The sequence below is a fragment of the Prosopis cineraria genome, unplaced genomic scaffold (assembly GCF_029017545.1).
Source record: "Prosopis cineraria cultivar Desert tree isolate PC_DT_omini unplaced genomic scaffold, ASM2901754v1 PC6, whole genome shotgun sequence".
In the NCBI taxonomy this organism is placed as follows: domain Eukaryota; kingdom Viridiplantae; phylum Streptophyta; class Magnoliopsida; order Fabales; family Fabaceae; genus Prosopis; species Prosopis cineraria.
The window spans coordinates 35,978,420-36,050,508 of NW_026555337.1; the positions used below are offsets into that span (position 1 = coordinate 35,978,420).

General features: G+C 29.6%; 3 protein-coding genes and 1 pseudogene across 4 annotated transcripts; all 4 read left to right on the plus strand.

Annotated features, from left to right (window-relative positions):
• Nucleotides 1-22,132: 22,132 nt before the first annotated feature.
• On the plus strand, nt 22,133-26,774 carry LOC129312382 (E3 ubiquitin-protein ligase DIS1-like). Of its 2 annotated transcripts, none has more exons than XM_054954966.1 (4): nt 22,133-22,367; nt 24,168-24,397; nt 25,351-25,737; nt 26,146-26,774. In XM_054954966.1, exons 2-4 carry the CDS (start codon nt 24,185-24,187, stop codon nt 26,464-26,466), a joined length of 921 nt encoding a protein of 306 aa, XP_054810941.1. In that variant the 5' UTR covers nt 22,133-22,367; nt 24,168-24,184; the 3' UTR covers nt 26,467-26,774. The 2 variants fall into 2 exon arrangements, with proteins under 2 accessions (XP_054810941.1, XP_054810940.1); XM_054954965.1 differs by having other exon boundaries at nt 22,134-22,367; nt 24,132-24,397.
• Nucleotides 26,775-43,692: 16,918 nt separating this feature from the next.
• LOC129312496 (S-adenosyl-L-methionine:benzoic acid/salicylic acid carboxyl methyltransferase 2-like) lies at nt 43,693-46,105 on the plus strand. Its single transcript, XM_054955140.1, has 4 exons — nt 43,693-43,799; nt 43,943-44,347; nt 45,011-45,268; nt 45,565-46,105. The coding sequence occupies exons 1-4, from the start codon at nt 43,725-43,727 to the stop codon at nt 45,913-45,915; spliced, it is 1,089 nt and encodes a 362-aa protein (XP_054811115.1). The 5' UTR covers nt 43,693-43,724; the 3' UTR covers nt 45,916-46,105.
• Nucleotides 46,106-64,375: 18,270 nt separating this feature from the next.
• Nucleotides 64,376-64,482, plus strand: LOC129314752 (U2 spliceosomal RNA; annotated as a pseudogene).
• A 2,123-nt stretch (nt 64,483-66,605) lies between these two features.
• Nucleotides 66,606-70,975, plus strand: LOC129314236 (S-adenosyl-L-methionine:benzoic acid/salicylic acid carboxyl methyltransferase 2-like). Its single transcript, XM_054957599.1, has 4 exons — nt 66,606-66,765; nt 67,130-67,534; nt 69,115-69,369; nt 70,379-70,975. The coding sequence occupies exons 1-4, from the start codon at nt 66,691-66,693 to the stop codon at nt 70,727-70,729; spliced, it is 1,086 nt and encodes a 361-aa protein (XP_054813574.1). The 5' UTR covers nt 66,606-66,690; the 3' UTR covers nt 70,730-70,975.
• The last annotated feature ends 1,114 nt before the right edge of the window (nt 70,976-72,089 follow it).

The window sequence follows — 72,089 nt, forward strand, 5'->3', positions numbered from 1 at the left end:
CTCCACATTAATTTTAAGGTATTATTAATAGGTTTGACATTAAAGTTATAATAGTCGATTACATTTATCTTGGTCCTTTAGCCTAATTTTAATTTGTATAGTCTTTTCTAATGAATTTTAGCAATATTAGATCCGTCTCTATAATTTTTCCTTTCGAATCCTTTTTCCGTCAGAAAAATATTTTAATTAAAATATAAATTCAAAATTTTGGATAATTGTACTCTTGCTAATCTTTGATCAAAGAGATCCTTAGCTCGCTGTTTTACATTAGGAAAATGATAATTAGGGATCTCATAAGAACATTAATGATGTTTATAAATTTTGAATTATTGAAATTTCAATAGCATATCATGATCTTTATTTGTAATAAATTATTTTTTATTGATTGACTTGGTATTCATAACTTGTAAGTTCACAACTAATGCTACAAATATTCTCAAGTATCTTTTATTAATTTCCTAAGTGATAGCAAAAAATTATAAGTGATTAGCTTATGATTCACAACTAACTCTTATAAATTTTTAATTAATGTTACAAATAATTCAAGTATATTTTATAGATTCTTCAAGTGATTTGTCTATATATTGACAGCAAAAAAATCATAAGTGATTGACTTATAATTCACAACTGATTCTCATAAATTTTTAACTAATGTTACAAATAATCTCAAGTATATTTTCTTAATTTTCTAAGTGATTTATTTGCATATTGACAACAAAAAATTGAGATTCATAATTGACTTTCATAAATTCTCAATTGACATTATAAATAATCCAAAGTGCACTTTGTTGATTTTTCAACTGACTATCCTCATTTTTTTAGTTGCAAATAAGGACCATGATATATTATTGGGATCTCAATAATTTAAGATTTGTATTTATCATTAATGTTCTTATGAAATCTTTAATTATTATTTTTCCTTTTTTGTTTGTACTCTATTTTGAGGTTTTTTTTGGTAACATCTAGATTTTTAATTTAAGAAATAAATTGGAAACTTGAGGATTTAATGTTAGGGTTTGAAATTTACTTTGAGGTGAGATTTAGGAATAAAAATACTTTTGAGATTGCCTAGGTTAATGACATATTTAGGCAATTAATTATGAGTTTAATTCGACCAAAAACTTTTAATAAATAGAGTCCAAAATAAGTTATTGGGCCCAATGGGCCCATCAGGTGGTTGATCACATGCAAATGTTCTCATAACGGCACACAACTATGAATAGATGAAGACCCAGAATGACCTAGAATGCCCTCATTTTATTAAAAGGGTGTCCATGTGCAGATAAGTTTATACTTGTCCTGACCACGTGCAGACGAGCCTTTTTAAAGGCATTCATGGTTTTGTTTTCAGACAAAATGCATAAGAGAGGAGAGAAATCAGAGGGAGCTATGGTGAGACACTGCTAGGGCATGAAAATCCAGTAGGTTAGAGGTGTTTTCAGGCAGAGCAACCACTTAGGGTAAGTTCTTAGTCCTTTAAGCTATCCTTCTACATAATTTTCTTTAAGTATGAGGAAGATTTTTGAGTTAGGATTTTCTATAGAATATTTAATCCAAATTTAATATGATTTATTATGGTTGTTGAGGTTGTTGAGAGTACACTAAATGCTATAAAACATCCTTTAATGATTGGAATTTGAATTTGAGGATTTTTAGTTAAACTCTAGACTTAGATGATGATGTCTTATTTGAATTGAACTTGCAAGGTTTATTTCATATGTTTATATATTTATTTAAGTATGGATAAGTGTTTCTAAGGTGTTAGAATGATGATATAATGTTTGAGGAAAATTTTTTATTTTTGAGGTATTTTTGGGACTAATTTTAAGGTAATGTGATGATGAAATATTGAAGTTGGATTGATTTAAGGTGTAAGTTTTTTTGATGAATGAACAGCATAGGGTATTACACCCTTATAGCAGTTAATAATAAATCAGAAACCCAATCAGGAGGGTTTGGAAAAGTTACGACCCCTTTGTGTCTAACCAAAGCTTCCTTTGCTAACTTGTCTGCAACAACATTGGCTTCCTGACTATATCACTTTATATTCACCCTCCAACTCTAAGACAACATGTGATGAATTTCAGCAATGATATTACAATCAGGGTGCTGAGAAATTTCATCAGATCATAAAACTTTAATTGCTTTAAGACAGTCAATCTCCGCTTCTATGTTCTTCCAATTAGAGTCCTAAGCTCTCTTAAGAGTCTATAAAATACCCTAAAACTCCGCACATAAACTGCTACCATTGCCAATATGATAAAAAAAAGCCTCCAAGAGCCTTCCCCGTACGGTCTGGGGCTGCTTCTCCACATCCTACCCTGTTTCCATTATCCAAGCAAGCTCTATCAAAATAAAATTTAATTATTCCCACATCAGGAGCATGCCAGCTATCATCTGCACTCCTCATATGATCTATCATCAATTTTGAGTTCAACCATCTTACAATTGCTTATACCTGAGCAAGAATGGCATGTACAACTGTAACATCCCGAAATTTTAAGATTCAGATTTATAAAAATAAAATAAAATAAAATATCTATAATTAAATTAAAATTTAAAATAATTTGATAGAGGTCTAGAGTTTGAATTTTACTAAGCAAAAGTTTAGTTTTATTTGATTTTTAACTATGGGAAAAATTACCAAAGTTGACCCGAGCTTTTGTGCAATAATAAAAAATGTTGAGCCATTTCTTGTAATTTTCCCCAAACTTTTAGATCAGCTTTTATAAGAGGAAAAACAGACCAGAAACGCAGAAAAGAAAACAAGGAAAGGAAAGGAAACACGTGAGAGAGAGAGAGAGAGGAAGAAGAAAGGAGAAAGAGAGGGAGTTAGGCTCGGATCTAGGAGTCTTTGTGACCGTTGCGAGCTCGGCTACACGATAGGTAAACTCCCTACTTCAATCCTCTTCTCTTTCTCTTGATTTTCTTCAATTTTTGAAAGAGGAGATTTTTGGATTTTGATCCCAAAGGCTTTATTCTTGTAAGCTTTTGTTTCTTTAGATCCTAGGGAGCATGTTTTGAGTTTCTATATAGTGATCTAATGTTTTGAGTGGATAATTGGATGAAAAGAGGTGTTTTGGGCATAAATTAAACCCTGAGAAATTGGGTTTTTGCTCTTCAATGGTTTAAGCTTATTGATTTAGTTATAATTTTGCTATTTGAGCCCAATAAGATTTAAATTAAGGTTTGGTTTTCATTATAAGGGCTAATGGTGAAAGTTGGTGACACTAAGTGAAAGTTTTTAATTGATAAAAAATTATATAAATTGGAAATTAGCCTAATGATGGCTAATAAATGATTTTGGTGGTTAAGTGATACTATGTGAATGGTTGGTTTAATATATGGACTATTGGGATGGATTATGGCTCATAGACCCAAGTTGTGTGGTATGAGTTATAGTTTTCATTAATGCTATTTGACATGATAAGTGATGTGGATCACTTATATGTTGTAGGGATTGTTGGTGGAATTTGTTCGGAAGTTAAGGAACAAGCCAAGTTCTATTTTGTACAAAAGGAATCCTTTTGGTACCAAAGGGTTGAGGTAACAGGGAAAATTTATATTTTCTATTACTCTGTTTTAGCTATTTTTGAATAAATATTACTAGCTATCATGCATTACATGTTTTAAAAGATTAAATGTGCTTTATAAGGGGTTATGGGATATTACTTTGATTATAGTGCAATTATGTTTTTTTTAATTGTTTAATAACAATGTTTTTATGGAAACGAGATTTATAAATGTTATACTACTTTAGAGTGTTGAATGGTCAATACTCAGAAAAGATAGACAAGAGTAAAAGGCATGATCTTGGTGGGAGTTCACCAATGAGAAGGTGTGGATTTTTGATATTTTATGGCACACTGTCAGTACTCAGTGTTGTCTTACGTATTGTGGGCTCAGTGCACTAAAGTGGTTAGTGTATTGAGTGTTCGACACCTCTCAGTGGGGGAGGGAATCCGACATATGAAGTGTGAGGTTGAGTGCCTAGGACAAGGTAACCCTCACATGGAAAGTAAGTTGGGCTGTCTCTGGGAGGGAGTTAGCTTCAACTACTTAGGATTCACGTCAAAAGGGCATAGGAGGTTCGGTGGATTAGATCATGCCTTAGATTATGTTTTGTGCCTGTGGAGGTACAAGTAGGTATAAGGTTTATCTGCGAGTTAAAGAGTGCCAGGGGGCATTCTGTTAGTCATGAAAGGCCATACCGGCCTAGGTCATGCATTCATGCATTTTAAATGGCTAAATTATATACTATGTTGAATTTATTATTCATTTATTTGATTATGGCTTACTTTGTAATAATCAATGTAGATTTCACTGTTACTGAGACTGTGGTTTTCTCACCCCTTTCTTTTCAATATTCTAAGTCCAGGCGAAGGATCCAGTGGTGGACGGGGAAAGGAGCAAAGCTAGGGGTTTGCTTGTGATTTGTAAAGAACTACAACCCCTTTCTTTTGAGCAAATATATTGTAATGTATTTAGGATTAGGGTGCCAGTAGGATATGATAATGTATGTATGTGTGAATATGTGTGGATTGTGTGCTTGTGTATGAATTTTTGTCTGTTTGCAGACTTGTGGCTAGAAAACTTGGTTATAGTGTGTGGTTTTGATGGATTTACTTAGTAGACCAAGTTTCAACTATTTAAAATATAATGGGATTTGTAAAAAATTTTACCTGTCATTGTCTTTTTTTTTTGGACAAAACCTGTCATTGTCAAGGAGATATAGCGCTTCCGATTGGGAAAATTATTGCTAAGTGCATGGAAAAAAATATTTATTAAAAATAATCTTAAAAACACTAAAATATAAGTTTTCAAAAAAAAGTCCCCTAATCAAATCTGTAAAATATATTGATTTAATTAAATTTAATACTGTATTTTTGTTCTTATTTGTGTGGAATTGAAATATACACAATTTTATTTTAAAAATAATTTTTTTGTAACTTATACAGTACTCCACATTAATTTTAAGGTATTACTAATAGGTTTGACATTAAAGTTATAATAGTCAATTACATTTATCTTGGTCCTTTAACCTAATTTTAATTTTCATAGTCTTTTATAATAAATTTTAGCAATATTAGATCCGTCTCTATAATTTTTCTTTTCGACTCCATTTTTTCGTCAGAAAAATATTTTAGGAAAAATTAATCTTTTAGTCCTTCAATTTTTAACTCACTTGTAACTCAGTCCCTCAACTATGACTCACTGTGACTCAGTCCCTCAATTATAACTCGCTGCAATTCAGTCTCTCAACTTTTGATTTACCTATAACTCGGTCCTTATTTTTTTAAAAAAAATTTTTATCAAATAAGAGGGATAAAAAAATGCTCATATATTATTTTAAAATACCCTCTTCTTATCCATTAATGTGAGATATAAGCTAACATAAAAAAAAATTAACAAATGTTAAGGGATTAATTTGTAAGTGATTCAAAGGTTGAAGGATTAAGTCATATGCGAGTTATAGTTGAGGGACTGAGTCACAGCGAATCATAGTTGAAGAATTGAGTTACAAGTGACTTAAAAGTTAAAGGATTAAAAGATTAATTTTTTTAATATTTTAATTAAAATATAAATTCAAAATTTTGGATAATTGTACTGTTGTTAATCTTTGATGAAAGAGATCCTTAGCTCGCTGTTTTTCATTAGGAAAATGATAATTAGGGATCTCATAAAAACATTAATGATATTTATAAATTTTGAATTATTGAAATCTCAATAGCTTATCATAGTCTTTACTTGTAATAAATTATCTTTTATTGATTAACTTGATATTCATAACTTGTAAATTCACAACTAATGCCCCAAATATTCTCAAGTATCTTTTATTAATTTCCTAAGTAATAGAAAAAAATTATAAGTGATTAGCTTACGATTCACAACTAATTCTTATAAATTTCTAATTAATGTTACAAATAATTCAAGTTTATTTTATAGATTCTTCAAGTGATTTGTCTATATATTGACAGCAAAAAAATTATAAGTGATTGACTTATGATTCACAATTAATTTTCATAAATTTTTAACTAATGTTACAAATAATTTTAAGTATATTTTCTTGATTTCCTAAGTGATTTATTTGCATATTAACAATAAAAAATTGAGATTTAGAATTGACTCTTATAAATTCTCAATTGACGTTATAAATAATCCAAAGTGCACTTTGTTGATTTTTCAACTGACTATTTACATTTTTTTACTTGCAAATAAGGACCATGATATGTTATTAAGATCTCAATAATTTAGAGTTTATATTTGTCATTAATGTTCTTATGAGGTCTTTAATTATTATTTTTTCTTTTTTGTTTGTACTCTATTTTGAGGTTTTTTTTTCTGGTAACATCTAGATTTTTAATTTAAGAAATAAATTGGAAACTTGAGGATTTAATGTTAGGATTTGAAATTTACTTGAGATGAGATTTAGGAATAAAAATACTTTTGAGGTTGCTTAGGTTAATGACATGTTTAGGCAATTAATTATGAGTTTAATTCAACCAAAAACCTTTAATAAATAGAGTCCAAAATAAGTTATTGGGCCCAATGGGCCCATCAGGTAGTTGATGTAACACCCTCAAATTTATAAATTAATTTTTCACAAATTATTAATTCAACAAATTATTTTTTTTCATTGAACCCTTATCATACCCTTATCATGGTAGAAAAATTTCTACCATGATATATCCAAGACAATATACCACTGGTCTTAAAATATCTCAAAAAAAAGCAATTAGAACCATAAGGGACAGACAGGATCCTCATGGCGTGATATTTAAATCAGGTCATGAATCAAGAGGGACAAACATAATCCTCTTGGTCATATAATTGCATTTAATAAAAAGGATTAGAGTTTACATATTGTCAAAATAAGAAATGTCCTAGGTTGGTACAAGATACATTGCATAATACAAAATGAGAGGCAACGTAAAAGATGGTGTCTCATACACCAAAGTTATGTCTCTGGTACTTTCTCGGCCAGACTCTCTCCTGTAAAAATATTAACCACGGGAAATAAGACTTAAAAGTCTCAGTAACCAAAAACTAATATATAATGATGCATGCGGATATAACTAATCATGCGATTGCTAAGTGGGCACATAAAAACATTTAATCGAACAATATTTCTAAATAAATTGAACAAGTATTTAATTGCATGACTACACCTTATATCCTCCTTTCGCCATGCTCGGACGCCAAATCACCCGGCCAAATGTGAGTTGGACCAAGCGACACGCCACTCATTGGGTCCAATGAGGGCTTACCACGTGATAATAATTAACCGAACAGAAATTTCTATTAACACCATACATTAAAATACCCTGACAAGTCATGTATCATTCAAATATCCAAACAGGAATATATCCGAACAATAATATCTCATCATGATAAATAAAAATAAATTTTTGACCCACTTGGCAATAATTTCAAACAAGTATATAACAGTATTTATTTTCAATAATTCATAATTTTTCCAAACAACAAGTCAACACATAACCATTCACAAACACACTCATCACAACACATTAATAATGGTTACCTTATGTCTTGAATAATAAGTTTCCCTTCACAACTCCTTTTTCACCACTATCTTTGTCAATATAATCTACATAATTATTTCACAATACCATATATTAATTTTACATTAAAATAAATAGCTCTAATTTAAAGAGTTAAAAAGTCTTAGATCTATAATCCATATTAACACTAATTTAAGATTTATGCCTTATTTAACTTTTTAAATTCTTTTTTAAAATTCTCATACCCTAATAAACTATTTTTTTATCCTCAAATCACTTCTAGTATTACAATTTCATCCTTCTATATTCTAAAAATTTATCCAAAAATAAATTAAAAATTTTAAAATTATCCTGAAGCCTCAAATCAACTTTCTATGACCTCAAAAATACTTATTCATACTTAAATAAATATTTAATAATTAGAGGTTCATCCCTACATCTCAGATTCCACATAAATTCAACCATATAGATCTAAATTTTAACTCAAAAATTCTTAAACATGAGTTTCAATCTTAAAAAAATATTCTATAATATTTATTATATCCCTAAGAGTTTTAACCTATATTTTTAATCCATCATATCATCAGATTAACTATCCTATAAAAAAAATCCTAATCAGAATATTTACTCTATCCTACAAAATAATCATATCACTAGAAAGCTAATATTATTTAGAAAATAACTATAAAATCAATTTTGTAATTAAATAAATTTTTAAATGCTAATCTAAATAGGAAAGTTAGAACAAACCTGAAGAACAAGAAAATAATCCCCCTTGCGAGAAAATGCCGAGCAACGTGAGAGGAAGAGAGAAAAATAATATAAAAATGAGATTGTGGGTCCCAAAATTATATTTTAAAAAAAAACTATAGGTCTGAATTTAATTATTCAAACTTTGGGTCATAAGTTATAATTTTCTCTAAATTGCATCTTAGCCTCTCATGCTTCCTAATGCACACACCCCCTCCTTTTTATACATGAAGGTACCTCTTCTCCTCACTCATCTAACCAATGTGGGATTTAGAAACAATAACCTTCCACCCCTTTTTTTTTCCTTCTACCTTCTCTTTTTTTTTAACACACACATAAAAAAATTATTTATGTATTATATCTTAACTAAATATTGCTTATGTGGTTTTAAATTTAAATTTTTAAATGCATAATTAAATACCTAACTATAATATTATTTCTAAATAACCTCAAATAATATAAATTCCTATTATTATCATTTTTTTCCTCAAAACCTAAATTTTATAATTTCTTTATTATATAAAAATCAGGATGTTACAGTTGATCACGTGCAAATGTGCTCATAAGACACACAACTACGAATAGATAGAGACCCAAAATGCATTCATTTTATTAAAATGGTGTCCATGTGCAGATAAGTTTACACTTGTCTTGACCACGTGTGGACAAGCCTTTTTAAAGGCATTCATGGTTTTGTTTTCAGACAGAAATGCATGAGAGAGGAGAGAAATTAGAGGGAGCTATGGCGAGGCACTGCTAGGGCACGAAAATCTAATAGGTTAGAGGTGTTTTCAAGCAGAGCAACCACTTGGAATAAGTTCTTAGTCCTTTAAGCTATCATTCTATATAATTTTCTTTGAGTTTGAGGAATATTTCTGAGTTAGGATTTTCTATAGGATATTTAATCCAAATTTAAGATGATTTATTATGGTTGTTGAGGTTGTTGAGAGTATACTAAATGCTATAAAACATCCTTTTATGATTGGAATTCAAATTTGAGGATTTTTAGTTAAACTCCAAACTTAGATGATGATGTTTTGTTTGAATTTGAACTTGTAGGGTTTATTTCTTATGTTTAGATATTTATTTAAGTATGGATAAGTGTTTCTAAGGTGTTAGAATGATGATATGATGCTTGAGGAAAATTTTTTATTTTTGAGGTATTTTTGGGACTAATTTTAAGGCAATGTGATGATGAAATATTGAAGTTGGATTGATTTGAGGTGTAATTTTTTTCAATGAATGAACAGCATAAGGTATTACACCCTTACAGCAGCTAATAATAAATTAAAAACCCAATCAGGAGGGTTTGAAAAAGTTACAACCCCTTTGTGTCTAATTAAAGCTTCCTTTACTAACTTGTCCGCAACAACGTTAGCTTCCTGACTACACCACTTTATATTCACTCTCCAACTCCAAGACAACATGTGATGAATTTCAATAATGATATTATGACCAAGGTGCTGAGAAATTTCATCACATCACAAAACTTTAATTGCTTCAAGATAATCAATCTTCGCTTCTATGTTCTTCCAGTTAGAGTCCCAAGCTCTATTAAGAGTTTATAAAATACCTTAAAACTCTGCACACAAATTACTACCATTGCCAATATGATAAAAAAAGCCCCTAAGAGCCTTCCCCATATGGTCTGGGGCTACTTCTCCACATCCTACCCTGTTTCTATCATCCAAGCAAGCTCTATCAGTATAAAATTCAATTATTCCCACATTAAGAGCATGCCAGCTATCATCTGCACTCCTCATATGATCCATCATCAGTTTCAAGTTCTACCATCTTACTATCACTTGTACCTGAGCAAGAATGGTATGTACAGCAATCTCCTTCTCTTGAAATATTTTGTTGTTTCTGCACACCCATGATTGTCTACATGTAGTTGCAAACCAAACATTCCATCGAACACCTCTCAACATGGAACCATTAAAGATGTTCTAGTCAATCCATTTAGCATAATTACTGTGGCATAAAAATGCTATTTTTAACTCCAATGGCATTAATCTTTCCCAGCAATTAGACATAAAGGACCAATCATGTAGAACATGTAAGATGTCCTCTCTACTATTGTTGCAAATACCATAAATATCACTTGTTTGAAGTCCCCTCATAGCTCATAAAAAATTAGTCATGAGTCGACCTCTTAGACAAAGCCAAAGAAAAGTTTTATTTCTTTAAGGGATAGAGGCCTTCCAAACTTTACTCTGTAAATGTTGACAAGATGAACCCCTGTTAGTATAAAGCTTTCTATAGGCAAACTTAGTCGTAAAATCCCTACAATTAGACCGTCTCCATCTTGGTAGGTCATCCATGTCACTATAGGACATGCGATATATCTCATTTAAAATAGAACTAGGTAGATATTCAACAAACTTGCTTATATTTCAACCACCTATCGAAGTCATATACTTATCCACTGTATCCTCCCATAAAGCTTTAGGAACATGTTTCACTATGTAAGTTAAGAATGGTTCATGGCATGAAAGCTAGCAATCCTTCCAAATTTAATTTGATTACCATATCCAACTTGCCAAGTAATTCCTTTCATGGTTTCCTCCCAAGCATTACAGATCCTGTACCATGCACTTGATCCACCTCTTCTTTTCTCAACTTTAGGTAATAAATTATCACCACATCTATACTTCTCTCTCATGAATTTCACCTATAAAGTAACCCTCCTATTAATCAAACCTTATTCAAGCTTTATCATAAATGCCTTATTTTGATGATAAGCCCTCTTTAGACTAAACCCACCCTCCTCTTTGCATTGACAAATATCTTCCCATGCCACTAAATGCATCTTCCTGTTTGAGGTTGACTCTCCCCATATAAAGTGATGGCATTTTTCTATCATTCTCATTACACATATAGATAGGCAAAGGAGTTGACTTCATTGTATAACTAGAAATGCCAGCCATATCAAATGATATAATAGTATGTTTAGCAGTTAGTGACAATGTATTGGCTTTTTATGGTGATAACCTACTATCTATCTTATTAATAACATATTGGAATGTATCCTTAGATATTCGCTTGTGATGTAACGATATATCCAAATACTTTCCAAGACCAGAGGTAGAAGTAAATTCTAAAAATTCACTAATCTCTCTCACTTGGAAGCTCTTAATATTCTGAGAAAAGAAATTTCTTGATTTTGCACTATTGACCTTTTCGCTAGAAATATAGCAGAAATCATCAAGACAAGCCTTAATCATACCTACTTGTTCCATATTAGATGAACTCATACTTGGACCCAATGGGTCATCATTTAAATTCATAACATCCTTCTCCACTTTGATCTCACTTTCTTCTATGAACTTTTTCTAAAATTGAGTTTATAAACTCATCTATAATCTTCTCCTTAAGCCCATAATCCTTCCCACTAACTTGTTGCACTATGTTTGAAACCCGTTTATCTAAGCTCAATCTAATTTTAGCCCTATTCAAAATCTCTATCCCTATTAAATTAGCTTTTTTATTTTATGGTCCATTAAGTAGATTCCGCTCACGTCCCAAGCTATCTCCTTGACTCTGCCCAACTTGCTTATTCTTTCCTTGTTTTAGCCTATTTTGCTTTTTGTTAGGAGGCCCATTAGATAATCCACTTCTATTATTCAACCCTACCACCTTATTCATTCTATTTAAAACATCAAACATCTCTAACTAGAATTCTTGCCTCCACTTTCTTCGAAATATCACCCTCTAAATCTGCTTGCTTACTCTCTAAAACTGAATGGCAAGATTTTTTCACCCAAATTGATTTTTCACCCTTGATTTCTTGGTTAAATTTTAATGATTGCCCCTCCATCTGTCCGCTATGCAGGAAATGCTTGTACCTTTAAACCAACATCTAAGCATCATACTGGACTTATGAATCAACCGCCTTCTCCTCATCAACCTCCTTGACCTCTTCGAGCTTATCACAAGCTGGTTTAAATTCATCATCCTTAACTTCTATATCAAACTGTACCCTCTCTTCATTCATGCTCCTTCCACCTACAATCTTCTGTAATTTTTCTGGGTAGTGGTTAGAGTCATGACCATACTTGCCACATCTAAAACAAATCAGATGAATGCCCTCGTATTGGATCTTCTTCTCTTTTCCATTGAAAAATATGATTGGTCTCAATGCTGTATTTAGGTCTAGTTCAACATATATATGAGCAAACCTTCCCTTCTTCCTTCATATGGTTGTCATATCAATTTTTAGAACTCGGCTTGATAACCAAGAACATACAAAATATCTTTATTATAGTAATCTAAAGGGAGTTTGGACATACGAATCTAGGTCATGATCTTTAAAATCCTCTCTTCATCCGGTTCAAAGTCCTCTTTCCATGGTTGAACATCAATATAATGGTTAAATAACAGTTATGGTCTACCAGTCAATGCTAATTCATAGTCCTTGGTATTCTTAAATTGCATTATGAAGAAACTTGATCCCACATCAATCACCTCCACACCTATTCTCCCTTATATCTATGGTAACTTCATTTCCATGTACTCTGACCAAACCATTTGACCTAACAATTACACTGTAAGAGCCTTCTCTATAAGAGATATTATCATATTAAAACCATGTGGGGTCATCTTAATAGAGATTCGACTTCCACTTATCATTACTCTACCAATCCTCCTCTTCTTCCACCTCTTCCTTCTCATTCTTACATGCTTTTTTATATGACTTTCATGCTTTAGGGGGTCAGTACTCTTCTCTGTCTCCTCATCCTTCCCTACTTCATCCACATTCATTCTACCGTCTTCTTCGTCTTGCATCCAAGGCTCCTCCTTGGGCACAAGAGCTTGATCGTTTGAAAAAGTACCTTTACCTGTGTGAACTTTCTTCTTCAAACGCATCATAGTCTTCCAACAACGATGCCAGAATATCTCTCTCTTGCATGCTCATGAGTTATCAATTTTATCCCTCTATAAGATAAATATTAATCTTAGGTGTAATTAGATCTTATGAGAGTAAGAGGATGTTAGAAATAATTTTTAAAAGGGTTAAAATGGATACTAATCTTGATTTTGTATTAGGTGTGGGTTAGGTCTAGACTTTCTAACTCTATAATTGGAGTAGAGTATTATTGTTACTTATGAAATTAATACTATATATTATTATATAGTTGTGTAGATTGTATTGATCAAAAGATTCTAGAAAGTGGTATTGTGAAGGAAAATTTGTTGTCCAAAATACAAGGTAACCATTATTAATGTATGATGGTGTGCACGAGTATGTAATTAGTTATGTGTTATCTAATTGTTTTGAAAAAATTATAGTGTTTGGAAATATTGTTTCTACATAATTATTTGGAATTATTGCTAAGTGGATTAAAATTATGCTTTGTGTATTATGTTGAGATATTATTATTTGAAAGCATGAAAGCTATTTGGTTATGTTTTTATTTCATTGTTTTAATTATGCATGACTTGTCGAGGCCTTCTAAAATATTATATTATTAGGAATTTTTATTTGAATAATCTTTACCATGTGGCAAGCCTTCATTAGACTAATGAGTGGCTTGTAATGTGGTCCAACTCACCTTTGGCCAGGTGATTTGGCTATCGAGCAAGGCATAAAAAGGGATATAAGGTGTAGTCATGCATCAAAATAATTGTTTAGTTTGTTTGTAAAGTTTGTTTGGATAAATGTTTTATATGCCCAATTAGCAATCGCATGATTAGTTGCATTTGTATGCATCATTACATATTGATTTTAGTTATTAGGACTTTTAAGTCTCAGTCCTTATAATTAATATTTTTACAGAAGTGAGTTTAGTTAGGGAAACACCTGAGCCATAGCTTGGTGTACGAGACACCATTTCCTAGTGTAGCCTCTTTATTTTGATTATTCAATGCATAATTTGCCAACTTAGGATTATTAATATTTTGTAGAGCATGTAGACTCTAATTTTGATTAGCTACATCTATATAGTCAAGAGGACTTTGTCTTTCCCTCTTGGCTCTTAACTTGGTTTGAATATTATGTCATGAGAATTTTGTATATCCCTTATAACCTTAGATTTGACTTATATGCTTGACCATGAGGATTCTGTTTATCCCTCATGGTCCTAACTACTTTTTTAAGATACTAGTAATATAATTGAGCTTGTTTGGGATTTTTGAGTAATTAGTAAGGTTGTATGGATGTGATCATGTTGTGAACAAGTGTAGATCATAGAATCATTCTTGGTTGATACCAAGTGTTAACTATTCATACCCAGCTTAAGTATTATTAAATAACTTAATGTTTGGAAAGTGTCTTGACTTAATTAGGATTTATTTTATATTTTTTGGGTGTACACTTAGGTCACATTGCTATGTCAAAAATTTGTGCTTAGAAAATTTTTTGAGATTTTGCCACCTTACAAATCATGCTTCTATGCTAAATTTTGATTTAAAAACCATTAATTGATTTTAAACATTGACAGCTTCTATGGGATCCCTAGATGCAAATGATCTCACCTTGTTTTTCCCATAGGTATAATTTACTTTAACTATTATTTTAATTATCATGATAGATTTTATTTATTATGTTAAATTTCTTTTACCATGGTAGGTTATTTGTCAAATGATTTATTTACATCTCCATTTTTACTATTGTAGGATTTGAAAAAGGGATTTTATTCTTTAATTACTAGGGTATGGTAGTTCTTTTTGTACCATGGCAAGTGTTAAATATTAATAATTTGGTTTAATAACTTATTAGTTTGTGAAAAAATAAGTTCAAAAATTTAAAATGTTACATTTTTAATATATGATTTCTGTTTCTATTAAAAAAGTAATTTTAATTCTAAGTGATTATCATTTGTGATTTTTGTTTGGAAATTTTTTTTCTTCTAAAAAGTGATTTGATGGAAGATGCCATTTATTAAAATTGTCTTTAAATGTGTAATTATTAAATGTGTAATTTCTTAGATTTTAATTTTAGTATGAACCAAAAATTTTAATTTTTAAGTGAAGTACATATTTTTAATTTTAAATATAAGACAATGATCAGGTGCTAAATGTAGGCACCCCTCTTAATGAGAATTCAAACTTAATTAGTTATGTTATAAGGAACTAGACTCTTTAATAACTCTTTATATTTTGATATTTTAAATGTTATTTTTGGATAGATTTAAAGAGGTATTTTATTTCTTCTTCTTAGTTTGGGTCTTTTATTTAATAATTTGGTTTATTATTTAATGTCGTTATATATAAATTGTGGTTTTTAATTTTTTTTTATCTTTTTGTGCGTTTTTAGTTACTTATTTTGTTTGCATTATTTTATATCACCTCGAGATTGCATTTAATGAGCATGAAAGGATGTCAAAAGTAAAGAAAAATTACAAGAAAAAAGATGCCACGACATATTACTCAGTTGCCATAACAAATTCCTACAATATAGCTCTCATGCAAACACCAAAATAGGAACCCACTATGGTAGTTGCCATGGCAATTTTTACTGTCAAAACGTACAACTTCATTTTTCAGTCAGATCAAAGAGGGAAAGGTTTTTCGAACCAGATTTTGTTTTGAACATTCTCTAAAGTTCTTGAGATGATTTTGGAGAGTTTGGAATAATTTTGGAACTTAGGAGGAAGAGGACTTATCATTCATGTCTTCATTGAGTTTTTCATCACTTTTTCTCTTCTTTCTCTTATGTGTCCGAATTTAAGCCACTGTTATGCCATTTTGATGTTTTATTTAGCTGTATGAATCTAAACTTTGATGCTCTGAAATGCCTTTGAACTCATTTGTTCTTGTTGTATATTAATTTACCAATTACTTTGTGATTATTAATGGATGTTTTATATTTTAATTCTAGTTTTGCTTTGTGTTAGTGCTTGATAATTGGCCACCATTAAATGATAATTTGAAAAAATAGATTGAACTTGAGAAAGAAATTTTTATTTAGACTCTTGGAATTGAATGATTATGATTAACTATCACTAATTTGTCTTTAGGATAATAATGTACCTAAAATATCTAAGTGGTTAGAAGATATTTGAACTTAATGCTCTTAATTTAATTTTAGCAAAGAATTATTAAGTTAGAACAAGTAGGATTTTGGGTAATCAAAAGGTCAATATTTAAGATTAATTCAAGTATTCCAACCCTTAAAAATAAAATTAAAAATCAATTTATTGGTAAGTTGAGTGCAATGGAACAAATGAGAGATTAAAACTTTAGGGTACTTTTCATATTGTCTTCTTGAGTTTAGAGAGCCTAAAAATCTTTGTTGCCTAGTTTACATTTTTATTTCTAAATTGAATCATTTATCACTACAAGTTGCTTGCTTAACTTAAAAATAAAATTTAAAAATTTAATGCCTATTTACCATTTGACTTGATTCTCTATGTGATCATCTTGATTTACCATTAACTACATTCACAACTTGTACATTTACAATGACTATTGAATTTTTGTGTGGTTGCCATCATAAGAAGAAGAAATAATTGAAGAAATTATCTCTCCCTTTGAAGTCGCCCCCAGACCTCATTGTTGCTTGTTCTTAAGATTGAGCATTGTTAGTGAAGGGTTGAACCTTAAACCATCATATCAAACCCATCAAGAAAGAGGGAGGGAGGGAGAGAACAACGTTTGTGGCTTCTTTATTGACAGTGTCATTGCTATTGGTGGTGGTGATGAATACAATGAGGTAATGATAAATCTAGAGTGTGAATTACTAGTGATGGGGATGAGAAGCCCATTTGTGGGTGAGAAGGACAATGAGAATTTACACAAAGGTTAACAGGCATTGTGATTGAATGAAAGTGGGAGGGGCAAAAATGGAATGTGCAACATGAAATTTGAAATATTTGAATCCTAAACCTAACATGGAAGCCATCTCCACATATTTTGGTAGAATTGGAATTGAAAAAATTTTCCAATTCTATTATATCAAAAAAATATTTTTCCCAATTTCATTTCTATATCCATTCCTTTCATTTTTGATCATACCAAATGGGCCCTTAGTGGCAATTGCAAAAAACCACCATGTATTTGATCAAACTCAAACTTGCTACTGTTAATAGTTGGTGGTGCCTTGCTGCTACCAAGTTTTGCTGCCAATGTTTTGGCAAGATGGAGTTTGGCAAGTATTGCACCTTTACAAGCATCAGTGATAGAATTTTAAAATTTATCGTGATTACAAATCTCTACCAAATTGAAATTTTGAAAAACGAAAAACAAGAAGAACGGGTGATTTTGTAATATCACGATGGTTTTTATAGTTTTTTTTAACTGCTATTATAGTTTAATTTTTTAAAAAAATAAATTTTGTATATTTTGATTTTTTTCTCTATGCTTTTGTATTTATAAAAATTTTTGTTTAGTAATTTTCAACATATGATAAGACGAAATGGAAGAAGTTTTGTTGTCAGATTTTTCTCTTTTGATAAGAGGATTAATCGCTCCATCTCAAAAATAAAAAGAGTTAATAACATGAAGAGAAGAGAAGCCAAACCAACAAATGAAAATTGAAAGGGGATAGAAGATCTGGAAACCATTAGGAAGAGCAAAAATGAATGGGAGGGGTGGAGCTTTTTTTTTTTTACATTATTTTATTTTGTATTTTGTAAATTTTGTTATATACATTATGTGAATTAAATGGGCACAAGTTATTTGTTGACAAATAAGTGAAGCTTAGGCTTGATTTAGACTGAAGAAAAATGTAAAAATAAAATAAAGAGATTAAAAATTAGAAAGAGAGATTTTTTTTTTGAAAAATAATAATTTTTTTATTATTTTTAAAAGTTTCATTTCTTATTTTCTTTTTTCTTTATTTTTTTAAATCCAAATGAAGGATTAAGCCATTAAGGTATTTTTCTTGCCACAATTTATCATCTTATAACTTGGAAAGGTGTTCCTAAATGTATGTTTGGCATTGGATTTTTAGTGTTTTTTTCCTCTTAGGCTAAATAAGAAAGTGGTTTCTCCTAATAATTGAGAATCTAATAAGGGCCCACGGCTCCTCGATATTTCGGATGGTTTAATTTTTAATTATATTATTCAATTTTTATTATAAAATATTTGTAATCAAATCGTTAAAATTGATAATGTAATTGAGTCATTATATCCATTTAAAAATAAAAAATAATATAAATTTACCTATATCTAAAACTATTAATTACAATAAGAAGAGTTACAATGAAAATTATATCAAACTTTCGTATATAAGTTGGAAAGAAAACATATTGCAAACTTAAGATGGAGATAATTTTTTTAAAAAATGCAATTAATATCCTCTCAATGATTTGTAATAAAAACCATCTATTCTTTTTAAAATGTGCATTATAATAAGGATTAGAAAGTATATTGTGTTTTCTAGAAAAATGTAAAATAAAAATTATCTTTTTTTGCCATAGAATAAAAATTATCTACGTATTACGATTTGAAAGCAGTATTTATCCTATTATATTTTTTTTTTTCATGTATCATACATTTTTTATAAGAAAAAATTGTCAATGTTGAAGAAAAATAAACCGTGGCGACAAATTAAAATCTACTCAAGAACAACAAAAATCATTCTATATTTATAATAAAAACAAAATCACTCTATAAATAAAAAATTAAATATTAAAACCATAGGAGAAGGGAAACTCGTGACTCCACTTAAATGTCACCCCCTCGTCCCCAACCTCTGTTTCCTCCAGGCCCACATCATCCTGTTTCTTAATAATTTCATATATTCATTTATTAAAAAAGAAAATGTTTTATATTCAAAATTAGAATGAATGCTTCAAATGGAAGAATATTATAAATAAAAAAATTGAAATAGATTTGTTTTATGAGAAAAAGAAATGGATTTTCAAGTACACAGAGACGCTCCCAATTTCACTCGTATTATTTATCATTTAATTAAATTTGATGTCTTTACCAATTTATTAGTATCAATTTTATATGTTATATTGATAATGTGATGTGTTAATAATTTACATTTCACAGATTTTAAATTATTTATTTGTAATGTAATAATTAGATACATTTTTTTTTTGTATATAGTCTGAGAATGATAAGGTACAGTATTTACAACTTATAATCATGACTTGTCGACTTGATGTGTATTTTATATTTTATGTGTTATGAATATTTGTTGATAAAACATATTTTTCTTAATTATATTTTCTAAAAAATAAAATATAAAAACCTTAATTTAAATTGAAATTACCTTCATCCAGTGTGTACAACTAAAATCATAGCAAAAATTATAGTAAAAAAAAATTAAAGGTTAAAGTATTCATTTAATCCTTTAATTTTACATAACATTTCATTTTAATCCTTTAACTTTTTAAAGTATTTTTTTAGTCCTTTAATTTTAAAATTGTTAGTTTTATCCCAACAAATTTTTACATTAAACTTTCAAATATTGATAAAATATTCTTAAATGATAACATATTAAGTTTAATTTTTTTTAAAATAATAATAATTGATAGAAAAAATGATCATTTGAAACTAAAAATGTTAGGACTAAAAGACTAAAAAGATACCTTATAAAATTAAAAAACTAAATTAAAACCTTATATAAAGTTAAAGAATTAAAAGTATGTTTTAATCATATTAGTTTTATCTCAACAAATTTTCATAATAAATTTTTAAATATTTACAAAACATTCTCAAATTTTGACATATTAAGTTTAATTTTTTTAAAATAATAATGATTGATATATAAAAATAATCATTTGAAACTGAAAATGTTAAAATTAAAAAATTAAAAAAATAATTTATAAAATTAAAAAATTAAATTAAAATCTTACATAAAATTAAAAAATTTGAAATATACTTTAGCCAAAAACTAAAAATATAGAAACCTTTACTAGAATTCAAGTCAAGGAATAGTGTGGGCTCGTTCTACTGGCCTTTTGATAACGTGGCTTGCACTTTTTTTTTTTAAAAAATTATCTCTCCCTTTATTTGAATATTATTCAAAAGATAACGCTATTTATTGCGCTTTTTTTTTTTTTGGTGATCTGACAGTACTGTATTCCTCTCCATGACATTTGAAATGAATGAGTTTCAAATTTAAATCACATGGGGAGATTAAAGTCAAAGTCTGCACCAATGTCTACAGCAACATATTTTCTTTTGCCATTGAAAAATATTTAGGAGTGGGTCCAATAACTAATGCTGATGTCGTTTTCTTCTACATACTAACAAAAATTTCATATATTAATTTTTAATGTTCATCGATAACGCGACATTTCATAAATTAAATACGAGTGATTAACCTATACTAAATGTTTTATTTTCATTGAATTTTATAAATATTATAGTTTAATTGAAAACTTTTAATTTTTTCAACTTTTTTAAATTTTTTATGTCAAAGTTTATTTAATGATATTAGTATTGGCATTGATATTGATAATGTTATTAATATTGATCAATATTAATAATTTTATAGTATATATTTTAAATATCATGCTTTTTTTTAAATTATAAAATATTTATGAATTTTTACATTATATTTTTATTACTTATGTGTACTCTATGTTAATAAATCATTTATTACTTTATTCAAAAATATTTTTTTAGAAATCATGAGACACTCATATTACTTTTAATATTATTTCATCCATTTAAAAATGCTTTCACCTCCAATAAAGTAGTTACCTACTTTTAAATTAACTTTATCTTTTCATATTTATCCCTATTAAATACCCTACAATAAATATAAAATCATTATTAATAGGGACATTTTTGAAATAAAAGACAATGAATACATTTTAAAAGACTAAAAATGTATTATATTTTTTAGTATTCAACTTCTTAAAAAATGCCTTATATTTTTTAATTGAAGGAATAACTCTTAACAACATTAATAATACACTATAGATTATAGACATTTTCAATCTCATAATTATTTTTTATTTTTAAATTATAAATTTTTTATTATATTTTTAAAATTATATTTTTAGTTCCTAGCATTATTCACATATATATATATATATATAAAATTTTTTAAACTTCATTTTTAGTGAAATTAATTTTCTATTTTCTAAAATGCTTTAACTTTCTTGTAAAATATTGTTAATAATATATATTATTAAAATGTGAATCGGTGAAACAAGAAAAGGTTAATGTTAAGGAATTGGCCCATGATTTTTAAGGTCATGAGATCAAATTTCATCTTTGACGTGAGATTCTTAGTGATAGATAATATGTAATTGCCCCAACCTTCTCACTAGAGTAGGGAATAGGACAAATCTATATTATATAAATTAACTCATATATGAATTGAGAAAAATATGAGTTGGATTGCGTTTAATCCATTTTCATATAAATAGAAAAATTTCAACTAAATCCAATCCTCATGATGGGTGGGCGACTCATTTATTATTTTTTGTATGATATTTTTTTTTTAAATTACATCTAAATGATGGAGTAAGTTCAAAATATTCTATACATTTGAAAAATATTCAAATAATAAATGTATGAGATTAGTTAATTTCATCATGGTTCACTTTAATTATGCTTGTTTTATGGGGTTGTAGCATGAAAAATTCCCTCCAATTTTTATTTTTCAATTTTTAATAAATAATATCAGTTAAACAAGTTAACCTTAATTTATTAGAATTAGCTCATTTGGTTCATATTACCTAGTTCGAGCCCAAAAAAAAAAGCATTTTATTTTGATTAATTTTTTCTCCTAACCGGCCAGACTTTAAAACAAGTTATTCAAGCTAACTTTATTAGCTATTCCTGAGAAATGTTAAATCGGTGGCTTTAATTGATCTGATTTTTGAAGTTTGAACATTATACTAGTTGATGATGATTTTTGAAGTTTGAACGCAAGAAGAGTGCAACCAAACTTTTTCGTCTTTTATTTTCCCGAGAAATGCCTCTCACCTTCTCCTCTTTCATACGCTCCTATCTCTCTCTCTCTCTCTCTCTTCGTTCTCTTTAATTTGAAGTCTCCCACTCGGAGCGCGCACTCGTGCCTGCTCTTATTAATTATTACTGTGTCCTCATACGAAGCCCACGGGGTGTTCTACCAACTTCCCTCCTAATCGCTTTCCTTGTCTCTCTTCTTCACCCAATCTCCTGCGTTTCGTTTCATATTCTATCAGCAATGGCCTGTTGATCAACTCATCATTTTAGGTATTTGTCTCTTCTGTTCTGCTTCCCTGTATTATATTCCTGGCTCGCTTCTGTTTTTCTTGTTTTCGTTCCTTTGGTGCTTGATGAGACTCTCTCTGATTTCCGGTGATTACGGGTTTCCTTGTTTCTTTTTTTTTTTTTAAATTTTATTTCTCTACCTTCCGGTTTTGACTTTCTATTTCGTAGATCTGTTGTTGGTTTGGTCGGAATTACTGTGCATTTTTTGTTTAAGGTTAGGGTTTAAGTCTGTCATGTGATTGGATACAACAGTTTGGTCTTCTGAAGCTGTTTAATCTGCTTCATCGCTTAGATTTTGTTTTTGTTGTTGCTCGGTAAATTGAATGTCTGGTGGTGCGAGATTCGGTCAATGTTCATAATCTGTATGATGGAATAGGTCGTGTTCATGGCTTTTGGAATGATTGTGTGGCCTTCGTTGTCTCTGAGTGTGTGTGTGTTTTCTCATGGATTGCCACTGGGTTGGTTATTTGACTTGCTGCAATGATTTAAAGTGATTTTTTTCCCCGTTGCCGTCATTATATCGATGATTGCTGGTTGTTTCGCCCACCACTCCTTTGTCAGAATATCATGACTTTGTAGTTTTGATTCCTTAGCTTTAGCTTGTTTAGACTACAGTTTGAAATTTGCTAAGCAACTGAGGAGTTTTTTATCATTTATACCCCTTTGTGCAGCATCTTTCTTGTGATTGCACAAGTATTTACTTTTTTTGTATTGAATGCATTATAATTATAGATTGTAAATTTACTTATTTCTGCTCTATTTTGTTGCTTTCTTCATTTGGAGTTGTAGACCTGCTTTTATGATCTCTTTTATTACTTTTCTAGTCAATATGGAGGCATAATGATGGTTGAGAGGCCAGCAGCTATTACTGACTGAGAAGACAGTGGCATGGCAAAATGAAATGTGCAAGGACACAACACACACACACCCCGCGTGCTCTTGTATATATGAGAGCATATGAACCCTGTATTTAAATCTAATTTAATATACCTACTATGTGCTGAAACATGTATGCTAGGGATTTAAAATTGAGGCTTGGCTTGGGACTTAAGTTTTGATGATTGTTGGATAACTCCTTTTTGACGTGCTTGTGTGTGATTTAACTTCATTTATCACTGCTGTTGGAAAATACGTATTGGAAGTTATAAAATTTAATTCTTGACTTTCTGTTGCATGAATGTACTTTGAATTGGTGCTGTTTGCTTGATCCCCCTTCCCTGGAAGGAGATATTATCATACTCTGCCAAAATTCCTGAGGATTTGATTATAGCAATTCAAAATTGTGGAGAACATTTGAATGGCTAATAGAAGGAAAGAAGATTGCTGAACAATGTAAGAAAGTTATTAATATAGGAAGAGTTGGTTAAATGTGTTTCATAACTAAATCTAATGGTCATAATCATAAACCACCCTAACTGGTGAATAATGATGCATCCTTGATCCACCCAATTTTGGAATTGCCTTAGGATTATTGATGGTTCAGGTTTTTCTTGTGAAAATAGTTTTGTTTGGCTGAACAAACAAGTTGACAGATTATGCTACTGGTTTGTGCATTGTGATGAATGTTGTACCACTTGTGAGTGATTGTGAACCCAGATTGTGTGATGATTTTAATGTCAATGAAGATGAAGGTTATTTGGTTTTTGGTTGAACCACTAATTCTGTATTCCTAGGTCTTACTTACCTGGATCTCAGCATGTGATACTTATTAAATTTTTCCATGTTTACAAATTTTATTATTTATAGGTATTGAAGCAAACTGCTGGTTTTCCCCCCCTACAGGGCTGGTGGTTGCTTGTATGAGCATGGCTTCTAGTAATCCATTCTTTGATGATATACGGAGCAAATCTGATGTTGATCCTCCTTCAAATGAAGAGCCAATGGATATCAGCGAGCTAGTGAATGATCCTGCACCAACTGCACTAAAATCTAATGTAGCTGTTACAAGCAGTGTTCGTGAACTTCTAGAGTGTCCTGTGTGCTTGAATGCAATGTACCCTCCAATCCACCAGGTTGTTTATATAATTGATTGTTCATTGTTGCCTTGAGCCTTCTAGCACAAATGGCACCCCACATTCCCTCCCCTCAAAGGGGAAGTTTGTGGTGTCAAACCCCCAAGTGGTATAGGGGGAGTGTGTGTGTGGGGTCCATTCTTCCCTTTGCGGAAGAGTTAGGTTAGGGGTATCCATGATAAAAAAAATTGTTCGTCGTTGTTATCTTGAATTCTATAGATAGTATGTGCTTACAATTTGGAAGTATTGGTCTGAGCGAATTACATACATGCTTATCAGAAGAACAAAATTGGGGACAAGAAAAAATGGGATTAAAAGGGAATGCATAGCCTAACATGAGTGTAAGAGTACCTATTCTGTAGTTCTACAAGTGTTTCTGGGGCATTTTATAATCATGAGCAAGACATGAGTGTAGGAGTATCTGTTCTATAGTTGAATAGATAGAAGTGCTTTTCTGAATCAGAAATCCTATTTTGTTGGGACTGCAGTATTAACTGGATAAAATTATTTCTGAAAGGGGGATTGCCCATGAAAGGATGAACAGACTGGGGGTGATTTTCATTTTGAAAAGTGGTATCTGATGCTTTTCGAAGGTGCTATTTCATTTAAAATAAAATATTTCCAATTTTTTTTTATAGAACATGACAGCTGTTAGCCGGAATGCTGGATGTTGAATAATTTAATCATGATAAGGAGTCATCATTTTCTTGATCTCAAATTTTGTCATATTCATTTTTTTCCCCTTATTTGGGCTTTGTGAATTATTGGTTTGCTGATGTCTCTATAAACTTCTTGAGTTGCCTAAACTAGAAGAGATGGAGCTTGTTTCTTTTGTATACATGGTAGTTCTGCTATTTTTTTGAAAACTGGCGGCAATGTCTATATACAACAACAGAATTTTTGTCTGGCAAGTTTACTAAAGGCCTTCACTTTGGTTTTAATCTTTGTTGCAGTGTTCAAATGGCCATACTTTGTGCTCGGGTTGCAAACCCAGGGTCCACAACCGGTGTCCTACCTGTAGACATGAGCTTGGCAATATTAGATGCTTGGCATTGGAGAAGGTGGCTGCATCTTTGGAACTTCCTTGTAAATACCAGCCTTTTGGGTGCATGGGGATATATCCATACTACTGCAAGTTGAAACATGAATCTCAATGCGCATGTAGACCCTATAACTGTCCTTATGCTGGTTCAGAATGCAGCGTCATTGGTGATATTCCTTTTTTGGTTGCCCATTTGAAAGATGATCACAAAGTGGACATGCATAATGGTAGCACTTTTAATCATCGTTATGTCAAATCAAACCCACAAGAAGTTGAAAACGCCACATGGATGCTTACGGTACAATGTTCTTTCCTAACTCCAATTCTGTTCTTAGTCCTGCTTTCTATGGGCCTTGTAAGTTCATGTCAATGACGATGGATTGTGTAATTTCCCTATGTGGTTGGATGCGCACTTGTCTTAGTTGATGACAAGAGAGAATTGAAACAATCTAATTAGCCCTGCACCTTTCTTTCACTTGATAAATCAAGAACATCCATTATATGGAATTGCTATAACATAGTAATATTGAGTTTCTTAAACTTTTAGCTTACTAAGAAATTAAAAGCTCAACATTGGCTTTGCCACCTCGGGTTCCTGTACAAGTGCATTATTGATACACTTTATAAATTGATATTTGACTGGTGCATTTAATAGTGTAAAGTTTGTGGTGATTGAATATTGTTGGATTTCACCTTGGTTTTATAGGTCTTCAGCTGCTTTGGTCAATATTTTTGTCTACACTTCGAAGCTTTTCAGCTGGGAATGGCTCCAGTCTACATAGCCTTCTTGCGATTCATGGGCGATGATAGCGAGGCAAAGAACTATAGCTACAGTCTTGAGGTGGGCGGAAACGGGAGGAAGATGACTTGGCAGGGAGTGCCTAGAAGCATCAGGGACAGCCACCGCAAGGTTCGGGACAGTTTTGACGGTCTCATCATTCAAAGGAACATGGCTCTCTTCTTTTCAGGTGGTGACAGGAAGGAATTGAAGCTAAGGGTTACAGGGAGGATTTGGAAAGAACAGTGATTGGAATATGGTCATTCTTTACGTTGTTGCTAGCACCGGATCAAATTGGATTAGTTTGTAGTGCAGCCTATTTGTTGTAGTGGTATGTACGAATTTTCTGCTCATTTGCTGTTTTTTTTGTTTTTGGGTAAGTTAGGAGGCGAGGCAATGGCTCTTTGCTTTTCCTGTTAAATACATGAGAAGGATAGTGTATGTAATGAGGATCTCATCATGATATTCATGAATGGAGACATAGATCTTTAGCCTGCTTTATGTGTTGTATTCCGTTCTGGGAATGTTTATAAAGTATAAACTACCTGTTTGGGAGAGAGGGAGAGGACCTATGAATATGAAGCACCTATAAACGTATCTGTGTTTAGATTAGAGTAAAATCAAACCAAAATCAAAAATCAAATTAAATTGAATTAAATTTTTATTATTTAATTTGATCTATTTAGTTTTTCAGTTTGGTTAATTTTTTTGAAAAAAAAATATTTTGGTTGGTTGATTTGTTTCGATTAGTGAAATTTAAAATCAAATAGAATGAACTAATTGAAGTATCATAGATATGTATAATTTATTAATTTATAAATTATGTTTAGTTTGTTAATTACTTTATTTTATTTCATTCTTTTTAATTTTATATTTAAATAAAAGTAAACATATAATGTGATAAGTTAAAATTATAATCCTTCATTAAAATGGGTTACTATCACTTTACAAGTTCAATTTTATATATAAATTTTATTTGTTTTAGTTGAAAAAAAATTGGCTAAAGTTTAAATAATCCAACATAAAATTCAAAACTGAATTAATTGATCAAATTGTCAATTTTCAATTCAGTCCCTAATCAATTTGATTTGATTCATATTTTTAGTATTGTTTGGTTAATTAGTTTTACACATTCTAGTACTGAGTTAAATTGATTAATGCTCACTCCTATTTGTATATGATACAGTACACGTATGTCGCATATTCTTTAGGAATACTTATTTCAAAATGTTGAAATATATTGTGTGTGTGTGTGTGTGTGTGTGTATCCCTGTACGTATATATTAAACTTGTAAAAATTGTCGTGTTTATTGTATCATTCTGTATTGTAGTATTTGACACAGGTACCCATATCGCAGCATTTTAGGAGAGGACTCTCGGAAATTATGGATTCGATCATCTCCGTGTTGTCCAGCCAATTGGCTGGAGGATTATTCTGGTTTTTTTGTTTTTAAAGTAAGATTTGGGTGGGGTTTAGTTGGGTTGCTTGGTGAGGTTTAGTTGGGTTGGTTGTACTGGCCAGATTACGTTGGATGGGCTGGTCCAAGTAAAGACAAATTATTAAGAGTTATTTTGTAAATTTAATAAAATATTTTTTAAAAATTTGAAGTTGTTAGGAAGGTTAATATCTTTGTTGCATTATTTTTTATTGTAATTAGATGTGATTTCTGTACATTGAGGTTAAAAAAAAAGTTGTACTATATATATATATATATATATTATGATTAGTGTAATAAACTATAACAAGCATGGCCATTAGGCTCGCTTAAATTAAAAAAAAATTGAATTAAGAGAGTAAAAATGTGCTTTTTAGAAAATTATATTATAAATGTATTCTTTCCTAAAATAATAGATTATTGAATTATATTACGTTAAGCCTGAATTTTAAAAATTTATGTTGCTTGCATCTTAAATATATATATATATATAGGGTTAATGATGACGTAATGTCACTTCCTATGTATTAAAACAGAGCAATATTACCTTTTTGTATGATGTAATTTTAATTAATTTGATCATTAGTTGATTAAGAAAATTTAAAAAAAAAAAGGCCAGGTAACTTACAAAAAGGATTCAAAAAATTTATAGAAAAGGAACTGTAAATTATGAATACATATTCCATAAAGGAAAAAACTTACATACTTAATCCTATATATTTAAAGTACTTATTTTTAATTAAATCAAAATATGTGAATTTTTTTATAGATTATTTATTCAATACTAAACTTTTATTATTAATACTATCAATATGTTGAAATGCACTTGTCTTGATTTGATTAGATAAAAACATATTAAATGTATAAGGTTAAATACTTAAGTTTTACTCTTCTATTAATACAGGTTAAGTCTCAAGTTATTTTTTTTGTGAATGTCCCATAAATATTTTGATGACGATTGTTAGGTCCAAATAAATAAAAGGAACTAAGATACTTAACCATTATACTTCAATCGAAAAATGAATTAAGAGGGTAAAAATTTATTTTTTCGACAATTATTGTGAAAGAGCATCTTTTAGAAATAATAGATTGCTCAATTTTATTACGTTAAGCTCAAATCTTTTTCATTTATATTGCTTGGATCTCAAAAAGGCCGTACCAAACATATGGACACATTACATAGCAAGGCCCTGGAGTTACAAAAAAGGTGTTAAATGTATAAAAAAAATGAGATGTTAATTTTAAAGAAAAATCAGTTTAGTGGTCCTACAATTTTACATGAAATTTTAATTTGATCCTCATAATTTAAAATATTTATATTTATCCCTCTAATTTAAAATGTTTATTGGGTTGGTTACTATAAAATTGAAACATCTGTATATTAGTCTCTTGGTTTGGATTAACCAAATGACATGGCAAGAGGTGAGATGCTAGTCCTCAAGTCATAATTATTCAATTCAATATCTTAAAAAAGGAAAATAGATATCAATAAGCGTTGATTCCAGTGGAAGAGGTTATCTGATCATTTAGGTAAGAGATCCTGCGTTCGAATTTGTGTGAATATAGAAAACACTTTTGGAAAAGTTATCTTTAATTAAATTTGATAATACTTAAATTTAACTCAATCAAATAACAATATTATTAAAAATAAGACTAGATCTTAAACATTTGAGACCAAGAAACATAATCATCGTCATATGGGCTGGTAATTCAAAAGTTCAAGCCAATATTTTTCATTCAAATGGCCTAAAAACCCATATTTCCATAATCACTTGCAATACTAAATGATAAAAATTAGGAAGGATGAGACTTTTTGTTCTCAGATTTATCATAGTTATTGATTTAATTCTTTAAGTTTACTTTTTATTTATTTGGCTTCTTAAGTTTGTTTCAATTATCAATTTGATTTTTATTATTTAAAGAGGAGATAACATTATTAAAATTTGTTAATATATATATATAGAAATGAATTTTGATGGCAATGAAAAAAAGGAAAAATGACAATAAATTCCTTTAAATTATATAAATGACAATTTAATCTCTTGAAATGCTATAATTTTACTAAAGTTTTTAGAGATTTTTCTGTCATTAATGAATTTATATAAATGATCAAATTGTCCTTATTTGAAAATAACATGATCATAAGTTTTATTTAAATAATCACAACTTCTCTTCTTATTTTCACAATAATGCAAAAATAAATCATAATTTCACATGTTAAATTTTTGATATTGCTATTAGTGTTAGAAATAACAAATACTAATTACAAGTTTGTTTAAATAATCACAATTTTTTTATATTTACAACAATATAACAACAAATCATAATTCCCATGTCAAATTCTTGATATTGTTACAAGTGTTGAAAGTAAAAAATAATAATCACACATTTTGTTTAAATGATCATAACTTTACTTCTTATATTCGCAATAGTATAATAACAAATCATAATTTTATATGTTAAATTCTTGATATTGTTGCAAGGGCAATTTGATCATTTATATGAATTCGTTAATGGAAAAAAAATTTCTAAAGATTTTAGTGAAATTATGACATATTTGAAGGATCAAGTTGTCTTTTATATAATTTAGAAGGATTTTATTATTAGTTTTCTCAAAAGGAACTTTTTCTTATGTTTTGATTTGATTTGCTTTCTAGTTAGGTATACCATTTGCTAGTTTTCACGGATACTAATACATGTATTGGATACGATACGTATCCAATTCGTTGACACTTTAATTTTTAAAAATATAAGATATGACACATTTTTGATACGTATATATATTTATAAAAATACTAAAAATATAATTTTAATTTAGAAAATATTTAAATTATCATACATATATTGTCCTTTATAATTATACCAAGTAAAATATAATCATTAATTGTAGTTTTATTTTATTTATACCTAATTATCTACCACCCAGTCCTTACTAATAAGTATAGTATCAATATTTCTTCCTTCTTGACCATCATAAAATTACATTTCCACATTTTTATAATTAAAAAATGCAATATTTATTTTTTATTATATCCAAAATTTATTTTTTAAGGAAAATTTAGTCTTTGACTTTAAAAACGAATCAAAAAATAATATTAGTAATAAAAACTTTACTATTGCAAGTTTTAATAAATTTAATTTTTTTTAAATTTTTATTTTTTAAGTATTGATTAACAATCTAGAAGTATCAAATATGTATCAAAAATTAAAATTTTTTAAAATTAAAAAAATATTATTTCAATACTTTATGAATATATATTGAAGACGTATCGGTAAATATCAATATCAGATATAATATCGATATGAATATGTGAAGCAATTTAAAGTACCGGTGCTTCATAGACCATTTGCCTTGTTATCAAAGAAATTATTTTTTTGTTACTGATCGAAGGTGTAACTGACTTTTCAAAAAAAAAAAAAAGAAAAAGAAAACAAACCTAATAATTTCTTTTAATATAGGGTCACAGAAAATTGTGTAGGTGTAATGATTAATTCATCTTGGAACATATAAAATTTCTACATCGATCCTGAGAGTGGATCTACAAAACAACTATCACAATTGGAATCACGATACAAGCATTGGTGTCCGGGGTCAAAGAACAACAATGGAAACCATGAGAAGACAAAAAGATTGTTATTAGTTGGACAAAGGACTAGGCTAGAGCTAAAAATTTTAAAAATTGTTGACATGTATATACATATATTTGATGGGCGGCGCATTAAAACTAATAGTGTTCAATTCGAAAATTATTTATATACATTATATCTATAAACTTAAAGTGAAATACTCCCCCCGTTTAAAAATATAGGTATGTTTAATTGAATCTCACCCCTCAATAAAGTTGTTACCTACTTTCAAACTAATTTTATCTTTTCATATTTATCCCTATTAAATATTTGACAATAAATATAAAGTTATTATCAATAAAGCTATTTTTTTTTAAAAAGGCAAGGATTACATCTCAAAAAACTAAAAATATTTTATATTTTTAAATATATAACTCTTTAAAAAATAATTTATATTTTTAAATGAAGGGAGTAATTTTTTGGAGCTCACTTTATGCCCCCTCTATATTGGGTGCGTAGGTATGTCTCTGGACTAGAATATAGTTCAGCCAAAAGTTAAAATGAAAAAACAGATGATTACAGTTAAATAAAGAACAAAAACAAAAACCACAAAAGTCTATAGTTTCTTACAGCTTTTCTTAATTTTGAATTAAGTTAATAAAGTTTATTTTATTTTAATACAGTTGTTTCAGTTCAATGTGTTCGATATGTTAAAATTTGAAAGTTAAAATCTTTCAATTTTTTCTTTTAAAAAATAAAATTATAAAATTTATATTTTTATTAGAACATTATATAAATTTTGAATTAATTACAAATTTTGAATTAATTACTACTACAAATTTATATAATTAGGCTATGTTTTCTAAATAATTTTTATGCGTATAAATTTTCATAAAAAATTAATAAAAATGTAAAATTTGTATTAAATCAAATTTATTTTTTTGGTCAAAAGTATTAAATCAATTTTTTTATAAATTTTAAAAATATTTCTGTTTTGGGAAAATTAATCATTTATTAATAATTATAGCTTTGATGGATTATCATATATAATGGATCAAACTATAAAAATTTGATTAAAATAAAGCTAAACTACACCTTTAATCCTTTAGCTTTATATAATATTTTATTTTGTTCCTTTAATTGTATACATTGTATTCTCAATCCCATAACCTTAACACTATTATAAGAAATTCCTGTATTGAACTTTTAAATATTGATAAAAAATTATTGACACAAAAAATAATTATTTAAAACTAACAATGTTAGGATTAGAGGATTAAAAAATATTTTATAAAATTAAGAGACTAAACTAAAACTCTATATAAATTTAAAGGGTCAAATGTAGACTTTAGCTTTAAAATAAAATAAGAACTACATAAACCAAATTCAAATTGAGAAAAATTATAAAGACCGGCATATTAATTTTCTTACAAAAAAAGGAGGTTGCAGTGAGGGCATTCAGAAGTAAGAAATTTGCAAATAAGGCCTAATGTCGCTCATTGCAATTACATTTCTCGCTGAAATGATGCAAATGTCATTGTCTATTTGTTGTTGTTTTTTTTTTTTTAAAAAAGAAAAAGGTCACTATCGTTGGGTGTTGAAGCTACCGTGCCAACCATCGAAGCCCCTTTGCCAGTGATCAAATGTAGTCAAATGTGCCATGGGACCAAGGGAAATTTTTAACCCTTAATCCATTGGTTTTCTAAAAATAAACGGCCACTGAACTGCCAATATCATTTAGTTACATGCTACAAAATATAATATATATTATAACTTTTGTTTTCAATCATGTATATCACTTACTGTTAATCATGAACGAGTTATTATAAATATTTGAATATGATTTGATAGTTTATAAAAAAAATTATCAATTTTTTAAGACCTAACCTGTTCAATTTTTTACCACTTGTTCCCTAAATATTGTTTATAAATTTAGATAATAAATCTATAAATTTACATATTTCTTAGAGAAAATGGAAAAAAATCTCCTAAAATTTGCAAATAACTATGAAGTCTCCTAAAATATGATAATTCTTCTTAAGTCACTTGGGAACTTTATGACATTAATATCTTTTGTGAAATAACTACAATGGCCCCAAGTGTTGTAAATATTAGTGATTACTTTGATTTGAGTAATGACTAATTTTCTTTTAGAACTAACTCAAATGGGATCACAAATTTAAGTTTCGCTCTGCAATTTTTTTAATCATTGAATTCTAAGTGTTGTGCATAGTACACTAGTACAAAATATAATTTTAACTATATATTTTTTGCCACAGTTTATAGGAAAATTGTGGTAAAAAAAGGTAAAGTGGCAAAAATGTAAATAAGAAAAAAAATGTAAGATTTATGGCCACAGACATACAATCCACCTGTCGCCGTAAATAATTTGACAAGCATTTAAACAAATAACGTAATTAAAATAAATCATTAATTTAAATTTTAAATTTACATTATTGAGAAATATATATATTTAAATTTAAATTATTAAGAAATATATATATATATATATATATATTTAACGTGTCTCATTTTAGAATTTAGACATATCAATTTTAGTTATTTTCAAAAAAAAGATTATTTTTACTTTTATAAATATTTTATCATAAATATATAAATAAATTTAATTTAAAATAAATTATTAATTCAAATTTTAAATTTACATTATTAAGAAATATATATATTTAAATTTAAATTATTGAGAAATATATATATATATATATATTTAACGTGTCTCAATTTAGAATTCAAACATATAAATTTTAGTTATTTAAAAAAAAGATTATTTTCATTTTTATAAATATTTTATCATAAATATATAAATAAATTTAATTTTTCTGATTTCAGGCATAATTAATATGACTGAAATCAGAAACCTACGACGACAGGCATTAAGAATGCCTGTTACCGTAAGTATGTCTGATTTCAGGCATATTAATTATGCCTGAAATCAGGCAAACTTATGGCGACAAGCGTGATAAATGCCTGTCGCCGTAAGTCATTATTACATACGGTAACAGGCATTAATGACGCATGTTGCTGTATGTCTTCAATTAATTCATTTTCCCTTGCCTTCAGCTTCCTCACTCGCCCTCAGCTCCCAAAACATCCGTCGCAGCTTCCATTCCCATACCTCCCTCAGCCGCTACAGCTCCAGCCCCCATTCCCTTGGCTCCCTTGTCCGTCGCAGCTCACCCCCTTTTCCCCCAGCTCCCTCGTCTGCCATCAACTCATCTGCCCATAGCTCGTCCACCCACAGCTCCAGCTCCAGCTCATCTCTTGGCACCCATAGCTCCGTCGCCCTGCTGTCTCCTTCGCCTGTTGTCTCCTCCGGTGCCAGCTAAAGGTTTTCCCCTCCTTTTTTGCAGTTTATTATTTTTTTTGCAATTTTTTTTGCAATTTATGTTAATTTTTTAGCTTAATTTTTATCCTTTTTTTAGTTTATTTTTTTGCAGTTTATTATTATTTTTTAGCCTAATTTTCATCCTTTTTTAGTTTATTTTTTTTGCAATTTATTATTAATTTTTTTAATTTATGTCATTTTTTAGCTTAATTTTCATCCTTTTTTGCATTTTATTTTTTATTTTTTTCAATTTATTATTTTTTGGCAATTTATGTCATTTTTTTCAGCTTAATTTTCATCCTTTTGCCTGAAATTTTTCATTTTTGATTTTGAAACTTGATTTTTATTTTTTTAATTATAATTATGCATATTTTTTAATTTTAATTTTGTTAAATTTAATTATAATCCATCATACCTTGAGTTTAATTAGTTTAAATTTTGTTTTCAATCTTGGAGAATCTCTATTTATTGAGTTGTTGTGCAAGCAATTTTTTTTAAATTACAAAATGTAAATTATTTGGGTGATACATTATTATTATTTTTTAATTGTGTGGATACTTGATTAGTAGATAATATCGTGCATTGCATTTAATTAGTTGAAATTGATGATTTATTGGAAATTAATAGGCTTAATTGGAGGATTTAGTGCCCGAAAAATTTTAATTTATAAGTCGTTATGCTGTCAAATTTTTTAAAATTTCAAATCATAAATTATTTGTTGATATTTTAATTAGGTAATGATGAATCGTAGTTGGATAGATTCTTTGCGTACAAGTGATGAATATGAGAGAGGGGTAGATCAATTTTTGAAATTTGCAAAGAATAATGCTCCTAATGATAAAGGACTGTTCTATTGTCCTTGTGTTAAATATTTGAAAGGGTTGCGATGAAGTCCTGTTGAGATTAAAGATCACCTAATTTGTTTTAGGTTCTATAAAGCATACACACGAAGTCCTGTTTGAATGAATTTTCTGATGAAATAAAAGTAAGCGAAATGATTGTTGGGAAGCCTATTACTTTCAGAGTCGCCAGAAAAGACATTAATGATCTCATTATTTTTGACTGGTTGGACTTAGCAATAATTCAAGTGTTTATTATGTAAGTGTTCATTTTTATTTCTAGATTAATATTTAATATTTTTATTTTTTTGCTAACATATTTTTTATTATCAAAGGTACTTCCATAAGATATGCACTGAACTCGGTGTCGATTACAATTATGGGTTCTTGTCTCCACTTTTAACTGCAATTGAGAAAGTGAATCAAAGAGCTTCTTATATTGAAAAGATGATGTGTAGGTAAAAGAAGAGGTGCTGGTTTTTACCAATTATTGAAAGGTATTAAATTTTAAATTCATCCCTCTATTTAATAAAAATTTGCTTAATGATGTGATATTAATATAAATTAATATGTTGTAGTCATCATTGAATGCTTCCTGTCATTTGCCCATATGAAAATACTATATACTGGTTTTGTTCACTACGAAGGAAAATAAGCGATGATATTAAGTCTTTGATTGAATTGTAAGTCTTTAAATAATTCTATTTTGTGTTATTAATAACATATATTTAATATTTTCTAAGTGTGTATATTTGGCAAATAGATCATTAGCAACATATTGAAAATCAGCGGGAATGGTTGATAAGAAAAAAGAATGAAATTAAGTAAGTGTAATTGCAAGTAAGTATTTCAAATTTATTCTCTTATTAAAATGAAGATTATAATATTGATTTAATAAATTTCATTATTTTTATTATCCTTATAGTGTCCTCAACAACTAGGAAGTATAAAGTGTGGTTATTATGTAATGATTTTTATGTATGAAATCATCACTCAAGGTATTATTCACTCATTTGATCAAGTAATAATTTGCTAATAATGATTTATATTATAAAATTTGTCATATACTTGAGTTATTATTTATATATATTGTTATTGAAATTGTAGTACTTCCAAAATTTAGAGCCATATTCTAAGCGAGAGTTGAAACATATACGAAATCTTTGGTCTCATTTTTTCTTAGAATTAACAGGGTTAGAGTAGAAACATTTTAAATATGTGTATTTTCAAATGGAGATTTTAGTTGAAATGTTTGTAATATATATATTTGTATTGGCCTATGGAGTTGATATTTATGTATTAATGCAGGTTTTGTAAAAATAAGGGATGTATATAATTATAGGTGATTATATAAAAAAAAAGCATAACATTTACGGCCACAGTTATAGTTGTAACTGTGGTAAAAAATAAATCTATGGCGACAGTTGTAACCACAACTGTTGCCAAAGATGCGCCACTCAACCATCTTTTGCCACAGGTCTAAGAGAGGCTTGTGGCAAAAGATGATATCTTTCGCCACAGGTGAAGGTTGGACCTGTGGTGAAAGAAACTATCTTTCGCCACAGCTGTCTCTGGGACCTATGGTGAAAAATATCATCTTTCGCCACAAGTGAAAGTAGGACCTGTGGTGAAAGATGCTATCTTTCGCTACAAGTCTGAAATACACCTGTGGTGAAAGATCACCTGTGGCGAAAAATATCATGTTTTGCCATAGTTACATTACACCTGTTGCAAAAAATATACATTTATTATCACACTATTTTTTACCACAGAGCGTCTTCTGTCGCCAAAAATACATTTTAACTGTGGCGAAAAATGTTTTTTGCACTAGTGGCAGTGATTATTTTCTTTTAAGCAAAGACTACTTTTTTTTCTAGTAATTACTTAAATGGGTTAAATAATTAGAATTTTCCATTTGCAAATTTTTTAATCACTGAAATCCAAGAGTTGCAAATATCAATGATCACTTTTATTATTTAAATAATAACTATTTTTCTTTTGATAAGGAGTAAAATGTGATAGCAAATGACAAGTTTTGCTTTTCAAATTTTTTAATCACCGAAGTTCAAATGTTGTAAATAACTAATATAAGAGAAAATAACTTTTTCACACAATTTAAGAAAGCTAATTCAATATAATAATTATATATGAATTAAAAAATTGGAGTGAATTATTTTTGTAATTAATGAAACAAATTTGTTTAGTGAAATTAAATATTGACTTTATGATGGATGATTTGAGAAAATGTGATGTGATACATGCCCCATCTTGAATTGTGGTTGTTAGGTGGTAGTTTGTATATTCATGATAATTATGATGCATGTGAATGTGTGCATATGTGTACTAGTGTCCATTGAGTATAGTTTAAGACTCAAAGAGGGCTAATGGTCTTGTGATTGAGAAATTTGGCACTCAATTGAGGTAGTGTGAAATGTATAGTTGTGGTCCAAGGTGTCCAAAATCCTCATTGATATCGGATAAGGGCATGGTGAGACTAAATCCATTAACTAAATTGTCAAAGTATCTTCATGTGAAGCACTTAAGTTACCTCAATTGGAGGTCCGAATCAAAAGTCATGCCCACTGAAAGTTATGTTCATATTGCTACCATGACAGGTTTGCTATCCTGACAAATGCCCTGCAGTGGATGTGGTTTATGCCATGGTGCATGCCATAAGGATAACATGTCACAGTCAATGGTGCTGTTAGCCACAATGCATGGTCTTTGTACCACTAGCCACGATAGACTATCACTGTGACGTATGTGAAATTAACCTTTTTAACCCCACTTCAACTTGTTTTCAACCCAATTTATTTCCTATGCTTGTCTAAAGGTTTATACTCTAGTTTATAAGGGCTTTTTGGCCTTCAAAACTCGATTTTGATTTTAAATGATTATGGGATCTCAATTATGTAAATATTTTTATACTTAGCCATATTTCTTGGTTTCTTTAATTTGACTTAGTTCAACTCATTCTGCTACATTGATAAACCTTTTTAAATGATTAGTTTGATTTTAACTATATGATAGTGTTTAATTATGGTCAAGCATGTGGTTAATTATGATGTTAAAGCTGCGGATATTACACTATTTGTCTTTATTAGGTTTAGAGATGCAAACTTATTAAATTTTAAGACAAATTTAATAAGGTTTAAGATTTTTTTTAATTTTGATAAAATATACTAAAAGTAATTTATAAATAGGATTAAAAAAATATTTAAAAACAATGGGAGCATTATTGTCTGCACAAAGCTTACATTTGTCACTTGCCTTCTTTTTTTAAAAAAATTTAATTGAACTTTCTTTAAAAAAAAAAAAAAAGAATTGGTCGCCATTCCCTCAGCTTGTTCCCACGCATACTTGGGAGGTGGTGGAGATTAGCACTGACAAACGGCATTCGTCAGATACAGTTTCCTGGGCACTTACTCCATCTGTCCTTATGCATCGGATATTTTCAAAAAAATTATTATTTCTCTAAATATAAGTGATGTTATGATACTCTTTCAATCTCATTTATAGGTAAAAACTAAGAAAAAATCAGAAGACTCATAATTTTATCTAAAAATTTAATAAATTTTTATTTTTATCTTTGTTAAATATTCATAACTTTATAATATTTTTTCTCTGACCAACATTTAATGAATAGTAAAAGAAAATATTTATAATAAAAATTAATGATGTGACTTATAGATAAGATAAATTAATAAATCTTCTCTATCTATCTTATAAATAAAACAAGATGAGTATTTTGAGTAATTGGACAATTTTCCATTATTATGTCGAAAGAGGGAGATGTTAATTGTGTACTTGCATCATCATAATGATATTATTATTATTATTATTATTATAGAAAAATTGAAATTTTTTTTATGGTTTTATGTTCTTTCAATTAAATAATAATTTTTTTATTATTTTATATAATTCAATTAAAAATATATTATGTATAAAAATAGAAGGACTAAACGTAGAAACATCATAATTCATAATATAACCTTTTTGGTAGAAAATTTTTGTTTCATTTTATATTTTATAGAATTTCAAAACAGCATTCAGTACCATTTTTTTTATTATACTCCTATATTATATGAGTAATATGCATAAATTAAAAGAAAACTTGACAACATGGTCAATATTTTAATGCCTCTAGTCCTATTTATGTAAGGCAAAGAGATGAGATCATTTTTTACTTATTTACAAGCCATATTATTAATTTTTTATCACAAATTTTTCTTTACCTCATTAAATTTTAGTGAAATAAAGTATGTTATTAAAGTATATATATTGAATAAGGGAAAAATTAAAAAACTTATTAATTATTTAGACAAAATTAATAAATTTTAAGATTTTTTATAATTTGGTGAAACATACTTGACAAGACATATAAATAGAATAAGAGGAATTTACAAAAAAAAAAAAGGACTGGAAGGGGTAAGTCTTGGCATAATTTTACATTATAAATATGAAAGACAAGATCTTATAAATAATCACGTTGGAGAAAGAATTAATGATTCTTTTTATAAGTCATTTTGAATAAAAAATGAATCATTAATTATTTGAAAAAATTAATTATTTAATTTTTATAGTTTTGACTTAGTTATAACTCAGTTTCTAAATTTTGACTCGTTATAACTCAGTACCTGAAGTTTTGACTTGGTTGTAAATTAATCCCTGAACTTTACCTTTTGTAATTTAGCCTATAAAATTTTAACCTTTTAAATATTAATCCCTATATTTTAAAAAATAAAATTATAAAAATTCAAAATATTTTAAAATTTATTGCTAATATTTAAATTATTAAGCCCTTTTAATCTTTATAAATATCATAAATATTAAAAGTTTAAAATATTTTTAATATTTATAATTTTATGTTTTAAAATATAGGGAGAAATATTTAAGAGGTTGAAACTTCAAGGACTAAATTGCAAAAGATAAAGTTCAAGGACTGATTTATAACTGAGTTAAAATTTCAAGGACTGAGTTATAACAAGTCAAAGTTAAAGAATTGAGTTACAACAGGGTCAAAATATAAATACTAAATAATTAATTTTTCTTAATTATTTTCTTTCAAGCTTACCCATCATAATTTTCATGAACAGAGTAAAAGATACATATGAGAGAGAATGTTTTTAAAAATATTGATTTATTTAATAAGGGTAAACTAGGAAATTTGTTTATTTTTCACATAACACACATCAATAGTTTAACTGCATCTTATTGTTTTTAGTGAAGTAGTGAAGTGACTTACTCTCTCCAATCCTAATTATGGGACAATTTTTAACGAATGATAGTTAATTTAAACTTGGAAAAATGTGATTTTAATTTTAATTTTACCAAACACTAAAACTAATTGCCACAATAAAGTGTATTTTAGATCAAATATTGAGAAAAAAAACTAATTATTTCTTTTTCCTATAGTTTGAATCAAATAAGGCTTGAAAACTTTGCTTGTAATTAAAAACAAGTAGGAATACATACAATACCGGAGGGAGCATGATACGGACAGAGGCACAGTACCACCCACAAACGCACACATAGTATTAGCAATTTTTTTTTTTTTTAAAAAAACCACAATTGGCAAAAAGTTAGTGGAGGCAATTGCCCCAAATGCATGATGCAGACATGCAGATACGTCCTTGTCCACTCTAAAAGCTAGAGGGAAAAGTGAAAAGTCACTTTATTTATACTATGGTGTGGAAAATGAGAGGGAAATGAAAAACATGTGCATTAAAACAAATTAAATATGGTACAAGAGAAGTGATCAGAGATAACTATTGTCCTGAAGAACGGAGCCAAGATATTTCATCAATCTCCTTTAATTTTCAATGTAAACCACTTTTTTTTTTACCAATATAAACCACAATTAGATCATCGGAAAATTATCTTTTATTTTTTGTGAAGATCGAATCCTTAATTTAAAAGCAAACTTCGCAAGCAAATGTCTCACAGTCAGTTGAAAAAAAATGAGGAAAATACCCCTGATTTATAACCCAATAATAGCAAAAATAATTGTGAAAATATATTGGGCCACATTTAATATACGACAACGGTAATGTGTGAAGTTTTTAATGGATGTCTCTCCAGAATTACCTTTTTTTAGAACTATTCAAAGTCGTTTTCCTGCTCTATCGCCCAATATTTTAATGCCATAAATTTTGTCTTTTTAGATTTGTGTGTGTGTGTGTGAACATCAGGTATCTTGAGCTTACCCTACATCAAGCTAAAAAAAAATTTAATTAGAGTCAAAATTAATTCAGATTGAGTCAGAATAGGATTCTTCAAAGCAAAAGCTTTACCTTAATCAACCATATCATGCTTGTCTTTTCATATTTTTGGCATTGTCATCTCAATAATTTAATGTCACCTTTAATTTTTTATGGCTAGAACAATGTGATTTTGCCCTAGACTCCGAGTCACTTATTCAAAAATCTCCTGCTCATCGCACACAAATTACTAACATTGGTACATGAAAATATAATATCATGATTATTAATTGAAGTGTAGAAAAAACATCTATTTGATCATTGAAAAAATCTTCGATAGATTATGAGTTACTCACGATATATATATATATATATATATGATTTTATGCGACTAATCGCTTGCAAAATGATTGACCGAAGAGTAATCATGAAGTCAGATAAAAAAAAAAAGTAATAATGAAGGGATAGACACATATCTAAAGGTGAAAGAAACAAGGAACTAACAAAAAATTAACCTCATAAGCAAATGTCCTTAGAACTAGAAGAAATAACTGAGAAAAAGCATAATTAACTTTATATTATATGAATGCATTCTGGAGACATTTGTGAAAAAAACATAGTTTTGAATTCTAAAAATGCATTAAGGTATTGTTTGGATTGATGAGTTTGAATTTTAGAATTAAAATCTTTCATTTGGGTAGTTTAAGAAATTTTAATTGAAGAAAAGAGATGAATTGAAATTCAAAACTAAAATGAAAAACTCAAAATGATGAATTTATTTTTTTTTAAATGAACACAACATAAGTAAAGATATGAAAGTCATTGAAATACTAACAGTAACAATGCGAAAAGATAAATATATTTAAAGTGATTAAAATTTCAATGCCTCGGGTGTAAAGGTAATTTAAAATTATAAATAAATTATAATTTAAAATATATTTGAATTTAAATCAAATCCCAATTAATTTTGTGTGTGTGTGGTGTGTATATCCAAATTAAATGAGAGATTTGGTCCAAGTCCAAATCCCAATTAATCCAAATACATCATAAAATTATTTGATGCTACGGACATACATTAATAACCATTTTTTAGAGAAACTTTAATCTTTAATTAGATTTTCATAACAAAGAAAAGATTCATTTAACTATAAAAAATGACTTTTTGGTGAAGACAAAAAAAAATTCACCCCAAAAGTTGATGCCAAAACTGGACTTTTTGCAATGACTTATAAATGTTGTCATTACAAGTGAAGTTTTAATGGTGATTTTTTATTATCATCACTATAAATGGATTTTTGGTGAAAACATTTAACGATTATTGTCAAAAGTAAATTTTTGGTGGTGACTTTTAACAGTTGCCTCCAAAAATAATTTTTGGTGGTGATATTTTGTAGCAACCAAAAATATTTTTGTATAAATAGTTTTAAAATTAAAAAAATAAATCATGTAATTATCATTGTTGCCATTAAAAGTACTTTTTAAAAAATTTAACATAATTCAAAATTATATGAAATAATTTATATAATTATAATTTAAAGGATTAAAAATAATTTTTCTTAAGGATTATTTTTTAAAATTTAAATTTAAATAAAATGATTCAAAAGGTATTTAGGAAATTAAATCATTTTTTTAATTTTATATTATTCACAATGAAGAATTTTTGGCTGTGACATTTGTCGCAATTAAAAGATTAGACTTGTGGTGCTGATTTTTTATCTGCAAAAAGTCATTACTAAAAACTTATAGCAGTCACTTTTAAATTTTTTAATGGTAACTTTTGATCGCAATTAAAAGTTATTTTTTTAATGAATTACAATGTCATAAGTTCGATAAGTTCAAAAATCTAATCTTGCATAACTCATCTACTATATGTAAATTATATCAAAAGTTTATTGAGGCTAGAAAGTTTTGACTTTTCTTGGAGATCGACTCTTCCTATCTTTTCCACTATTACAAAGTAACAACCGTTTGAAAGCAATGGGGTGGAACTTGGTATAAAAAGGGGACCAGGTAGGGAAGATAAGGCAAGTAAGGTGTTGTGAATTAGCAAGAGTCACTAAAATTTTCACACTCTACAAGTGAGGGGGGAACAATATCATTGAAAAAGAATAAATCTGAGAGAATGAACGTGGCTTCTGTGTTGCACATGAATGAAGGTGATGGAGAAACAAGTTATGCTAACAATTCTATGTTACAGGTATACACGCGCGCGCGCATACACACCCCTTCATCAAATCATTTCTAGTTTTAAATTGCGTGCATATTTCCAAGAAGGTACTGAAATGCATAAACTTATATACTAATATACTATACACGCGCATGCATACTTTATGTGGACAGCAAAAGGTGATTTCTTTAACAAAGCTCATAAGGGAGGAAGCTATAACTTGCTTCTACAAAGAAAGACATCCAAGAAGCCTGGCAATTGCAGATTTGGGTTGCTCTTCTGGACCAAACACTTTGTGTGTGATTTTTGAACTGATTGAAACTGTGGAGAGGCTTTGTAAAGTCCTAAACCATGAATCTTCAGAATACACGATCTTCTTGAATGACCTCCCTGGCAATGACTTCAACAACATCTTCAAGTCTCTTGAATGCTTCAAAAAAAACCTAAGAAGTCAAATCGCCGAAGGCATTGATCAATGCTACATCACTGGAGTTCCTGGTTCTTTCTATGGCAGAATTCTTCCCACTAGTTCTCTGCATTTTGTTCATTCCTCCTACAGTCTTCATTATATATCTCAAGTAAGTTTACTTCTCTTTTGAAGATCATTCAATAACTCTTTTTGGCCACTGCTAAGATTATTGAGCAACTTATCGTCAATATTTATAAATGAATTAAATTGTGGTTCATTAGGTAGATAGATATTGGGTGTGATTATTAATTCATAGTCAACATTTTATGATGAGTCCCACATAGGGAAGCTTCATAAAAGGAGTGAGGTTTATTTATATGATATGCTCTCTTTTTTAATAGGTTAGCCTTATGGGATGTGTTCTTCCTTTAGATTTATGTCCTACATTGAGAGAGCATCATTACAAGTGAAGTGTATAAGTGTGAGGAGATCTTTTACCTAATATGCTAATATTTTGAGATGAACTTTCTCTTTAAACCTGTGCTCATGACATTACATAAATACCTTTAACGTGTTGGAATAGTCTCCCCCATATCAACATGATATATCTATTATATTTGTATGTGACATATGATTCCTAGTTTTAAAGAAAAAAAACCTTAACTTGCATGCCTCTTAAAAGTTTCATTTCTTCCCTTTACTGTTAATTAATTTTTAGTAAAACTAGGTCTATTGCCTTTACATAGAACCTAAATATCTGTAATTATATACTAGCATGAAAGGTATAAAGTCTTGCTCTTTTAACTACTCTTTTCATATTTCATTCCTATAGGTTCCTGAGGGTGTGGAGAACAACAATAAGGGCAATATTTGCATAACAAGCACGAGTCCTTTGAGTGTTCAAAAAGCGTACTACCACCAATTTCAAAGAGATTTTTCATTATTTCTCAAGTGTCGTGCTCAAGAACTTATTGAAGAGGGCCGTATGGTTCTTATACTTGGAGGAAGAAGTGGTTGCGACCCATCAAGTAATGAATCTTGCTACATCTTGGAGCTTTTAGCTCAGGCACTCAATGACATGGTCTTAGAGGTACATGCTTATCTTATCCTAATTTTTGTATCTTATTGTTTTAAATAAGAAGGCTACATAACAAACCGTGCTAAGGTATTCTAAGTCATATTAGGGGGGGGGGAATCTCCCAGCGGCCGCGGACCATTATTGAAGATAATATAACAACAAAATTATGACGATGAGTGTGGCAAGCAAAGCAAGCAATTTATCCATCTTTTTTAATACTCAATTTTCTTTGAAATGCATGCCAAAAGAAATAAAATAAAGAAGTAAACATTTTAGGATAAAAGAATTTGTTTTGGTGAGTGGTGTAGGGAATCATAAAGGAAGATCAGATAGATTCATTTAACATTCCTATCTACACTCCATGCCCAACTGAATTGGAGTTAGAGATTGAAAAAGAAGGATCATTCACTTTGAATCGCTTGGAGGTATTTGAAGTAAGTTGGAAGGCTGCATGTGGTGAAGAACTCAATGACAATAACAGTGGATTCAAAGTTGCACAGCTTGTAAGAGCTGCAATGGAACCTCTACTTGTGAGCCACTTCGGAGAAGCTATTATTGATGATCTTTTCCATCGTTACCAATACATATTAGCTGACCGTATGGCTAAAGAAAAAACTGTGTTCCTCAATCTTGTCGTATCTTTAACCAAAACAACTTGAAGAAGGCCAACATATATGTGTTTGTGTTTCTATGATACATTGTTGATGCATCGAATGCATTATCGCATCATTTTGTGTTTGTTTTTTTTTTTTTTCCTGAGATCGTGTATGTTTGAGTTTAATTAACATATATGCATTTGTGTTTCTATGATACATTGTTGATACATCGAATGCATTATCGCATCATTTTGTGTTTGTTTTTTTTTTTCCCCTGAGATCGTGTATGTTTGAGTTTAATTAATCTGGTGTTTTAAGTAATGTAATAATTTGTGGTGTCTAGAATGTCAAAATACTTTGTTGTGTGTAACAATGTAAGATTTTAAAAAAAGAAGCACAACAAATTAAATTATAAATAAATATGCTTTTCGATCCTCAATACGTTATTTCGATGGTTAAAGAGTAATTTTTCTTTTGAACTCTCTTACAAGGAGTACCTGTTATATTAAAATATCCATTGAAGCAGGATCACTCTTTAGGTGTCAAAATCATTACAATATTGCATTTTAACTAATTAAAGGGCATTGGTGTTAACCTTTAATTTCATATCGATACCCCAAGCTCAATAATGTACATCCATTTTCCCTTTTAACTTAGACACATATGTCATCACATCATATTTAAGATGCCACTAAAATTGACAACTAAGTAGCTTGTACCAATGATCAACTAATAGTATATGTGTGTGTCTATATTGCAAAATGTTATATAGGTATTTGTAAATAAAAATGATGTTAAAAAAAGATGGTGGTGTACTTGTAACTTTAAACAACACATTTACGCTTGCGTCGTTTTTTTTTTTTGAAAAATAAAAAAAAATCCCTTGGAGTTTACCACGTCGGTTTCTCTTGAAACCGACATGATAAAGCAAATCCATGTTGGTTGTGTAAACCCGATGTGGATTTGCAATTTAAAGTCACAATACAACTGTCAGACGCACCCATTCAAGTTTCTAACTTTTTAGATTCTCACTCTCCAAGCTTTAAACTTTGCCTCATCATTTCGTCACTGTTAACTAAAGCCAGACTCGTTGCCTCCGTCCGCAAACTGCAGCATCGTCATGCTCAGTCCGTTGCCGTCCACTTGTCGTCGGTGAGCTCCATCCGTTGTCTGTTGGTGCTCGAGGGTTCCGTTTTGGGTGAATTTTTGCGGTTAGTTTGAGTCTCATTTTAATTTCTGCCAGCTTCCTCCATCTTTCATTGTGGGTGTATGTTCTTTCTTCCACATTTTCTTCTTTGTTTATGTTTGCACTCAAATTATGAATTTAAAGGCCTAGACTCAACTCAACTTAATCAGTTTTAAATAATAAGAAAAAGAATATTTCTAAAGCCTTAGTCATTAAGTTAAAACCATCCACACTCTATTCATGATGAGTGACCATGATGAAGGAAATACTTCATAAATTTAAGAAAAGTGGCTATTATGGAGTTTGAATACTAAGTCAAAATCATCTATAAATCGAAGAGCCCTCTCTCAATAAGGATCATCAATATCAATAAACTATCAGTCTCAGACTCCGTGTTTGCTATTTTATTTTATTTATCATATAGTTTTAGTTTTTATTTTTTCGTAATACGACTGACATAGCTTACCACCTCTTTAATTAATATATCTCTACTTCTCTATATTTATTTTAATTTTCTTCATTTCACATTCTCACATTTGTGTGAACTGAATTAATTTGGTAAGCCTAAAGCAATATTTTGCTATTTCTTTTATACAATTTATAAACCAAAAATCTTCATTTCAAGAAGATTTAGAAGAATAGAAAACATCTCAACATTAACGCTTCATATGTAACATGTCATGCATGATGAATTTAATCCATAAATTTCCAAACTATATCTGGACAATATTCATAGTTTTCCAAGTCTCAAAGTAGAAAATAAATAACTTCTATACAAACAACATTTGAAAATAAAGTCTTCATGAAAGCCAAATTTCTTTTATGCCAGGGATGACTAGGAAACTATCACTAGGCTTCTAACAAAACGCACAAGACATGAGAGATTAGTCAACAATCCTATCACGTGTTCTATAATTATGTTACACAAGCCCTTAAACATGAAAACTCCAAATTATAATGCAAACTTAAACAGAAAATGTTATAAAAATCTCGTAACTTGTATCAATGATATGCAATGTAATTTCAGCAACTAACCACGAGTGTTTTGAAGTTATTTGAACAACTAGACATTGTAAAACAGTACGAGGTATAAATGAAATAAGGTTTTCTACAATGAAATCTTCATCAATTTAATATCAATAAGATTATTAGGCCAACAATTAGATGAAAAACACCATAAATTATGGAAGCCATATAAGAACCAGCTATGAGCACCACATCAAGATGTTTAACTGTAATGGTCTAATTTATCCAATAATTAATATTTTAGTGAAATGGAATTTTTATCACAAGGCAAAGAAAGTTGGCCAAACACAAACACAATTAAAACAGCAAATCCATTAAATCCAAAGAATATGACAGTTCAATCCATTTTGCAGGGAATCTCAATCCTATTCTGTGATGACGCAATTTCTTGAAGTACAACATGAAAGTTTCACCCCAAAATAATATATACATACATATATATCTCTGAAAATAGAGAAAGTTTCACTAAATTAGATCCAACAAAAAAAAGGGATAATTTTTTTTTTTTTTTGCGGGCTTTGTGTACGAATTCAAAGCGGTTCGGTGAGACCAATCAAAATCAATGACAACGAGGAAATAACTGATATTGTTACCAAGGTTAGATGGAATCGTGTTGCAATGAAAGGAAAATCAAAATCTCAACCATTTAATCACCCATACATTAGACAAGGAAAAGAGGGAAAATGGAATGATACGCACCGACGGAGAGGTAAGAAGGAATCGAAACTCCCTCAATCACCCCAAAACAGCACGTCTTTGAACAGGAAAGAGGAAGAAAAAGAAAAATCTGCAATCCGAACAGGGGAGAAGGAAGAAGAATCTAATGCACCGACGCAGGCGGACAGGGGAGGAAGATTCCGGCACCGAACCAAGAAGAAGGTCTTGCGAGAGAGAGAGACCTCCAGTTATGGCAATCTAGCTCCCAAAGCACCGCCAGTGACGCAAACAGAAACAGAGAAGATAAATCAGAGAATGAGAATGACGATGCAAGGCAGGGAAAGGAGAATAAAATAGTGACCTTAGGGAACCACCACAGTGACGGACGAACAGCACCCCATGGTTGTCGGCGGTGGAAGAACGAAGGGGAGGAAGAAGGTTGAACAGAGACCGAGCTCTCCCTCCGGTTCTGCAAAAATCAAAAGACTGAAGAGGAGGAAGGAAGAAAATGCTGATTTAAAGTGTGTTTAGGTTTCAGATTTTAATTTATTATTATTGCTTTTTTTTAGGACATTTTGGTAATTTCGTTAAGCTGAAGATGAAAATAAAATCTTTCATTGGCAAAAACAAGGTTCGAACACGCAACTGGAGAATGAAAATCTTTGGTTAAAATTGTATCCATCAAATCACCAATGTCTGTTGGTGTATTTGTTTCATAAGTTAATAAAGAAAATTTTGACTTTTGTTATTTTGCTAAAATTCCTAACTCATTAAAACTTGACTTAAATCTAAACCCCCCTTCCTTCTCGTAGAATCTACTCTAAAATTAATAAAATACAATCAAGATACTTAATCATAAATTTTTTATTTTATTCAAAACTTTGGGTCATTACAAGTTCTTAAGCTTTCATTGTATTCATTTACTCTTTATAAAGAGTTATTCTTTGAGAGATTTTTTTTTACAATTAAATTAAAATCTTGGAAAATTTTTTTCAAGTGAGTTGTAACAACTTTGTTGGTTGTAGTAAGTATTGTTATTGAAACAAGATTAATCAAGTCTTGAGAGTTATATTGAGGTTGCAAGCACCCATTGAAGCTTGTAATTATAATTAAAAATTTCAAGAGTAATCTGAGAACTTGATGTAGGCCAAATTTTTGGACTAAATTAAGATAAATCTTGTGTTCAAGGCTTTTCTTCTCTAAATCTTTTGTTATTTACTTCTATTCTTATTGGTTGCATTCATTCATTTGGGTATATAAAACCAAACAAATTCATTGTCACCCAATTCGCCTCCCATTTGGGTGCTAGTCATATCCAACATAATTAAATCTGGGGGAGTACTTGCACTCTCTTTTTAATATTATTTATAGATTTTTCTTTTTTCTTTTGCCAAATTTGCAAATTAAGTAGATTGAGGTTCATTAGTTGGTTGGTATGACTATCAATTTGTAGCTAGGCAACAATGATAACTATTGGTGGTGGTCAGCCCCTATATTAGCATGTGACTTTTAACCTTAATATGCTTCTAACATTCATTTATCCTCCTTAACTTTTATAGAATTTTTTTTTAAATTATTCCTGGTGGATTTGAACGTTTCAGTTTTGATAAATTTTATTGTTATAATAATTAAAAATACATTATCGATAAGTATAAAATTTGGTATATTCAGTACGGAATCCAAAATGAGTTGTATTATTCAACACTTTTTTATCAATGCCTTCTATGTTTGTATACAGTGAGATGTACATTAATGATTAAAAATATTTTTCTTGAAAATAACATTCTTATTTATAATTGGTATAAATTCTGCCCCTCTAACTAATTCTTCTAGTTTCATTCACATATATGGGTTCCTAAAGGTGTGGAGAATAAAAGGGCAATATTTGCATGGCTAATACGAGTCCTTTAAATTAACCTGAGAAATGCTTATTAACATCTGTTTCAAAGAGATTTCTCGTTGCTTCTCAAGTGTCATGCTAAAGAACTTATTGAAGGAGGTTGTATGGTCCTTACACTTGAGGGAAGAATTAGTAGTGACCCATCAAGCAATGAATCTTGCAATAGCATCTTGGAGCTTTTCACGAAGGCACTCAATGACATGATCCTGCTGGTACATCTATATTTTTATTTCACAATTTTAAATATAGAATTTTCTTTGAAATACAACCAAAAAAATAATAATAAAGTGAGAACGATAGTTAAGTTTGAGAAGAAAAAAATTAATGATAATTAATTCCTCAACAAATTTCTCTTAAAAGCAAGTTGCAATTATTGATTTAAACAATTACAAATTCATGAGTTTTGATTGTAAATAAAAACATTTAAATTTTAAATGTGAATCCAAGTTTACAACCAGAATCCATGTTTCCAACTGTCTAAATTAATATTTAAGCTTTATTTTTTTTAAAAATTTTTTTGTCTAACCAACTAAGATTAGCTTGAGTAGTAGATTACTTTTGTTTTTTAAGTAACTGGTTTGGGGTTCAAACTCCAACCTTTGTGCATATAATAATTTAGTTAAGAGAGGTCTATATCAGGAAAGATATTCTCTCTGTTGGGACTTACCAAAAAAAATCTTTTGAAATCTAACTATCATCAATTCTTTCTTCCAAGACTTTGTTGTCGTTCTCTCAAAAATGAATGTCTATTAAGAAGAATTTGTTTTGGTTTCAAGTGTAGAGAATTATAAAGGAAGATCAAATGGATCCATTCAACGTTCCTTTCTACACTCCCTTCATATCTGAAAGGAAGGTTCTTTCACTTCGAATCGCTTGGAGGTATTTGAGGTAAGTTGGAAAGCTGCATGTGGGTGAGGAACTCAATAACAGTGGATTCAACGTTGCACAGACCTGCAATTGAAACTCTCCTTGTGAGCCACTTCGTTAAAACTATGATCAAGATGTCTTTCAACGTTACCAGGACTCAATGTTGTTGTATTTTGTTATTTCCAGAAACTTATAATTAAAATTTGTATAAGATATGTATAATATTTTATGGATAAATTTTTTATTTATTTGAAAATTAAATTTTTTTGTTTAAAAATTACTGTTTTTCATTGTTAATTAAAATGAATATTTTTGTTTATGTCAATTGAAATATATGATTTTAATTATGACTGATCTGACTCTGGGTTACTTCTTGGTTTAACCACTGATCTTTAGACTGCCATTTTGATCCGTTCAATGTCTAGTCTAGTGATAAAAATTATATGTGATTTGATTTAGAATTTATTAAGATTTGATTTAGTATGTAAGGCTTAATAATATTTGTTGAGTATTTTGAATTTATTTTATCTTTAAATTTGAGAGCCACAGTCTATTGGTTATTTGCAATGGGAAGTAACGAGTGCTAAGTGCCACTTACTCTTAGGAGTGTCAATCACCAATCCTCCTATATAAATATCTCTATAGTAGTTTGGGTCTAACCACTCAAAAAATTGATTCTACGATTGTAATTAACAGTCAACCGCTGTTCTCCCATCTTCCCTTCTCACTCGTTGGCTTCTCATCTCAGTGTCGAACTGTACGTGTAGCTGTTTCACAAAGTCAGTAAGAAAGAAAATGATAACAAGAATTGTAAATCGTGTTTGAAATTGTTTATTGAAAAATAAGAAGGATGAAAATGGATTATATATGTATGTATGTATGTATAAACCCTGCAGTAGAATGGTAGCTTTAATTTTAAGTGTCAGGGTAAAAAGTACACATCTTTAGTTTTCACTTTTCAGATGCTGAAGCTCATCAACCAATCAAATTTGACCCAACGAAGCCCACGCCTTACATATGAAAGGAAGGTCGAAGAGCGCAACATTAATGGAAAGAGGAAATAAAAGTCAAACTTAATTCCATAGCATACAACCAATGACAACAATAATCATAACTATCATTATTTAAAAAGTACAAACCTAAGTTTTAATTCTTATCATAGTAAGTTTTAATTTTCTCCAGATGCTTTAGCTCTTTATTTAACTGTTTCACTTCATTTTGATCGAGCAGGGGGACTTTGGTTTTGTTGAAGAACGAAGTGTGTTTCAGGGGAAAGGAGAGGGGTTTTTAAAATCAAATACTAAACAGATTCTTTAATAGAACCATTTAGTAATATATATAAAACGATTCTACTAATGTAAACATTTAGTAAACTAACAAAATACTAAATAGTTTCCTCCTTAGAACCGTTTAGTAATATGTTGACGTTAGGGCTCTTGAAATTAAAACAGCTACCAAACAATTATTGTAAATAACTATTTAATTTTTATTTAATTATAAATGGCTTTTTTTTATAACCGTTTAATAACTTTTTTTTCTTAAAATCCTGCCTTTTTTTATAAAACGATTTCACATGTAACTGTTGAATAAATGGTTTCATATATATATATATATATATATATTTTGTAGCAGTGATGTTTAGACATTATGGGGAATAATGCCATTTCACTGCAAAACTTAATTTCATTTCTGTCCCAAAGTTTGCAGTGCAATTTCAAATTTATTTGGTCTAGATTTGAAGATATATACTACTATTGGCCTATAATGAAATTCTCCCTTTTTAATTTGGAAAGAAGCACAAATTCCTTACAAATCTAATTATTATACACAACCAGACCATCAAAATTAAAATTTTCCAAAACTCTTCCTATAGGTATATACCAATCGTATGGTCTGAGTACAAAAAGGGGAGCATGAATACAAGACGACAAAATGAGCACTTGTAGTCTGTGTACGCGGAAGATAGGTATTGTTTTGGAACTTTGGATGACGTGGAATAGCAAGAATTATTGACTTCTTAGATTCGCTCCCCCTTGTCTGCAATTATTCCCTCTCTTCAGTGTTATTTTAACCGCAGGAGACTGTACAAGAAACCCTATAACTCTAAAGTCAAAATTACTAAAATGATATAGAATGAAATGAATTGAAAAAAAATAAAAGTAAAAATGAAATAATAAAAAAAATATTGAACCACATTTATAAAGAAAGAGAGTAATTTAGTTTATAAGGTTAAAAATTATAATTCATAAAATTTTTAAAGGATGTGATAATTTTTACATTTATAATATATATTAATAAATTTTATCATACTTATCATGAAAAAAAAAGATAATTTAATTCATTTTTGTATTGATGTCTTTCAATTCATTTCATTCTATTTATTTTTGATAACCAAACGTGACCTAAATGTATACCTTTATATAGAATTCCCAGAGAAATATAACGACGACTTAAGGTTGCCTTTCGCCATTGCAAAGTGGCTATATTCTTATCTGACTAGTATGCAGGCACAATGACTATAGTCAGGGAACCTTTCTAAAGTGTCACGGTGATGTTTCCTCAATTAACCGTTGCTAATTTAATCTATAGGGCTCTATTTATAACCCATTATTAGGGCTATTTATTTATTATTTAATTTAGATTGATCAAATCTCTAAACCTAGATACAATAAGTAATTCGGGCCATACTCATGATATTTTATTATTTTTAATGATATCTCATAACTAAATGATATTTTAAATTGGAATATTAAATTTAAATAATATCTATATGAATTTAATATAGCGTAATATGAAAAAGCAAGTTCGTACATACAGTATTCGCAAAAGATCAGGATTCAGGAATGCAACAAGCCATATATGGCATGTTTTAAAATAGGAAAAATTACAATCGAGGACCATTGGAGATAATTAATTGTGTTATAGGATCAAAAGACCTAAATGTAATTAAAAATTGTTGTGAAAATATAAAACTACTCTTCATGTATATTTGTTGTGATGGGGGAATTGATTATTGTAAAAATGTGAATGAGACTTGCTTTTCCTTGAATGAGACTTGTTTACCAAATTACAACAATGTTTCTCTACCAGGTTAATATTTTGTAATTGTTAATGAAGGAATTGATTGTTGTTAGAATAAAAATGGGACTTGGTTTTTTCATTGTTCACCAAATCATAACACTTGTTCCTCTCCACCACCAAGTTAATTTTTTGAATTATTAATAAAAGAATAGATTGTTGTTAACATGGAGATAAGAGTTGCTTTTTAATCACAAAACTTGTTTCTCTCTATCACCAAGTTAATTTTTTAGAGTCATTAATCAGGAAATTAATTGTTGTTAAAATGAAAATGGAACTTGTTTTTTTCCCAAATGGGAAATTGTTAAAAGAGTATATATATACACTTATGAGGGATAGTTTTGTTTTTTCACAACAAATTTTAATTCATTTAGGTCCTCTGGTCTTGTAAAGTAATATTAAAATTATTTGATCTGATAGTGCAATTAATTTTCTCTAGTAGTCCTTAATTGTGATTTTTCCTTTAAAATAGTGGTTGTGATGGCATCATTTGGCACCAAAATTGGGAATGGTTTAAAGGTTAATTATAGCTGTAAGCGCTCAATTGTTCCTCCTGTCATAGCTGAAATTCTTGGAATCATCCAGGGTCTTAACCTATGTTGGGCTCATGGTTTTAAGGAGATTGATATTTTTTATGATTTCATTGAAGCTGTCAACCTTATTGCTAAAGAATGTGAGTTGTCTTATCCTTTCAATTATGTCATTGAAGAAGCTCGTTTACTTTGTATCACAGAGATATTGGTCTCTAAATTTGTATCATTTCTGCCGTGACAGAATTGTCTATGTTGACTTTTTAGCTACGTACTCTCATAGCTTAAAGGAAATTATTGCATCTTTGATCATCCCCTCCTCTTCCACAAGGGGAGGTGAATGATAAAAGAGATAGTTTTTTTTTTTGTCACACACACACACACATATTCTCACCTACATAATTGATGTACAGCAAAAGGCCACTACTTTAACTAAACCTATAAGAGAGGAAGCAATAACTTGCTTATACAAAGAAAGACTCTCCCATACCCTATCAATTACTGACTTAGGCTGTTCTTTAGGAGCAAACACTTGATTTGTGATTGGTGAACTGATTGAAATTGTGGAGAAGCTATGTAGGGACCGAAACCATGAATTTTCAGAATACACCATCTTCTTGAATGACCTCCCAGACAATGATTTTAACAACATCTTCAAGTCTCTTGAATGCTTCGAGCAAAAGCTTAATAGCCGAGTGATTGGTAGAATTGATCAATACTACGTCACTGGGGTTCCAGGTTCTTTCTATGGCAGAGTTCTTTCTCCTCACTAACTTCAAAATTACCAAGCATATATGTTTAAAAATATTATTTTCTCTTTATTTATTATAAAAATAAATTTATTAAATTAATAAATATTTTAAAACTTCTCATATAATTTATTTGTATATTACTTTAATTAATATTTAGAATTATATTTTTTTCGAAAACAAATCAACATTTATATTTGGTAAAAATATGGCCGCCACTAATAAATTCTTATGATCCGACAAGCAAATAATTAATTACCTTTTAAGTAATATACTACGATAATATATATATATATATATATAATATTTTTGTTATGAAATTTTAATTTATTATTAAATAATCTTCCAGAGGGACGGACGTATATGTGAATTCAGGTTGGCAATATAATTTCTTGCTGAAATCTTTCTATACTTGCAACTATCATCAGGAAAGACATGTCTAGCTAACTAATAGAGGCAATGCTGGAAGGGTATTTTTTTTTTCACTTAATCGTTGAAGTGTTTGGTTGCCTTCCTATCTTGATATCAGAACTTTTTTCAAGGTTGTACAGACTTGATGCTATAATTTTTTTTCTTTCCATTGCTTGTAACACCTAAGGCGTGACTTGGATGAAACAACATAGATGCTGTGGCCATGTAGATAGCATGACTTGTCGCAGCTTCATATTATGCCATATAGACAGAAGTTATTGTTTTAACCCATGACCAAAATTTTCATACAGCAGTAAATTGCATATTGTTAAGCAGGTGACACGAGGTGTCTCTTGGGGGCTCTCATTGTTTTCTATTGCAAACTCACTTACCTGTCTAAAAATACAAAGCGAATATATTGCACTGCTTAAGTTACATATGAAAACAATAACAGTAGTAAGCTATGTTTTCATTGTTTAAGATAAAAAATAACAGCAGCAAGCTATGTTTTCATTGTTTAAGATACCTCATCTGAAGCATTTTTTGCTGAGCTCGCATTTGTGGCTACTGTAGCATTTCCCGATTCCCATACTTCAAGTTTTGAATTTAAAATAAAAGTTACTCCATATGGAAGACAATGGATGAACACTGCAATTTGTTTTTCACTATCAAAGTACCAACACAAGCTTGAATGGGTGTGAAGTTGCTATGCGGCCAGTGTTATTATTGCACTGACTGATGGCTCGCAGGTGAAGGCTATTGACGTTTTGCAGTGCAAAAATCAAATGAACAAAAGAGCAGTGACTAATAGCTTAAGGTTAAGGCTATTGACTTCTTGTAGGGTTTTCTGATAGCTGGGAGTTAGATAATGAAAAGCAGACAACACATTAGTTCAACTTAGAAAAACTCCTATAATGTGCCTCATCCAATTTATTTATTCAAGAAAATTAAGTAAACAGTTGGTTTGAGTTTGGGGAAGTAATTTACTACTAAAAAGAGACTTGAGACAAAAAAGGCTAAAGTTAGATACAATACTTGTCTGACAATAGATGCTGGGAAAACAGGAGGTTGAGACAAAAAAGTAACACAAAATATATCATCAAGACTCAAGAGAGGAGTCATCAAAGTATTATATAGGCAGTCATTCAGAAAAAACTGGTAATAGTTCCATCAAAGTACTATGTGAACTTTCTACATTCGGTGACTAAACAAAGGCTGGAATCTAGCCATCTCAGACCAATCTTGTAACTTATAGCAGTGGTCCGTAGTGTCACAATGGAGTTGATGTGGGTTTGTGTCAGTGTGTGAGACCTCGACAACCTAAAATTTTTGGGTCTATCACTGGCTAAATATTGAACTTTGAGCAAAAACAAATAGAAACAGAATTATATTATTTTTAAATATGTGCATTAATTGTTAAGTTGCATTCAAGATACCAAAAAATAAAGGTAAAAAAAAAAAAAACCCAATGAAGATATCTTAATTTTTCCCAGTTGCTCGTTGGCTTTGTTCTTTTGAAAGCAATTGAATACTCCAATATCGTGAATTCAAGCCAAAATTTCCTCCCTTCCATTTTGCTTCGCCTTCCTTATTTTTGGATTGCTAGCTGCCAGATTCAACCAAATATTATGGTATTTATTTAATTTGAAGAATAAGAAAAACATACAGCAGATAGAGAATGTGGGCCCCACTTTGTTTAAAAAGTAACAAGTATTAGTTTCAAATTAATGGTAGGGGCAAGGATGCACCGACTTTACTTGTTTAGAGTTCAAAATGTATCAACTACTAGTATAAGGTTCCAATCACTCCTGAACTTATAATTCAAAGTTTAATTTGCATATTAACCCTAAATTTTATTGATATTCATTTTTCATAGTTTCAACACTTATATTTTTTATTTGAGAAAATATGAATGATGAGTATTGAAAATATCTAAGACAACCACTAAAAAAAAAGAAAACTGAGTACCGAAATTGTAGATGCCAGGTGTTGAAAATGCAGAATATAAATACGAGAACCAATTAACTCAAAAAAAAAAAAATCTAATTTCAGCTAAGGACTGCTACAACCTAAAATTTCAAGGTCCTTAAATGTAACTAATGTTCTTAGGGGTCTTTAAATATTATTTTCCCTATTTTTTAATTTGACTATATATATATATATTTGAACACAATTTTCTACTAATACATTGAAAAAAGATCATGATGGAAGAATTTGTTTTGGTGAGTGGTGTAGGGAATCATAAAGGAAGATCAGGTAGATTCATTCAACTTTCCTATCTACTATCCATGCCCTTCTGAATTGGAGTTAGAGATAAAAAACAAGCGTCATTCAGTTTGAATAGCTTGGAGGCATTTGAAGACTGTCGGAAGGCTGCATGTAGTGAAGAACTCAAATATAATGAGAGTGGATTCAAAGTTGCATAGGTTATAAGAGCTGCAGCGGAACCTCTACTTGCGAGCCACTTCGTAGAAGCTATTAGGGATGATCTTTTTCTTCGTTACCAGTGTATAATAGCTGATCATTTGGTGAAGGAGAAAACTGTCTTTCTCACCTTATCTTCGACCAAAACAATTTGAAAGAAGCCAACATATATGGTTACGTTCTATAATATATTGGCAATGTGTATCGAATAAACCATCTATCTGTCTTCATTTCTCATTCTGGGATTGTGTCTGTTTGATTTTAATTGGTCTGGTCATGGCACCGATCGGTTCAAAAGTCAATAGTTGACTATGATTAAAATATACAGTTGTAATTAATATTAAAGTAATGTATTTTTAATTTTGTATATGTTATGTTATGTGACGTAGTGTTATTTGCTGATGTAAAGCGTGAGGAAAAATTAAAATTGTCTAATATGTGAATTGTCTTGCATATTTTTTCAAAAATTTTATTGTGAGAAAGTAAATGAAATAAGGTTTGAAATTAATGATTTTGAAGACTTTTAATTTGCAATAATTAAGATTAGATGAAACTTGATTTGCAAAATGATTGCTAAGTAAGTGCATATATAATTCAAACCATGGGAAATTTTAATACTATACAGGTTGATATAATTTACCGCTGGAAGGTGACGTTGGTAACAAGGAAGTCAAGAAAATGAGAAATTATAGGGGATCGGAGTTTTACAATTAAATGCCACAACACATTGCATTTATAATCAACAGGGTGGATTAGTGCCACAAGTAACGACCACACTAGGCATAAGTGCTATGTGAATAGTGAATCTAATGAGAATAAGAGATTGAAAGGTTGATTGCTAAGCAAGTAAATGAATGAAAAATGATTTGAAGAGATAAAGGTTAACCAAGTTTCTTCAACCAATTCAGCAGTCTTTAACCCATATTCCAAGCCCACTTAGCTGGCAACACTAAATGGTAAAAAATATATTATGGCAATAGAAGAATATATCTTTGTGCTTTAAATTAAAAAAAATGATAATGTATAACTTATAGTTTTTGTTTGTCTCTATTATTGATTTGCTCTATCAAGTTTAATTTTTACTAATTTAGTCCTTCAAGTTTATTTTAGTCATTAATTTAGTTCTTATTCATTAAAAAAGAGGCAACACAGCTAAAATTTTCTAATATAGCCAACAAATATTGATAGTAATCATGTGATTAATGAAGATAAGTGCTATTATTTAGTCAAAAACAAAAACAAAATCTCAAGTTTTTTTAAAAAAATAAAGAACGAAACAGAGTGTAAGGGATTGTATTGATAAAAAAATAAAACAAATTTGAAAGTTAATTTATTCTCATTTAGCTATATATACTTGCTAAGTCATCAATATATTTTAAATATTAGTTTATTTTGAAAGTAAATTTATATTTTAAAATTTAAAGAATTCACATGATAATTTTAAAAAATATAAGGGACTAAATTGATAAAAAAATTAAACTTAATTGGTTAAATTAATAATTGAGACAAGCATAAGGAATTGAAAATTTATTATCCTTAAAATGATACCTTCTATGTCTTTTCTCTTGGCCTGGTCCCACTCCTTTCAAAGTAGATGACCTCAATTAGTCAAGAAAAAATGACAAAAAAATTCAAAAAATTAAATTAATAACAAGTATAATCTTGAAAAATTTTTATGAAAAATAAGTTAAAATATTGATTCAAATAATTACAAATCTAAAAATTTCAATCATATATAGAACATTGTAATTTCAAATGTAACTCTTAAATTATAACTGGAATTCTTATTTATAACTATTTAAATTTATATTTAAAATTTATTTTTTAAAACTTTTGTTAAAAAATTAATAATTATTATTTTATATTTTTGGACATACTGTCATTCTTCCATAAAAGCTCTCACGAGGTCCGATCCATTGCTTAGATCTCTACCGTTGTTAATATGATCCCACTTCTCTGAGGAAAAGTTACCTTCTTGCTCCTTAAAAAAGATCATTATTGAAAGGGATAATCACAAATAATCACTTAGTTATAATTTAAGACGATGAAAAATATCAGGGACCTTCAGTGCAATTTAAAAAATAGTTCTTGAGTAAAATGCCTCTCTGATTAATGTAAGAAGCCATTCCAAATCAGTTATTGTCATTTCTCTATCAAGTATTAAGAAGTTTTCAACTCAATTTTAGAAAACTAAAAAAGAAAAATGGTTCACTATAACTAATACTTCACAAATCTAGAAGAAAAATATTGTCCAAGTCAATTAGAGCTAGCTATATCACAACCGAGTAGTAAGAAATTTCCAATTCAATTCCAATGTTCTAGTAGTGATCACAACCCAGACTAAATCAATCAGAAGTCTTGAAGTTCAATAATTTTCATGTCAGAGTTTTTTTTTTCCAATTAAGTATATTTAAGAAATTTTCAATCCAATTTCAATGTCTTTAGTAGTAATGAGTGAAAACTAATTAAAAAAAAAAAATTGATACACTCGGACTAAAACACAAGTCTGAAAGTTAACTATTTTTCAAGTCTAGCAATGCATAATATAAAGATATAAATAATAATTTATTTTAGGGATAATGAAACTTAGTCTCTAAAATTTATCTCAGTTATAGATTTAGTTCTTTACAATAAGAATATGTATCTTTCTACATATCAAATCCTTTTTATCATCCCAATTGATTGATGATTAATTGCTTGCATGTTTCCATGAATCTAAGGTATAAAAAAATTCATAAAATGTATTAATAAATATACATACTAATTTAACACTACGCGGATATTCATGACTAATTGGTGATGAATGGACAGAAAAAGGTTATTTCTTTAACGAAGAGCATAAGAGGGAGCAATAACCTGCTTGTACAGTGAAAGACAACCTCGGAGCATGGCAATTGCAGATCTAGGTTGTTCTTTTGGATCACGCACTTTGTGACTTGTGAACTGATTGAAACTAAACCATATGAATCTCCAGAATACATTGTTTTCTTGAATGACCTCCCTGGCAATGACTTCAACAGTATCTTCAAGTCTCATAAATGCTTCAAACAAAGGCTAAGTCGCCAAATGGTAGGTGGATTCTGCCTACTAGTTCTCTGCATTTTGTTCATTCCTCCTATAGTCTTCATTGGTTGTCTCAAGTATATATACTCCCTCGGTCTCTCTAGTCCATTTATATGGAAAATTCTAAAATCTTATTTAGTCCTAAATATAAGATTAAAATGTAGTAGTTAAATTTCCCCCTAATATTATCGTTCCTTAATTACACTAATTTATAATTACTAAATATACTTTGTTGTGATCGTTAATTTTTCTGAAGGGTGAATTAAGGATATTAACTATTATTTCTTAAAATCCATGAATTTGGTTAGCTTTGTCCTATAATTAAGTCCGGGGCAGTACTTAATTTCTTTTTTTAATATGATTTATAGATTTTTATTTTTTATTTTTTTTTGCCTTTTTAATTTGCAAATTAAGTAGATTGAGGCTCATTCGTTGGTTGGTATGACTATAAATTTGTAGCTAGGAAACAATGATAGCTTTTGGTGGTGGTCAGCCCCTATATTAACTTGTGACTTTTAACCTTAATATGCCCCTAAAATTCATTTGTCCTCCTTAACTCTTTAAGAATTTTATTAAAATTATTTCTCGTGGATTCGAAGGTATCAGTTTTGATAAATTTTATTGTTATAATAATTTAAAAATACAGTATCGATAAGTATATACATTTGGTATATTCAGTATAGAATCCAAAATGAGTTGTATTATTCAACACTTTTGCCAATGCCTTCTATGTTTTGTATTGAGATGAACATTGACGATTAAAAATATATTTCTTGACAATAACATTCATAGTTATAATTGGTATATAAATTCTGCCCCTCTAACTAATTCTTCTAATTTCATACACACATGTAGGTTCCTAAGGATGTGGAGAATAATAAGGGCAATATTTGCATGGCTAGCACGAGTCCTTTAAACGTGAGAAATGCTTATTGTCATGAATTTCAAGGAGATTTCTCATTGATTCTCAAGTGTTGTGCTAAATAACTTATTGAAGGAGGTCGTATGGTCCTTACGCTTGAGGGAAGAAGTAGCAGCGACCCATCAAGCGATAAATCTTGCAACATCTTGGAGCTTTTAGCGAACGCACTCAATGTTCTTGCAGGCACATCTATATTTTTATTTGTAAGCCTTTTAAATATAGAATTCTCTTTGACATACATCAAAAAATAAATAAATAAAGGAAGAATGATAGTTAAGTTCCAAAAGAGAAAATAATAATTAAGTCCTAGACAAATTTATCTAAAAGGCAAGTTGTAGATATCAATACAAGTAGTTTAAAATTCTGGAGTTTTGATTGTAAATAAAACATTTAAATTCTATATGTGACTCTAAGTATAGAATTAGAATTTATGTTTTCAGTTGTATGAGTCAATATTTGTACCTTATTTATTTAAAAATTTTGTTGAACCAATTAAAGTTGGTGTGAGTGGTATATGCTTTTGTTTTTTAAGGAAGTGTTGGGGGTTCAAATCCCAACTTTCGTGTTTGTAGTAATTTAGTTGGAAAAGGTATATCTATTACTTCTAGTACATTAGGGAAGATATTATCTCTTTTAGGACTTACAAAAGAACATTATAAAAACTTAATTATTATTAATTCTCTCTGTTGAGACTTTGTTGTCGTTCCCTAAAAACTGAATGTCTATAAGAGAAGAATTTGTTTTGGTGATTGGTGTAGGGAACCATAAAGGAAGATCAAATGGATTCATTCAACGTTCCTCTCTACACTCCGTCCCCGGCCATTTGAATTGAAATTGGAAATTGAACAAGAAGGTCCATTCACTTTGGATCACTTGGAGGTATTTGATGTAAGTTGGAAGGATGCATGTGATGTGGAACTCAATGATAATAACAATGGATTCAAAGTTGCACAGTTTGTGAGTGCTGCAATCGAAACCCTCCTTGTGAGCCATTTCGGGGAAGCTATCATGAACGACGTCTTTCGACATTACCGGGATATATTAGCTGATCGCATGTCTAAGGAAAAAACTGTGTTATATAATCTTGCTGTATCTTTGACAAAACAATTAAAGAAGCCAACATATGATATAGGTTTCTTTTTTTTTTTTTTTTGAAAAAAAGGGGGGCAAGTGTTTTATCGAATCCTATATGACTGTCCTCATTTTTTTTATTATTGCTTTTTTTTTTTCCTGATTGTGTATGCTTGATTTTAATGAAACGCTCTAGTACTTGAGTAATATTGTGTCCAAATAATTTGTGATGCTGACAGCTTGTCACAGTCACAAGAAGAACCAAGAAATAACAGTAATGGCAACAGCAAGATGGATTTGATTTAGCAAATGAGAACTGTCATAGCAGCAAATTCATAACAGAATTCTCAGTACAGAAAGAAATATTCACGTAATAAGAATACGCACATAAAAGAGAAATGAAATCGGTAGGACAGGAAAAAGATGTCAGAGAGGACATGAAATGTGGGTCTCCGAATTCTCTTGCTTCTCCTGAGTCCATCGACCCCTATTGGGTCTACTGACTTATGGCCCAACTCTTCTGGCCCATTTTCTTCAATGATAATCTTTTGGGCTGTGACACAGTGCCAACAGATTTGTTTCTTCACGGATCAAAGTAATTAATATTCTAGATCAAGAAACAGATTTGTTTCTTCACTTATACCTTTCTCGGCCTTTTGGCTAAGATCAAGTGTAGTATCTGTTCTTATCAGTTTTTTTAATATTCTAGATCAAGAAATACAACAAAATAGAACTAAATACATTTTCTTGTTTTTCAAGAGAGCATCCCAAATCTTCTTGCCAGTGAGTACACACACTGTAGCCGTAAGATTTCATCAACATTTGAAAATTTATACTTGACTAGAAATAAATGAAATAATGAATAAAACAGTGGTTTTATGAGAATGCATTGTAATCATTTGTCTACAACTATATGAATATATAGTTAGATACTTACATTAATGTATAGGGCATAGCAAAAAGTATATAACTGTAATTTGTTCTTCTCTCTATATCTTGTGCCAATATCTCTGGCAATCATTTGATTTGAATGGACGTTCTCCATAATATCACGCCGAACAATCACCAAGCAAAAGGATCAAGGACATTCACCAAATTCAGATCCTGAAAAAAAAAAATCGATAAATCTCTTATTCTTTATCATATTGATTGATCAACTTCAATATTAGCAACAGAGGCTTTCATTTGGTTATTTGATTCATTTTATGCCTCTATTTTCAATAGATGGCTAAATCAAAGTCAATATTATAAAATCTAACCAAACACCATTGAATCCGTTGAGATATAATACTGATTTACGATCTATTGGTTGATCATAACCAAATTAGTTGTAATCAAAGTAATTTTAAATCCTAAAATACGTGAGATGGAGTTATTGCTGAAGGAAAATCACGCAAGAGGAAAATACTGTCACGTGAGCCCTCCTACGTACTTTGTTTTAAAAAGATGAAGTTGTTTATGAAAAGCAGGGGAAAAAAGTTGACCTACCTAAAATGTTAGGTTTACCTTACAAAAAGTTAGGTAAACATAGAAAGTTGACCTAAACACTGTATAGGTCTTGTGGCTGTGGAATGGATTGAATTGCGGTATTGGAACCTACGCCATACTCCTCTGAATTGGAATTAGAGGTTGAAAAAGAAGGGCCATTCATTTTGAATCTTTTGAGTCGAAAGGAACAAGAATACATGGACCATCTAACATATCCAAAAAATGACACATACAAATAAATTTGACATAACATTTAATTTAAAATCTTACGGTATTGAATATATGAATCTTTTCCAGTTATATAACTCTTTTACAATGTAACTCTATTTGATGTGAGACTTTATCCCATACCGAGTCAAGTCAATTCACACTTAATACTTTAACAGAATCATTTAAGATAGAATTTGAATTGATGGATTTAGATTTGGATTTTAGATTTGAAATTCTTGAAATTTTGAATTTTAAATCTCACATTTGAGATCTATATATTTAAAATCCTTTATTTGGGTAGGTTAAAAAATTTCAAATGATGAAGAGAGATAAATAGAGATTCCAAACGAAAATGAAAAATAAGAAATGATGAGTTAATTTTTATTTGTTTTAATCAACAAAAGATGAAAAAAAGATATGAGAGTCATAGAGTTATCATTAGTAAAAATATGAAGAAAACAAGATGTTTGAAACGATTAGAATTTCAAATTATCTCAGTGTAAATGGAATTTGCAATTACTTTTATTTTTTCATTTTCTTTTTCCCTTTCTTCTTCTAAATATTGAACCCTAAATCAAATCTAAATTCCTTATTTAAGATTTTTAATGTTGCTATATTTTATTATTTCCAAAAACTTATAAGTAAAATTTGTATAAGATATGCATAAGATTTTAAGGATAAATTTTATTTGAACATTACTGTTTTTCATAGTTAATTAATATGAATATTTTTGTTTATTTACATTGAAATATATGATTTTAATTATGACTGATATAACTTTTGGTTAATCTCTAGTTGAATTACTGACCTTTAAACTAGTACCTTGACTAGTTCAATGACTAGTCTAGTGATAGAAATTATATTTGATTTGATTTAGGGTTTATTAAGAGTTGATTTAGTATATGGGGTTTAATATTATTTGTTTAGGATCATATATTTATTTTATCTTCAAATTCTGGAGTCGCATGATAGTGGTTATTTGCAATGGGAAGTAACGAGAGCCACTCACTCTTAGGACTGTCAATCACCAATCCACCTGTATAGATCTCTCCAGAAGTTTTGGTCGTTTATGAATTTTTTGGTCTTAATATACAGGATCGTAGGGCCCACATCTGCAATGGGAAAGTAACGAGTGCCACTCACTCATAGGAGTGCCCATCATCAATCCTCCTACATAAATCTCGATTGTAGTTTGGGTCTTGCCACTACAAAAAAAAAATTGATTCTACCAGTGACTGAGAGGAACATAGTTATTGATGGGCGTGGTTTCAGCGTTGCACGTGAATGGAGGCGTGGGAGAAGCAAGTTATGCTAATAATTCCTTATTACAGGTTAATACCTATCTTCATCAAATCCTCTTTAGCATTCCAACTGTTTGCATGTCTCCAAGAATGCAACAAGTATATATGGCATGCTTTAAAATAGTGGTTGTGGTAACATCATTAGGCACCAAAATGGGGAATGGTTAGAGGTTATAGCTCTAAGCTCTCAGTTGATCCTCCTGTCATAGCTGAAATTCTTGGAATCATCCAACGTCTTAATAACCTGTGTTGGGCCCATGGGTTTAAGGAAATTTTTACATCTTTGATCATCCCCTTCTGTTCCACAAAAGGAGGTGAATGATGAAAGAGATGGTTAGTTGTTTGTTGTTTGTGTGTGTGTGTGTGTGTTCACACCTACATAATTGATGTGCAGCAAAAGGTGATTACTTTAACTAAACCTACAAGAGAGGAAGCAATAACTTGCTTGTACAAAGAAAGAGTCCCTCGAACCCTATCAATTGCTGACTTGGGCTGTTCTTCTGGACCAAACACTTTGTTTGTGATTGGTGAACTGATTGAAATTGTGGAGAAGCTACGTAGAGACCTAAACCATGAATCACCAGAATACACCATCTTCTTGAATGACCTCCCAGGCAACGATTTTAACAATATCTTCAAGTCTCTTGAATGCTTCAAGCAAAAGCTGAGTAGCCGAGTGATAGGTGGGATTGATCAATGCTACATCACTGGGGTTCCAGGTTCTTTCTATGGCAGAATTCTTCCTACTAATTCATTGGATTTTGTTCATTCATCTTCTAGTCTTCATTGGATGTCTCAGGTGTGCATACTTAATGATCACTCTCTCTTTGAAAGATTATTCAGTATGTTTTTCTGCCTATTAAGATTATTGAGAATTTATTTATTGTCAATATTTGGAAATTAATTAAAGTGCGGTAATTTGTTAGTTACTCACTGTGTGTGGGATTATCAATCCTATGTACTTGGAATAATTTTATGTCCCTTTTGGTTCAATTAAAGTATGGACTAAAGATGGAACAAAATTTTGCTCGTTTGGACTAAGAAATATAAATCTAAAAATTTGATTTGAATTTTTTAAAGTAAATTAAAAAAATTCAAATCTCATCTGAGCAATGAACACTTTGATGCTCATCACATAACCTCATTCTCCTTCTCCCCCTCAATTGGGGGAATCAGCTTCAATGCTCAAGAATCATAAAAGTTGGTCTGTCCATATTTAAGGTTTTCTTTAAATTTTTATTTCATATCTATTAAAATGAAAAGTTATAAGTTTTTTTAATAAATTTATTATCACTGATCTAGACAATATAGATTCAATATGCATACTCCAATTTAATATTAAAAGTTTTTTATAATTTTTATTAATCTAGATATACTCAAGATAGTCTATATTTGATAATAATTTTTTTATAATTTATAAAAATTTTAGTTTCTTCAAATACAATATTAAAAATAAAGATAATATCCAAAATAAAAATTTCAAAAAAAAATTGGAAGTTAAAATTTTTAAATCTAAAATGTCGAGTTTGCAAATTCAATTTTTAAAAGTTGTAAAAAATCTTAATATTAAATTTGGATAATTTAAATTAAATATGGATTGTCCAAATTAATGATAACATAGATTTATTAGAATTTTTATAATTTTTATTTTAATATATATAATAAAAATAAAAAATAAAAATTTTAAATTTGGACTGTCTATATTAAAATATGGAGAGTCTATATCTCATCACCCTGATGAGCCCCACAATGCTCATCAGGTGATAGCACTGAAACCAAACCCCCTAAACTCTTGTTTCAACTTCTAATTTTAATTTCAAGGGTTTTTCTGTTTGTGATTTCTGAATTTTATTTTTAATTACTACTTACTAAGGTTCTCATGGTAGCCAATTCTTGCGTTGCGATTCCATCACAATTCAATTTTGATGTGCGTGAATAGTGAAAGATTATAATTAACATCGCTTCTATTCTATTTTCCACCTCCAATTCCTTCAAAACGTCTTCCATGATATTCAACCGAGAGTAACCATGTCGAGACGATCACCCCCTATAAATTAACTTATGCCAATTATATTAACTTGTTTGTAATATTTTTTACTTCAATAGAGAAAGCCTTGACATGCCTCCTTAAAATTTTCATTTTCCCCCCTTTACTTCTAATAAATTTCATTAAAATTAGGTGTATCTGGGAGTGGCATATATAGAATCCAAAATTAGTTGCATTATTCACAACTGGCCTCTACATTTTTTTTATGTATTATATTCTTATATACATATATATATATATATATATTGATTATTTTAAAATTCTATTTCTTGAAAAAAATTTATGAATCCCCCCCTCTAAACTAATTATTTTTTGTGTTCTCATTGGCATAGGTTCCCGAAAGTGTAGAGAACAATAAGGGCAATATTTACAGTGCAAGCACAAGCCCTTTAGATGTCCGAAAGGCATACTACCACCAATTTCAAAGAGATTTTTCATTATTTCTCAAGTGTCGTGCTCAAGAACTTGTTGAAGGGGGCCATATGGTACTTACATTGATAGGAAGAAGTTGTGACGACCCATCTAGCCACGAATCTAACTACATTTGGGAGCTTTTAGCTACAGCACTTAAAAAAATGGTTTTGGAGGTACGTACTTATATTTTTTAGGAAAAATTATATTTAAAGATTCTCTAGCAACGTTGTTTGCAATTATAGATCTTGAAATTTTGAAATTAAAAAAAAGACTATGGTCTTTGGTTGAAATTAACATTTTTCAAATGGAATTTTTTTCAATATTCATCTTTCCTATTTTCCATACTTAGCTTCTAATATTTTAGCACTTAGTATTATTAATCCACATTTATAGCACACATCTTTAGTCTTTTTAATACTTAGTTTTTCAATAGTCATCTTAAATCTTATGATCAATATATAATTTGGACCTTGAACTATTGGTTCAGGAGCGATATAAACCATATACCTATAATTAATACATTTTAAACCTTGAATAATTAAAATTGGTACATCCTCCCCCCTCGTTAATTTGAAACTAATGACGATTACTTTTTAAACATATAGTAGATAGAGAATGTGGGCCCCACTATCTTTAAAAAGTAATTGTTGTTAGTTTCAAATTAATTGTGTGGGCGAGAATGCACTGGCTTTAATTGTTTAAGATTCAAAATATACCAATTACTAGCATAGGGTTCAAATCATTCCTGAATCTATAGTTCAAGGTCTAAATTTTATATTAACCCTAAATGTTATTGATATTCATTTTTCATATGTCCAACACTTATTTTTTATTCTTTTTAGTAGAGAAAATATGAATCATGAGTTTTGAAAATATCCAAGACAACTACTAAAAAAAAGTGAAAAACTGAGTACTGAATATGTAGATGCCAGGTATTGAAAATGTAGAATATAAATACAAGAACAAATAAAAGTTTTAATTTAAACCAAGGACTACAACCCAAAATTTCAAGGTCCTTAAACGTAATTAATGTTCTGAGGGGTCTTTAACTGTCATTTTCGCTATTTTTTTAATTTGACTATATATATATATATATATATATATTTGAACACAGAAATTTTCTACTAAATGCATTACAAAAAAAGATCATGATAGAAGAATTTGTTTTGGTGAGTGGTGTAGGGAATCATAAAGGAGGATCAGATAGATTCATTCAACTTTCCTGTCTACTATCCATGCCCTTCTGAATTGGAGTTAGAGATCGAAAAAGAAGGGTCATTCACTTTGAATCGCTTGGAGGCATTTGATGTAAGTTGGAAGGCTGCATGTGGTGAAGAACTCAATGATAATAATAGTGGATTCAAAGTTGCACAGCTTATAAGAGCTGTAGCGGAACCTCTACTTGCGAGCCACTTCGGAGAAGCTATTATGGATGATCTTTTTCTTCGTTACCAGTGTATAATAGCTGATCATTTGGTGAAGGAGAAAACTATGTTTGTCTTTCTCACCTTATCTTCGACCAAAACAATTTGAAAGAAGCCAACATATATGGTTACGTTCTATAATATATTGGCAATGTGTAACGAATAAACCATCTATCTGTCTTCATTTCTCATTCTGGGATTGTGTCTGTTTGATTTTAATTGGTCTGGTCATGGCACCGATCGGTTCAAAAGTCAATAGTTGAACTATGATTAAAATATACAGTTGTAATTAATATTAAAATAATACGTTTTTAATTTTAGATATGTTAAATTATGTGAGGTAGTGTTATTTGCTGATGTAAAGCGTTAGGAAAATTAAAATTGTCCAATATGTGAATTGTCTTTCATATTTTTTAAAAGATGAAGTTGACATGTGTGTGTATCAGGTTTACCTAAAAATTGAGGTAATAGAAAACTGTTAGGTAGATTTCTACCGCGTATTTTGGAGGCAGTATATTCACATGGCTTTGGTCATCTAGAAAAAAAAAAATTGCTGATGATAATAACATTAGTGAGAACAGTAATTTCCTGACTAGTTTCTTTAGGGCTTGCTCTGTTTGTTGTTTGTTTAGACTATTTTCTTGTAGTTTCGTTTATTTTATCACAAAGATTGGTCTCTAAATTTGTATCATTTCTGTCTTTACGTAATTATCCATGCTGACTTTTTAGTTGGGTATTCTCATAGCTTAAAAGGAAATTTTTGCATATTTGATCATCCTCTCCTCTTTCACAGGAGGAGGTGAATGATAAAGGGATAGTTAGTAGTTTATTGTTTTTGTTTGTTTAACATATTGATCTTTAAATCAAATCTAAATCCTTTATTTAAGATTTTTAATCTTGTTGTATTTTATTATTTCCAGAAACTAATAATTAAAATTCGTATAAGATTTTCTGGATAGATTTTTTATTTATTTTAAAATTAAGAATGTTTTTATTTGAATATTACTGCTTTTCATATTTAATTAATATGAATTTTTTGTTTATTTGAATTGGAATATATGAATTTAATTATTATTGACCTAACTCTGTTAATCCCTGATTGAACCATTGACTTTTAAATTATTTTCTTAATCAGTTCAATAACTGGTTCAGCTTTTAATATCTTGATTGTACATTTCTAAAAGTCTAAGAAACATATCTAAAATATTAGGTTCACCTAAAAAGAAAAAACGTTAGGTAGCTTGAGATACTACGCACTGTTGAGGTTTCGAGAGGCTGTGGAATTGTCACATTGGAGATTCTATGCAAAGGAGAGTGTGACTTCAGATATGGAAAATTCTAGTTCCGTCGAAGCAGGCAACGACCAACTTAATTAGATAATCTAACAGAAGGGACTAATAACATCAAAAAATGAGCAAAAAAAGAGCCGTAAAGGATTATTATTCTTAGGGACAAGGATTATGACGATG

What these genes read in the sequence shown, in the direction of transcription:
- LOC129312382 (XM_054954966.1), top strand. Translation starts at nt 24,185, where the DNA reads ATGAGCATGGCTTCTAGTAATCCATTCTTTGATGATATACGGAGCAAA. An exon ending in TGTACCCTCCAATCCACCAG is followed by an intron (nt 24,398 to 25,350) that starts GTTGTTTATATA and finishes TCTTTGTTGCAG; the next exon opens with TGTTCAAATGGCCATACTTT. An exon ending in ACGCCACATGGATGCTTACG is followed by an intron (nt 25,738 to 26,145) that starts GTACAATGTTCT and finishes TTGGTTTTATAG; the next exon opens with GTCTTCAGCTGCTTTGGTCA.
- LOC129312496 (XM_054955140.1), top strand. Translation starts at nt 43,725, where the DNA reads ATGAACGTGGCTTCTGTGTTGCACATGAATGAAGGTGATGGAGAAACA. An exon ending in CTAACAATTCTATGTTACAG is followed by an intron (nt 43,800 to 43,942) that starts GTATACACGCGC and finishes TTATGTGGACAG; the next exon opens with CAAAAGGTGATTTCTTTAAC. An exon ending in GTCTTCATTATATATCTCAA is followed by an intron (nt 44,348 to 45,010) that starts GTAAGTTTACTT and finishes TCATTCCTATAG; the next exon opens with GTTCCTGAGGGTGTGGAGAA.
- LOC129314236 (XM_054957599.1), top strand. Translation starts at nt 66,691, where the DNA reads ATGGGCGTGGTTTCAGCGTTGCACGTGAATGGAGGCGTGGGAGAAGCA. An exon ending in CTAATAATTCCTTATTACAG is followed by an intron (nt 66,766 to 67,129) that starts GTTAATACCTAT and finishes ATTGATGTGCAG; the next exon opens with CAAAAGGTGATTACTTTAAC. An exon ending in GTCTTCATTGGATGTCTCAG is followed by an intron (nt 67,535 to 69,114) that starts GTGTGCATACTT and finishes TCATTGGCATAG; the next exon opens with GTTCCCGAAAGTGTAGAGAA.